This window comes from Gigantopelta aegis, chromosome 7, assembly GCF_016097555.1.
Source record: "Gigantopelta aegis isolate Gae_Host chromosome 7, Gae_host_genome, whole genome shotgun sequence".
Lineage (NCBI taxonomy): Eukaryota > Metazoa > Mollusca > Gastropoda > Neomphalida > Peltospiridae > Gigantopelta > Gigantopelta aegis.
Window position 1 is genome coordinate 16637353 of NC_054705.1, and position 72089 is coordinate 16709441.

At 38.3% G+C, this 72089-nt stretch overlaps 3 protein-coding genes across 4 annotated transcripts; all 3 read right to left on the reverse strand.

Moving 5' to 3' along the window:
* Window positions 1-3142: 3142 nt before the first annotated feature.
* Window positions 3143-6168, reverse strand: LOC121377407. Its single transcript, XM_041505386.1, has one exon. The coding sequence runs from the start codon at window positions 5909-5911 to the stop codon at window positions 4538-4540; it is 1374 nt and encodes a 457-aa protein (XP_041361320.1). The 5' UTR covers window positions 5912-6168; the 3' UTR covers window positions 3143-4537.
* A 16334-nt stretch (window positions 6169-22502) lies between these two features.
* Window positions 22503-55612, reverse strand: LOC121377598 (UPF0696 protein C11orf68 homolog). Of its 2 annotated transcripts, XM_041505658.1 has the most exons (7): window positions 55520-55612; window positions 44845-44933; window positions 43651-43739; window positions 41467-41542; window positions 38808-38980; window positions 36803-36930; window positions 22503-25292 (listed from the first exon to the last, which is right to left on the reverse strand). In XM_041505658.1, the coding sequence occupies exons 3-7, from the start codon at window positions 43655-43657 to the stop codon at window positions 25068-25070; spliced, it is 609 nt and encodes a 202-aa protein (XP_041361592.1). In that variant the 5' UTR covers window positions 43658-43739; window positions 44845-44933; window positions 55520-55612; the 3' UTR covers window positions 22503-25067. The 2 variants fall into 2 exon arrangements, with proteins under 2 accessions (XP_041361592.1, XP_041361593.1); XM_041505659.1 differs by lacking the exon at window positions 41467-41542.
* Window positions 50159-52599, reverse strand: LOC121377937 (tigger transposable element-derived protein 1-like). Its single transcript, XM_041506031.1, has 3 exons — window positions 52377-52599; window positions 51792-52290; window positions 50159-50532 (listed from the first exon to the last, which is right to left on the reverse strand). The coding sequence occupies exons 1-3, from the start codon at window positions 52521-52523 to the stop codon at window positions 50159-50161; spliced, it is 1020 nt and encodes a 339-aa protein (XP_041361965.1). The 5' UTR covers window positions 52524-52599.
* Window positions 55613-72089: the final 16477 nt, after the last annotated feature.

Consider the following 72089-nt stretch of genomic DNA (forward strand, 5'->3'; position numbering starts at 1 on the left):
AACCTCAGTAGCCTCTGGCAGAAACCATTAAGTTGAAAATTCTAAGAATAACAATAAAGGAATAATAAAATGTCTTACCAGTATTTATTATAAATTACCCAAGATTGGTAATTGATCTGCTGTTAGGTGAGGAATTGTTTTAATATATATTATGGTAAAATTGGGTTGTTTTAATTGAGGGGTGGGGTGGAGGGGTACTAATGGATAAGTTAAAGTTTGTTTTGTTTAAAGACATCACTAGAGCATACGGAATTATTAATCATCAGCTATTGGATGTCAAACATTTTGTACTTTGACATGTATAGTCTAGAGTGCAAACCTGCTACATTAGTAGCCAGGTATCTTTTATATATATACACCACCCAAGACAGAATAGCACATACCACAGCCTTTGATATACTAGTCGTGATGCACTAGCTTAAATCGAATCAAATCGAGAAACCGTAACCGGCAGATCTGTTCCGATTGCAAAAAATCACAATTATTATTAAAAATGTTTTTGCTTCAAAACATTTCAGGGTCCCTACATAGAATTTGCCTAATTTATAACTTTCCAGAAAATACTTCCTTATCCCCCTAAAGCTCACAACCATATAGGTTACTCACCCCCCCACCCCCCACCCAACCCCCCCCCCACCCCCCCCCCCCCCCCCCCCCCCACACACAAAAGCATATACACACTATCACGCCTACACACATGCAAACAAAAAGAAAAGGAAAAAAAAGCTAAGACTTCCAAACGTTGCAGCATGCTTGTTAATACTATCACTAACCCTAAACCTAACTTAAGCCTAAATTAACTGAATGCTGGAACGATCGGAAGTCTTGCCAAAACTTTTTTTGGGGCCATTCGTCTGACTGTGCACTTTAACGACGGATTCTTAACGACAATATATACATCGAAGACTGATTAAATGAGTCAGTAAATTCCATTACATTGGAGGGAAAGTGATTCTTAAACTCTTACCTTCGTAGAATTTATATATCAGTTGAATTTTGATGGATTTCGGCAAAACTTCACTTTCAATACCATGTGACGGTTTCGCAGGAAAACACTAATTTTACGTCAATCGTAGGCTCCGCATAGTTGTCATCGCTGTTAACACTTGTCAGCAGAAGTATATGTTTACTATGATTATAATTCAGTTGGAGGAGACAATTATTTTAACTAATTTTAATGCTAACTATACAAAAACGTTACACATCGAAACAAATTATGTTGTCTAACCTAATGGCGTCCAAGCAAATTTGGGCCCGCGGTTTTTGAACCGCGAAACATGATTGGTCCAGCGCGGCTGTCAATCACGCCGTACGGAGGGGTCAATTAATATGAAATCAATGATCTCTAGTGGTATCATTAAAATAATAATAATAATAATAAAACATAATATGACGTCATCACGTTTGCTTTTATATCATAACATGTTATGACGTTGCTAGATTAGGTCATATCCTTTCACCCCTCTTGGAGAATATTCCATAAAAAGTCAAAATGGCAGCCGGCACAAAATTACATGCTTTTTGCCCTATGCGATCTCAGCGAAGTCGATATTGGTGACATGGTTATCATCTAGTATGTGGAATCTGTGTCATTGCAATGGTTATTCCTAGATTCTGTCAGGACAAAATGTGAGTAAAATCTAACGAAAAATAAAGGTATATATATTTTTTTTACCAGCTATTAAAATCTTTTTAAAATGTATTATTACCAAATTGTTATATTATTGTATTAAAATTAAACCAGCAATTTTAATGCAGGACGTTTAGTCCCTTAGCCTACGCCTATATTTTCGAAGCTATCTTAGCGCTACGAAATCGTAAAACCACCGTAAGCTATAACATCACTATGGCGTGCGTTGTAGTTTTGTCATAGTCTACGATGGTTTTACAAGTTCGTAGCGCTAAGATAGCAGATAGCTTCGAAAATCCCTACTAGCCAAGTTCATAATGATAAGTCAGCCCTGCTAGCAGCATGCGCCAATCCCACATCTTAGCAGCCCTAAATATAATGATAATAATAACAATAATAATAATAATAAATGCTTTATTTTAAGAGGGAAACTCAGCATCACTTGCTAATCTCCCCTGAAGCCCTCTAACAATAACAATAACCCCCTATCTCTGTCTCTCCCACCCTCCACCTCTCTCTCTTCCCCATATCTCTGTCTCTCCCGCCCTCCACCCTCCACCTCTCCCTCTCTCTCTCTCTCTCTCTCTCTCTCTCTCACTCTCACTCTCACTCTCACTCTCACTCTCACTCTCACTCTCACTCTCACTCTCTCTCTCTCTCTCTCTCTCTCTCTCTCTCTTATTGGCAAAGGTACAGTTTACAAAATATATATTACAAAATACAATGAAAAATAACAAAACAATATTATATACAAACAGTAATTGAAAAAGCCCCAGAGGTGGTTGGGGTGTAGAGGAACCCCAACTGACCACAGCAACCTTAAGTAAATCTAGTGCCGGAGTAAATAGGGAGCGCTACTGAAATTACCCCCAAAATGGGATTTAACTGTTGTGAAAGTTCCATCCAAAATTCCTTTGCTACTTGTTAGAGGACATCTCACTGAGCCCAAATCCACAACTTAAGAAAAATGTTTTTTTGCTGGAAAGGCTACTTAAAGGTCCACAATGATGGCACATTATTAATACACAGTATATAAAACAAATATATAAACATTGCAGTATTAAAACTAAAAAACTAAAATACCATCCCAGTTATTAATAAAGTGACTTTTTGTAAAACGCTTGGGGGAAAACTCCCACTGCTCAGTCGATTTGACCCGCATCAGACCTGTGACGTAGAATCCGGCCTTCTGTTAGTAGGTCAACATGCCGAAAGAAGAGAATGATTTTTAGAAAAACAGTGGATTCTTAACGGACGCTAGTTTGGACATTTTGGTCTCATAACATTTGTACATCTACTCGAATGGTATCTCGATTGGCGAGGAAGTGGTATATACGCACGTTAACCTAGTTACCTACATACCTGTGAACAGCAGGACACAAAGTTCAGTCCTGACTTTTGAAAGTGGGATATTAACATTTGACTGTAATAAAAATATGTGTTTAGATCAGAACGCGTTTAAAACAACAAGCAGAATAAATAAGATTATTTTATTGATTAATATCACATAAAATAGGGATCTGAATTTATTATTTTAGACAGATCAGTATGATGCAATGCAGGTATGAACACATACAAATAATAATACGATTTATCTTGCTACCTACACCCGTTACTACAGGTGTTGTTCATTGTGTGTTAAGCATTCAAAGACTGCAGGCATGACATTGACACTTGATGAAATCAGCTGAAAACTTTGCGAACTGGGCGCAAACGGACAGTACACGGCCAAAGGCCGTGATGGGGGAGGGTCGAGGAGGGGTGATTTCCCCCTCCACGTGTGGAGGTTTGTGGGTGCTCCCCCAGGATTAAAAAAAAAATTGATGCTCTCAGGGGCTCTCTCCTGGCACTTTAGAGTAAAAAAAAGAACATGAACAATAGATTTTTAAAAGATAAATTCATAATATTTATCACATTAAGTCTTCAAAATTACAAAAACTTAATAAACAATACAGACAGTAAAACTGAGTTAACCATACCTTAAAGTGACAAACAAGTATTGTCAGGACCAATTTAGTTGAGTAAGAACTAGGACGTTCTTCAATTGATAAACCAATCACAAGTACTGTAGTAGCAAGTTCTTTAGATGATCAATCAATGACAAATGTTAAGTGTAGGCAGTTCAATATCAAATGCTAAGTAGTGAAAGTTCTTTTGTTGATATATCAGAAATAATATGTAGGCAGTTCTTTAGTTCAGTTGATCAACAACAAATGTTAAGCAGTAGAAGTTCTCTTGTTGATCAATGTAATCCAGTAATTGTTTAAAAGAAACATGTACATCAGAGATGATTGTTCACAATTTTCCACTATTAGATGACAAATAATGTCAAATAATTTCAAAGTGGTGAATGTCCTATTTACAGTAAGTATAAATGCACGAAGATATTTAAATGCACATGGGTTACATTCTGGCTTTCTTTTTGGCACATAAATGATGTAATCTGTCTATGGCCTTCCTCTTCTGTGCTTTTTGGTGCTGCATTCTTGCAATCTTTTCAGCTTCGGCAACTAATAGTCTGGCCTGACTGTTTGGTGGAATATGGGTCAATTTGTCCTTAAACGTGTCAAGTCGTTTCTGTTTCAAAAGAGCTAGGTCTTTCCATCGCTGTTTTGCAACACTCCTCATGTTCAGACAGCTGCTTGTCCACTGGTGTGTAGCACATCTTCTTTGTGGAACATTTCAAGAGCAGTTGTCTGCGTAGCATTCAGTCCATGTTTCACTGTCTGTATAGCATTGACGGTGCTGACATTCATCTTCGAGGATTTGGGGTCAATAATGTCCCCCATCAAATTGAAAGATGATTCGACCATGGGTCCATGAAAACATGTCAAAATCGGCATGACCATCTTGGTTAGAGCAGGATATTTCTGGGTTTCTCCAACTGCTGCCCACCATTCATCCACATTAAGCTTTTTTTAAAGAAGGAAGAGATGTATCTACTTGAAATCTGTGCACTTCTAAAGATAACTTCTCAACATCATCATCACTGAGAAAATGTCTAAGACTGTCTCTCAGGGTTTTAAGACATTTCACAGTCTCATTGTGGCCCCGTGCATCTGGATCAATAGCAGAAACAGCTCTCAGCATGGCATTATCCAAGGGTAGCTTTTTTTGCATATGTGTAGCACACTGAATATATGATGTGCTGGCTCGTTTGAGGAAATCCATGACTACTATGTCTTTAGAGTGGCTTTCCTTTATAATCTTCTCAGCTTTTATTCCTACAAACATATCTGACTTCCTAGAAAATTGGCCTTCATCAATTCCAGGATTCATAGCTTTAAGTTGTGCAGCTGATTTGTGTACCACAAGTTCAGCCTTCACAAAGCAGGCCATGAAATCCCTCAGTAGCTGTTCCTGTGCATCATGAAGCAGATGAATCATTGGCGATTTCTTTTGAAATAACAAGACAAATTCCTTCAGCAACTTTAAAACAGCGGATGTGCACAATTCTGTTTGCTTGTGTTTCACAATGACTTTCTCAATGATTCTTTCCTTTCTCAGTTGTCCATCTTCTGTTAGTTTCTTGTTACTGAGCTCATGCCAGATTTCTTTCATCCTATCCATACCACTAGTAGAAACATTCCTCTTTCCCAGTAGATCACGGACAGGTGACTTATACAGTTTCTTATCTTCAGTGGTAAGAAAGCCATAATAGAATACTCTGAAAGCATCCATCATAATGTTGTTCGCTGCTGTGATATCATAGCACGAAAGCCATCTATGAGCCAAGAATCTCTGCGGTGTAGTGAAAGGAATATCAAGCATTTCACAAACTTCAACAAGCATCTGTTTGAGATCTGCAGACCACTTCAGGTCGTTATGAAGATCTGTTGCCAACCCTTCAACATATCCCTCGAATGGACCACAAAACTTCTTACAAGCATTGTGGATATGGTGACATGAATCTCCATCAATGTCAAGTAGCTGTGGTGCTTTTCCTTGCCGGATCTTCACCTCAAGCCCATTTTTCGATCCTCGCATTACTGCGCAGGAATCCATAAGTATGGATACCAAGTTATTCCAAGGAATAGACAGTTCTGAAAACACTGCATCTATAGCATGGAGCACACTTTTCGTGTCTACTTTGATCAGTTCAACTGATTTCAGATGTTCCACCAAAACTCTTTTCTGCTTGGTACAGAAATAACTAGCCAAGATAGCAAGGATCCTCTTGTTGTTATTGCTAGTGCTTTCATCAATATTCAGGGAAAATGGACTTATCTGGAGGGCATCAACAGTTTTTTGAGTGAAAGTGTTTCCAATTCCATATGTCATCTTGTAAGCTGCAGACTTTGTGTCCAACTTCACATGATTTAAAGGGACATTCCTGAGTTTGCTGCATTGTAAGATGTTTCCGAAAAATAAAATATTTCTACGATTAAAATCAGATTCAGATGCGGGAAGTGGAGCAGCCAACCAGTGCACCGCGACCAGCGTCACCTGTTCCCGCTCGTCGTTCGTCTGCGTCGAGACCCCCACCCACGGGGGACTCCGCGACGGCGACTCTGGATGTTGGGGCTGTTAAGAGGAAGGCCGTGACCCCCCCCCCCCCCCCCCCCCCCGGCCCCCTACCCCCTCCCCCTGGAGAAGTGGCAGCGGGACCAACCAGCCAAGACGCGGCCTTCTACTTCCTCTTCGGGTGACTGGAGAGTGGCAGCGCGGAAGATCAAAGGCCAGTACTCTAAGTACTTGGTGGGAGACGTCACGGACCCCGACAGACTGCCAGGCGGGGTCTACGAGGACAACTTCAAGACGTTTCCCGATGGCCACCAGGTCGCCATCCACACGGTCAAACTACGGGGAGTGGAAGCTATTGTAGTGACGTCGCGCCGGGATGATCTTTACCGACAGGGATTCCTCAGCCATGACATGCATAACAACACCATCCACAGAATCATGAAGATCGTCACCGGCGCCCAGTACTCACAGATGGTCCACTGCCTTAGCACCCACAGCTACAGGAGACTGGTGCCTCACTTTGAGGAGAGGAACAACATCACCTCCCCGTAGATGCTGTGCACCCAAACGGCCTTAACGAGGCCAATCGCGTGGACATATCGATCGGACTTTAAACTTTTAGATCTGCGTTCAAAATTTTATGTCGAAATTACTCTCTTTTTTTAAATATTATTAAATAGTCCGATCCTCTCTTCTTTCTCTTATTTAATTTTGGACTGTCCTTCTAAAATGCTCCAAATTATATAAATATTCGGCCGAGCAGTCAATTCTTTTTTATTTTTGGCTTGTAACCTTTTAACATTTTTTATTTTATCTATTAACTTCTTTACTAATTGCTATTTTCAAAATTCTGCCCAGTTTCAACCCTCCCCCCTCCCCCCCTCCATCCCGAGTCAGGCCACCGATCTTATCGGACGTCGGACTCGGGATGGGCGTGTTCGAAACCCTAGTGGTATATGGGCACGTTAAACTAGTTATCATCATCATCATCATCATCGCATGCCGGTGTAGACAGTATAGGGGCAAGATCGCGCGTCTGTGTACACAGAGCTAATTACTACATGAAAGGTTCTTTTGTTCTTGAATTTGCATCCGAAGTCCGGAATAGAAGGCATCCAGTGTCGACAGATTTTTGGTTTCCTGATAAATTAACGGTAGCTGAACGGGACTTTAAGACTGTGCCGGTTTACACATAATGCCGTTTAGATAGACGCCAGTGTAGCATTTAATGTGCACTCCCCAAGAATAGGCACTCCCCAGTCAATATTATACGTATAATTTGCACTCCCCCAGTTATTATTATACGTATAATACGCACTCCCCTTGAATTATTTGCACTCCCCCAGTTATTATTATACATATAATGTGCATTGTCCACTACTATGTTTAGTTACTGAATACATTCATTCTCTCTTAAAAGAGCTTTGGATTGATAGTAATTTAAGTGCTATTCAATGAATACAATCCACATTCATTATTAGTCCCCTGTCGATCCAACCGAGGTTATAGGTTTCATATCGTTCCTTCTGTCTGTCCGTCTGTATGTCTGCCCATCCGTCTGTCATATATAAAGTTTTCTGAATGTTTTTTCCCCCCACAATGCCTATAGATACTGAGCTGAAATTTGGTATATAATTTTATCATATACTATTACATATCAAGTTTGACTTTCTTGACTTTTTTTTTTACCGAATTATGGTCCTTAACATAGGGGATACGGACTCCCCCCCCCCCAATGTCTCAATATACTGAGCTGAAATTTTGTGTATAGCTTTATAGTGTACCATTACAGATCAAGTTTGACTTTCTTGGCGATTTACTTATTTTTGACAGAGATATGGCCCTTAAATTTAGGAGATACGGAAATTTGTTTTTCGGACTTTGTTTGACTTTGACTTCAGAACGATTTACCCATTTTTGACAGTTATTGCCCTTGAACTTGGGAGATGTGGTTTTCCGACCTTTTTTTTAATTCCTCAGTATATTCATCTGAAATTGTGTGTATAGCTTTAAAGATCAAGTTTGACTTTCATGACGATTTATCTATTTGTTACAGAGATACAGCCTTTGAATTTAGGAGATACGGAAATTTGTTTTCCGGACTTGGTTTTTGCAATGCCTCAAGATACTGAGCTGACATTTTCTATATAGCTTTATCATATACCATTACAGATCATGTTTGATTTTAACAACGATTTACCAGTTATTGCTCTTGAATTTTGGCAAAAGAAACAATAGTTTTCCAATCTTTGTTTTGCAATGCCTCAATACATTGAGCTGAAATGTTGTGTATTGCTTTATAATGTACTATTAATGATCAAGTTTGACTTTTATGGCAATTTACTAATTTGTTTTTACAGTTTTAGCTCTTGAACTTAGGATATATGAAAATGTGTTCTTCGGCATTGGTTTTCAATGCCCGAAGATACTGAGATGAAATTTTGTATATAACTTTGTCATGTACTGTTACAAATCTAGATTAACTTTCATGGTGATTTACCCACTTTATGGTCCTTGAACTTAAGAGATACAAAACATTGCTGATCCCTGTAGGGGACATGTATTGCTTTAGTAGTACTACCAGAATGCTTGTTATACATGTAATCTACACTCCACATTCATTACCATTCATTGTTATAATCTGTATACATGTACATATAATGTACACACCCTATTCATTATTATACATATAATCTACATGCCATGTGCATTATCATACACTTCACATTAATTATAATACCCTCCACATGCTTTATTATACATACTTTTCTTTTATTATACAGAGTACATACAACCTACACTCTGCATTCATCAATCGTATATGTATTCTGCACTTCACAATTATGCCAATATGTATGATCTACACTGCACATTCATTAATATACATATAAAAAGGAATGTTTTGTCTAGATTATCTGTATATATAATGAATGGGGAGTGTATATTATACGTATAATAATAAATGTGGAGTGCATATTACATATAATAATGAATGAGGACTATATTATATGAATAATAATAAACAGGAAGTGCAGATTATGTGCATATCAATAAATATATGGTGTAGATTATAAGTATAATAGTGAATGGGGAGTGTTATATATACTAATTTATTGGTAGTATAGAATATTTGTCTAATATTGAACGTTAAGTAGATTATGTGTATAATAATGAATAGGGAATGTATATTATATGGATAATAATTAATGGGGAGTGTATATTATATATATAATAATTAATGTGTAGTGTAGATGGTGTGTATAGTAATAAAAGTGGATTGTATATATTAATATTATACACATTGTATATATATATATATATATATATATATATATATATATATATATATATATATATATATATATATCTATATATATATATATATATATATATATATATATATATATTATAATGGATGGGGAGTATACTAATGCATGTAGAGTGTAGATTGTGTGTATAACAATGGATTATACTATAATAATGAATGGGGAGTGTGGAGTATGCGTATAATAATGAATGGGTAGTGCAGATGATGTGTATAGCAATGAACGAGTAGTGTAGGTTATGTGTATAACGATGAATGGGGATTGCAGATGATGTGTATAGCAATGAATGAGCAGTGTAGGTTATGTGTATAACGATGAATGGGGAGTGCAGATGATGTGTATAGCAATGAATGAGTAGTGTAGGTTATGTGTATAACGATGAATGGGGATTGCAGATTGCAAGTATGTTGAAAAACACAACGTGTCATTTGGCAGGATTGTCATTTGATAGTAATGGATAGAGATTATAGATTGCATGTATAGTAATAGATGTAGAATGCAGATTATACGTCTAATTAATGGGCAGTGCAGATTATACGTATAATAATGAATGGGGAGTGTAGATTATATGCATAATAATGAATGGGGAGTGTAGATAATATGTATAATAATGAATGGGGAGTGTAGATAAAATGTATATTTAATGAATGGGAAGTGTAGACAATATGTGTAATAATGAATAGGGAGTGCAGATTATATGTATAGTAATTAATGGAAAGTGTAGATAATATGTATAATAATGAATGGGGAGTGTAGATTATATGTATAATAATGAATGGGGAGTGTAGATTTTATATATAATAATGAATGGGGAGTGTAGATAAAATGTATATTTAATGAATGGGAAGTGTAGATAATATGTGTAATAATGAATAGGGAGTGCAGATTATATGTATAGTAATTAATGGAAAGTGTAGATAATATGTATAATAATGAATGGGGAGTGTAGATTATATGTATAATAATGAATGGGGAGTGTAGATAATATGTATAATAATGAATGGGGAGTGTAGATTATATGTATAATAATGAATGGGGAGTGTAGATAATATGTATAATACTGAACATGGAGTATAGATTTAATATATGTCTAATAATTAATGCGAGTTCCAGGTTATATAATTATCTATTTATTACGACGCACTTAAATCTTATAACATCTACTCACTGCTCTTAGGCTTGTGCAATTAAGAAAAAAATGTTTTAACGACACCACTAGAGCATATCGAATATAGGATGTCAAACATTTGGTAATTTTGACAGAGTCTTACATTTAGTAAACCCGCTACAATTTTTCATTAGTAGCAAGGGCTTTTTATACACCATCCCAAAGACATGATAGCACACACCATGGCCTTTGATTTACAAGTCGTGGCGCACTGGCTAGAACGAAACATAGCCGATTGGGCCCACCAACGAGGATCGATCCTAGACCGACCGCGCATCAGACGAGCGCTTTTTCACTGGGCTATGTTCCGCCCCTTGTGCATCAAGATAATCATGAATGAAACTTTATAAAATGTAAATTCTTTAATTGTATACATGATTAGTTTCGTTACTATAGTATTGTATAGATCTATGACATGTGTATGTTATTGTTTTATACGCTGATATTCATACATTCTTCTGTTTTGTTAATGAAGTATAATAATTTTCTATTTTCAACGGAAAATCGTTTGCAAAGTTGTCTAAAATCGCTTTTCTTCCCTTGTCTTTCAGATTGTCTACAACTTCCTTTACATAAAATTACAAATGTTTTTAAACCAACAATGGTTGTCAGTATGGGATCCCTGATATGAACAAAGAATGCAGAAATGATGATGGGCATAAGGTGGCACATAAAAGGGGTAGGGTGGGTCTGAAGTAATGAATTTGTGGGTCTAAAATATGAACTTGTTTGAGACCAAGCTTTGCAATGTTATCTCCACATAATTCCTATCATATTAATTGGAAGCAAGGGATGGGTGAAGAGATTCTGGGATCCATCCGATCATTACATATGACGAGTTATTATTTTTATTCTGCAAATTTGCAAGGGCGGATCCAGGAGCGTTTTGGCATCCTTGGGTCCGCCCCTGGTTCACATAGCCATCTAGATTCGCCACTGATATTTATATCAACTTTTACAAAGTGCACAGGCCATACAAACTTCAAAGAATGCTAAAAATGTCATTATATGAATGCTTAAAACATTATTATAACCTACGTGTAATATACACTTTAGGAGTGCATATTATTTAGAGGGAGTGCATTTTATACACATTTTTATCGTTCTAGGGTTGGTACCCTCCACTGGCGAAGGCAGGATTTTATATTGTGATGGGGGGGGGGGGGGGGGGGGCAGGAACCCACACTATGTATATAGGATTTTATAAAATGTAATAGTTTAGATGGGGGGTGGGGGGGGGGGGGGGGGGGTGTTCTCATAACATGTGTAGATCTACTCCAATGTTCAGTCCTGACTTTTGAAAGTGGGATATTAACATTTAACTGTAATAAAAAATATGTGTTCAGATCAGAACGCATTTAAAACAAGCAGAATAAATAAGATTATTTTATTGATTAATATCACATGAAATAAGGATCTGAATTTATTGTTTTAGACAGAACGGTATGATGCAATGCAGGTATGAACACATGCAAACAATAATACGATTTATCTTGCTACCTACACACGTTCCTACAGGTGTTGTTAATTGTTTATTGAGCTTTCAAGGAGACGCTATTATTTCGTAACACTTTCTGTGGTGTCCTAATTACTGGGGAAATTGTTTAAAAGGTGACCACTGGCAGACAGTAGAGCTACTCTCGATTCACTAATATCAAAACCTATATTAGCTCTGCCATTTCCCTTTCGACCGACCGTTCAAAATTGCGCCAAATTTCCTCAAACAAAAATGCGCACCCTTTTCTCTTTGGCATTAATTGCTCCATTCAAAATTCCATAGCACCACCACCACCCCCACCCGCCTGCTACCGATTTGATCGGGCTGCTGGTGCTCCCTTGCACCTGCCAGTGCAGGCGGTCCCTCCTCTCCCCTCCCCACCTTTCCTGTCATGGACGGACGAGCTTGTTCTGAATGTGCACGTACCTGACCTGGCCAGACAGTAGAGGTATGATCGCATGCCAGTGTAGACAGTAGGGGCAAGATCGCGCGCCTGTGTAGTCAGAGCTAATTACTACATGACCCGTTCTTTTGTTCTTCAATTTGCATCCGAAGTCTGGAATAGAAGGTGCGTCTGTGTGTGTGTATATATACAAACTTTGTGTGTGTGTGTGTGTGTGTGTTGTATGTGTATATATATGTATACACATATATACACACACTCAAACGCACGCACGCACAAAAAGTTTTTAATTAATTACAAGGCCCATTTTTGTTTTATCGTTCTAGGCTTGGATCCCTTCACTGGCGTAGGCAGGATTTTATACTGGAATTGGGGGTGGGGGGACAACCCACACTATGTACACATGTATATACATGTGTATGTATGATTTTATAAAATTTAATAGTTTCAAAAACGTTTGATGGGGGTGGGAGCGTGTTCCCGTGGGACCCTCCCTACGCCACTGCAGGGACGGCGCATGACCGTGACACTTTTCAAAGAGGCACTTTTGTGGGTTATATTTGTTGTATCTGTGAAAATGTACTGAATTTGAAAGAAGAGTCGTAACACTATATTTTACACTGCCGCCCCTGCTCTGGTACCCTCCCCGCCTCCCCACCCTCACCCTTTTGAGCTCTAGTTTAGCTCGTGTTCGTCGTGGTTTCTTGTGTGTTGTATCAAGCGCAATCGTAGAACATGTGCCGGTGGAGATACAGGCTTGGAACAGATATGTTTAAACAAAATAGGTGTCCTATTTATCAACCACCTTAAATAATTGTTGTAATCCCCAGGGATGGAAGTGGTCACTGCAGATCCTATCCCATCGTAATGGTCCTTTCCATTACGCACGGGTTCTGTTTAAGAACGACTTCCATGCAAACCCTGTGATTATCGGTTTGTTTAAAGTTCGGAAAAACTGCTGCTTTGATACATCCAAACACTAAACAATGGTTCACCATATTTTACATTTGAAAACTATCTCCAAAAGAATATTCCATCCATCCATCCATACAATTCAATTCAATATAATAAAATTTTCGCGTTTTACAAATACACGTGCTCCACCTTCCCAGTTAAATGTTTGAAAGGCTGCGAATCAGCTTTCATGTTATGCCGGTTAGCGCGTCACGGGATCACGTGACATATGACTCTTCGAGTCTACAGGCGTTTTGGCAAGCGATGGGAAAATACGCGACTTTTTATTGCGAATATATTAAAAACGAGTAAATTTGTAAAAATTTATTTTATTGATACTTCATATACATTGTAAACGGCATACGTTGATACGAAAACATAGTGAATTACGTTTTTGATAAATGTTAACCTTTAATTGTTGTGAAAGTTCCATCCTTGGAACCAAATGCAAAATGTAAGTATGCTCACCCGATTCGGAATTACCAATTTAAGAAAAAAATGTCGCGGGGAAAGTGCACTTAATAAGAGGTCAAATGCTAAAAGTTTCATCCTTAAAATCAAATGTAAAATGTAGAGTATGCTTACCCGATTCAGAATTACCAATTTAAGAGAAAAAAAATATTACTGGGAAGTGCACTTAAGAAGAGGTCAAATGCTAATTAGTGCTAATTAGGGATTTAATTGTTGTGAAAGTTCCATCCTTGGAACCAAATGTTAAATGTAGAGTATGCTCACCCGATTCAGAATTACCAATTTAAGAAAACATATTGCGGGAAAGACAAGATAATGAGGTAATTTCATCATTTCATAACTGCATTGTGAAGCATGTCGTATGGTATGCTGATGCCAACATATCGCATTAGTTAAACGCATACAATTGTATATAGATCATTAGCCATTTTTGCACTAAGCCTTATTCGAGAGCTTTGCTTTCAATAACTGGAACCGCCGCTTATCGAAGATGGCCACTATTGCCAGCCATATTGACTATGGTTTCCTGTGGATTACTCAAGAATGCTGACCCATCAACCATAATTTTTTGTGGTTGATTGCTTTCAACTAGACGGATGGCGATTTCGATAGTGCCACCACTCACAAAAGATGGCCACCACATGTCAGCCATATTGAATTTGGTTTCCACTGGATAACTCAGGACTGCTTTAACTGACCGACATGAAAGTTTTGTTGTGGATTATAATCAACTCCGGAAAAGTTACTTTTGATAATCTGCATGTATTCCCCCTCATCTAAAATGTCCACAGCATAGAGTAGGGGCATATGCAGCTAAAATAGGTCCCGTGGGAATTTCATGTTAATTTTTGGAACCAATGCTATTTATAATCACTATTGTATAGATTCAGAAAAAATATGGTTCCAGGTTTTCTGATTAATATCAAGGTAATTTTGAGGTCACCACTATAAATCTGTTCAAAGCACAAAATAAAATAAGGTGTCACTATATTTTGTCTTTAGAATATTGGCATGTAGTATGTTAAAAGAAAGGAAACCATGTAAACTACATTAAAACATGCATACATATCTTTTGTTGTTGATATAGTAATTAGAAGGTGTGTGTGTGTGTGTGTGTGTGTGTGAAATATTCATATTCACTAGATGTCATATTTGATAAAATTCACCACAAAGTTTGCAGTTTCTGTTAAAAAAGGGATATTTAGTGTCTGTTCAGTGTAACTAAAAAAGTAGGGGGTGCATACACCTTTCAGCTAGTGTGTACAATGTGGGCATTGACTAAAGCGCAAGTACGTTTGCTGAGAGATCTTGTCACTGTAAAATGTTTTTTTCAGACTACTAATTGGAGACCATCCATAAAGTTTTTTGTTTTTTTGTTCAAAATCCGGGACTGTTTTATCACCCCTGCTCCATGTATACCTTTTGTATATTTGATCATTAAGCCTTGAATCATTTCAACACCATTTCTTGCAGCGACATCAATGTAATTTTTGACATGCATTAATGACCTACAGTAGAATTGTCCACACTGATGTCTATCTCTCCGTGGGGTCAGGATCTAACTCAGTCGGTAGAGCGTTCACCTCAGGTGCTTGAGTCTAAAGATTGAATCCCTTACGCAAACCCAAGCTCTGATTTCTTTTCTGTCTCAACCAGTGCCCAATGCCTGGTACATCAAAGGAAAGGTATAGCGACTTCCTCTTAAATTATATGACCAAATGTTTGACATCCACTAGCCAGCCATTAAACAAAACAAACTTTAACTTTCTAGCGCTATGTTACTCCAACGCAGAACCAAGAAAACTGTCCATTGTGTGTATTTGGATTTTAGAATGTCCTTCACTGACAGCATCACCTACTTAAAGCAAAATGTGTCTGTACTTGACAAAAAAAATGTAATACAACCTGAAACAGTCTTCCTTCATGACAGATGCTGTTGGTCTTTGGATTTATTATAAACTAGAAGTCATTTGAAGAAAAGATTATTCATCTTGAAACGATCTGAGAAACAAGCCATTCCTTCATAAATATATCATACTTGTCACTGCCCATCTTAATAAGTCTGTTTATCATATCATTGAAAGCGTGGACTTCAATGCCTCATCCATTTGCTGCTTTCTTTAAATATATGTTCCGTATGTCCCAATCTGATATTTCTCAGAAATGTCTTCCGAGTGTATGTGGTCTGTTAATGGTGTCTGAGATATTTCAACTTTTGACCAATCTTCATAGATGACTCCAGCTCTACTACCACCTTTCATAGACAGATTATTCTGCTCATATTCCTGGTCTATAGCAGAGAATGGTTATCACATTTTTTTCACTGTGAAGCACCCTACCAGAATTCAGCATTTACATCAACATGTTATTCATTAAGTGTCGCCAAATCTTGCATATGCATTAAAAGTCACCTAGTTTGTGTTGTTTCAAGAAACCAATAATGATAAAATACTTGTATTAGGTACCGGCAGCCTTAGCCGATAAGCCTGGAATGCTGCAAAATCGTGAATTATCACCTGTTTTTACAGGCCCAAAATATGTTTTTAAAATCATCCATAAATTACCAAAAAAAAATAACAGGCGAAAGTCTGTCCTTTGCTCTTTAACGTGGTGCATTTAAAAAAAAAAATTAGTGTTTAATACGACTGTTTAAATATGTATTTTGCGAACCTTAATTAGCGGCAAATTATCGCTATTGTCTTTGGTCGAGTGTTTTTCGCGGCTTGTTCTGCGCATATGCGTTGGAAAATCCCCTTTCTCAGATTAGCGATACGTCATAAAACAATTCTGTTTATAGCATGTGAATCGCCAGTGGATGACCTTTCGAACCATATATGGCGTGCTCAGTTTTTTATTTTCTCTGTGACTGATATGTGTTTTAAAACATTTATAAAGTTTGAAACGCTATAATTAATAAAGTGAGCTAAAAAAAACATACAGTGCCGGACAATTTCAGAGGGAATTCATTTGTGAATTCGATGGTACTATTATCATCATGTGCACGTCTGAAACATTCCGCAGACTATTTATTCACCATCGACCTTTTTGACCAGAAGGACAAAGGTTAACAAAATGGCGGATTCCATGCCGAACCACGTGGAGTGCTCTCAGATGGCGATCGATCGTTATTTACGTAAGTAGAGCCAATATTTATTTCATCTTCTGTTAGTGAAGATATTAATATTAATATTTATTGTTATATTTTTGTTGGTTTTGTCATTTTAATATTTGTAAAATGATTTTTCTTCGACAAAATCGATGGCCGATCCAGGAATTTAGCATTAATAACAATATGTTTTATTGTGACGATTTCTACTAAAAAATTAAGTCATTAGTTGTTTTATGGTATTATATATTAAAAATTTTTTTTACCGGAAGTGGAGTGCTCTGACGCGTTTTACCCTACTAAACACGCTTTTACTGATATTCGCCTCAGACTGCTAATTTAATCGATATAAATATATTTAAATGTATTAACTAAGTTCTTGTAACATTTATATAATTATATGAATATATATATATATATATATATATATATATATATATATCTAGTAATTATGGTTTTACTTTTTTCATATTTTAGTTTTAATATTTATAATTATAATTAACAAGTCATATTATTATTAAATGGGAAGGGCAAGGCAGTTGTCATTGTGCCTTATTGGGGATGGGGGTTGATTGCTTATGGGGCACTAGTCCCCCTCACTGGGCAGGTTGCCCGGGGCCAGGACCGGTATACTCAATATTTTATTTTTAAAGTTAATATTTTCGTGTCTGCAAACTACAAAACATTGTATACATTAACTTTAGTGAGGATTTTGTGTGTGTGTGTGTGTGGGGGGGGGGGGGGGGGGGGGGGAGGGGTAAATGCTTATGGGGCTTTATGGCCAAATTTTTATTTTTTTTGTATACTAGGTACTTTAATTTTACCGGCATGCACACCTAATTGCGTGTAATATGCTTGTTTAATTGCTATAAATGTATTTCAAACTACATGTAATATGTACCGGGTATATAATTGAATTAATATTTATTTTAGCTATGGCAAATTAAGTACTATTAATAATATGAGAAAATTGAGGCATTGTACATATTAATAGTGTCTTAATTTATGCCTCATGGGTTTAAAGCATAAAAGGAACTAGTCCCCTTAATGGACAGGTTATTAAAGTCCAGGAGAATTATGTTTCTTATTTTTGTACAGATTAACAAGTTTAATAAACTTAGTCTCGAATTAAGTTTACTTTATCACCAATAAGTGTAACATAACTTCATCTTGTCTCTGCCTGTTTGTCATTCTGACATGGAGCATTTTTTCAACAGTAAAGTATAGTAACCGTGACTGCAATATCCTTACATTTATTTACTTTTATTTTTTTATTCAGGGAATGATCAGTTTTATCAGCTGGATCGGGTATTCAGGACCTCTGGCCGGGGACGTCGTCCGGACTTACCTGTTGTTACTCTTGACAACCAACTACTGCTTCAATTTGACTTATTAAGAAATGAAGGAGGAAACAGCTGGGAAGAATTAGAGATTTTTATGAGGAAGTTTCTGCCAGTGTTTTATTCACAAACTAAATATAAAGGACTTGTCACTGCAGCTGTTAAAACATTTCACACTAAATTAATAGAAGAGAATGAGGTGTTGATTTTAACATTTTTGGACAGAAGACTTGATCTGCATATCATTGGACCCCATCTACAAGAAGCAGGTATTGGACGTCCCGAACTTGCAGATAATACACTGGAACTATTCCGAGAAAGAGCTACAAAACTGAAAGAGGCAGGAAAGGAAATTAGTAATGGCTTAGTAATAGAATTGGAGTCGTTTAGGCGAAATGAAAGTATATCGTATGTTAAGCTGTTGGAGTGGATGTACATACTTCACGAGTTTCCTATATCTGCAGATAAACTGAGAAAAACTATTAAAAGAACAAGCGATGATATGAAGAAAAAACAACGTTGTAAGGAAAGAGGTGATAGAAAGCTAGCTTTTGAAAGATTTCTGTCAGCTAGTTTTGTGAGTCATCCACAACTGGATGATATGTCATCTGACAACACTTCTGAATCTTGTACTGACACAGCTGAGATTAATTCACATACTACAAATGTTTCTGTCTGTACCACTGATATCGCCAACAAAGAGGTCGAGATTCGGCACTTAAACAGGAGAGTAGAGGAAAGCCAAACAGCAGTGACTGAGCTGAAAGCAGAGATGTCATTGTTGAAATTTACTATCAAAGATCATGTGACAACAATAAAGTCATTGCACTGCCAGTTGTCGGAAAAAGACAATGATATAAAAATACTAGAAGAAATAATTGGTCGTGACAAGATTCGGCACTTAAACAGGAGAGTAGAGGAAAGCCAAACAGCAGTGACTGAGCTGAAAGCAGAGATGTCATTGTTGAAATTTATTATCAAAGATCATGTGACAACAATAAAGTCATTGCACTGCCAGTTGTCGGAAAAAGACAATGATATAAAAATACTAGAAGAAATAATTGGTCGTGACAATAATGAAATTAAAAAGTTAAAAGAAACAGCAGAAACTGGCAATTCTATCAGACAAAGTGCCTATTATCAAAGACTGAAGAGGCAAGAACAAAAACTCACGAAAACGCAAGATGTTGTTACCCAACATACTGATGGTGGCTGTGAGAAGAAAATATTGGAGTTGAAGTTGCAAATTAAATCTCTCCAGACACATCTCTCCAACTGTAAAAAATCCATTCTTAAAAACAAGAAAAAAGTTGTAAATTTAAAGGGTCAGATCGACCAAGGCATCTCTTCAGAGAAGTCCATTAAATCTCCAGACTAGAGTTGATGGGTCCAACAAATTCACTGCTGACGTAATCCGTTGTGTAATGGAACTGATTGGTGAAGCAGAAGTCTCAAGCAGTAAATGTGGACGTGTCATGAAGATTGTTGTCAGGCAGTTGTTTCAACTGGATATTCCTTTAAACGAATTTCCTTCTGAAAGGACAGCAATACGAATGTCTGACACAGCACATGCCCTTGCGAAAAGTCATTTGGGGGAAATTTTAGTGAATTCAAAAGGTTATTATCTTCATTCTGATGGTACTGACAAAGACAAGAACAAAATCATGGGACATAAGGTGACGACAAAAGAGACGGGCACACTCAGCCTAGGATTTGTCGGTGTCCATACAGAAAATACAGACACATTACTAGATGTTGCCATTAACCTGTTAAGAGAACTGACCTATGTATATGATGATGATAATGTAGAAGACAGATACGTCACTATGCTATCCAACATGACTGGTTTGATGAGCGATCGTGCGAGTGTGATAAAGGCATTTAATCGTGAATTAAATGAAAAACGGCAGCAGGTCTTGGGTAAATCTGACAATTTGGAATTTCTACACTGCAATGCCCATTTCTTGCTGGGACTGAGTTCATCAGCAGAAAAAACACTCAGCTGTAGAAAAGGATCTGGGTGAAGTGCTTGGATGTGATAATGTTTCTCACATTGCAGCCAGATTTCGGAGTTCCACAGAAAACTCGACATCCAGATACATTCGGACTGCTTGTGACAGCCTTGGGCCTCGAGGTGACGAACAAAAGTGGATGCAGGGATGCTTGGGATGCTTACTGCCATATGACAGACAAACATTCCTATATCGCCAGTTATCGTTCCAATCGGTTCAATAACTTTTTCAACGCTGGTGCCGTACTACATCACCACAGACAAGGTATTGATGACTTTTGTCAAAACTACCACCCACATGGCAACATGAAGCTCCAAAGTGTGTATGCCGACTGCAAAAGTGACCACATTGATCAGTTTCTTGTTGCTGTTGGAATACTATATTTGGAGTCACTGCACCATACTGGCAGCTTATAAACAGCAGGACAAAGTACTTGGATTTCTACAAGTATGTGGAAAACATGCTATCTTCCTTCAAAGAATGGGCAGAAGATGCGACGCCTCTTCTAACCAGAGAGATGAGCCCTATGTTTGCAAACTTTGGACTGCAGGAAACGGAAGAGTTCAGGTCGTTATTTGATCTGCCAGTCGACCAGGTCAAGACTGTCAAGTCCACTCTGGAACAAGTCTGCAGTGATTTCATAACGGTAACTGAACGTCAACTGTGTGATTTCCTTGTAGGTGGTAGATACTACAACATCCAAGATGCAAAGATTAGAAACAAAATGGACCACTGTATGCTTACAAATCTGATTGGTGAAGCCTGTTTCGGTGACTTGGATTTAAGCATTTTCAAACGAAGAAATGCATCACTCCATTACCACTCAGCAGTGAACATGCTAAAACGCAACAAAACAATATCTGTGTGGTTTAGAAATAAATCTGAAATTGAACAACTACAACTTTTGGAGAATTCTTCAAAGGCGGCACCAGTCCTGCGGGAGAAACACAAGCAGATGCAACTAGATGTTGTTCACAAAAGAAAAGCAGTTTTGGAAGAAAATAAACTTAAAATGGAAAAGCGAGAACAAGATGCACTGCGCAGAAAACATAGTAGTTAGTGCTTTTAAGAAACACTATGGTCCGTGTCTGACATCTCATAATGTAGATGCACTGATGGATACAATCCCAGTTAGAGGACGGAGAAAACACATGGTTGAAACCATCAAGGCAGAGATTCGTTATCAGCAGGTGGTCATGGGCATAAAGAGTCGACAGCTGAAACTTACGGGGAAATTGGAGGAGCTCGTGGTCAGTTTGAAACAGTTCCTAGATGACACACAAAGTAAGTTAATTTTGTCATGTAAACTAATTTCAGGGCTGCTAGAATGTTTATAAAATCCACTAGCCATGGGATCTGTGATTTTAAAAGTGTTTGGTGGCATTAATTCTGATGCTGCCCTTGAAATACTAGTCTAGTATAAACTATGTAAATCTTTAATGTTAGTTATTTAAAAAAATAAAAAACCATGAAATTGTCATTAAGCAGTAACTACAAGATGTGTAATGGACTTATATATGTAAATCTGTGTGCAGACGCCTGTACAACGGTAACATCATGACACCGCGACATCGTGCTGCGAGACTACAGTTTGCTCTCCAGAATGGTAATCATCCACCAGCCTTTTACCGGTGCATTTTCTCAGATAAGTCCCGTTTTTCTGTCTCCTTTGCCGATGGAAGAGCACGGATGCACATGAGACTCCATGAACAGTACGCTGACGGATGTGTGAGGGAACGTGATCGGTTTGGCGGTGGTTGTCTGATGGTATGGGGGGCAATCAACTGATTTCATGAGTCATCTCATCATTGTCCACGATGCCCTTACAGCCCAGCGTTATGTTGACGTTATTCTAAGACCAGTTCTCCAGCCACTTTTGCACTGTCACCGAAGACCAGGAGGTCCCCTTATGTTTCAACAAGACAATGCCCATCTACATACTGCAAGAATTACCCAGGCATTCCTGCAACAAGCCGATATCACCGTTATGAACTGGCCCGCCGTTTCACCGGATTTGAACCCAATTGAACACATATGGGATGAGTTAGGACGCTGTGTACGTCACCGCCAGCCACCATCGCGTAACGTCGCTGAGCTTGCACAGGCATTGCAGGAGGAGTGGAGGAACATTCCTGTGGCTTATTTGAGATGTTTGTGTCAATCCTTTCCCCGTCGTCTTCACGTATGCTCACGGGCCAATGGTGGACACACCAGATACTGACCTTGATATGGCGGGGGGGGGGGAGAGGAGTTGAACTTTTTGATTACGAATGCAGCTCCATTACTGATGATAACTGGCCATATTTCCATGTGAATGTATCTCATGAATACCATTCATTAATGTCATATTACATTATCCATCAATTCATTAATAGTTTGTCATTATTTGCAATATATATAGCACATTAATCGAACAGTAATAATGGACATAGATACATGTAAAACATAGTCCATTGTTTTATGGGGTTAACAGAGAAGGTAGAAATAATAGAAATAAAGAGGAGAGAAAGAAAAAAGAAAGAAAGATTGAAGGATAAATTGCAATAAAATATAGTACATTTATCATTATTATTACCATCATCACCACTACCATCATTACCATTACTACTACTGTATTATTATTTCACACATATAGGATGTAATTTAACTTAAAATCAAAACAGAATAGTAAAAGAAGATAGAAAGAAAAAAAAGTGCTTCAAGGGTAAAAAACATGTGTATGGAAGAGATGAAAAAAACATTGAAAGAAGGCAATATTGTGAAAAACAATTAAGAAGGTTTGCTTTGGACGAAATCTATTTCCAGACAAGCTAAATGGTCAAGCCAAGGATTCCATTTTTTATAGAATGTTTCATAGCTACAATTTTTAAAAATAATTTATTTTTCGATATCAAATTTAGTTTTTAACGCTATTTATATTTAATGTTTTTCTGTATTTTCATACTGTAGATATTATACTTGATATTTATAGTTAACCAATTTATGAAACTACTGTTTTTGTTATTAGTTATACCAAATATGACAATATCTTTGCTGAAATTGATTTCGTTTCCTGTTTTACATAGAATCCACAATTTTACTTCTTTCCATAAATTATGAACTTTGTCACACTTAAAAAATAATTGTAGTAGTGTTTCGGGATAATCGCTACAAAAGCTACAAGCATTAGAATCAATATAATGAATCATACGTAAGAATTTGTTAGTCGCCAGGATTCTGTGCAAAATTCTATATTGAAACCATGCTAAAGATGTACACATGTATCTTTCACGCTATGGAAAGGGAGAGTATAAAACGTTTCCCATTGCTGTTTATTATATATAAACCCCTCATTTGTATATTTTATTTGTGCTTTTGGCATTATTATTCTAGTATTTAGTATATCGTATATATGTTTGCAGCCACTTCTGTCGTTTAACAACATGCTTAGTTTAAATGGGAAAATATTTTATTTTAATGATTTAAAAATATCATCCGTTAAGTTGTTTAAGTTATGTATAAAGGATTTCGTAGCATTTATTAATGAAGCATATTGCAAAAAATTCGTAGGTATGTGATATTTTGCAATAAAATCTTCGTATTTTAGGACGTCTCCTTCCTCATTCAATAGATCACCTATAAATATAATACCAGTTTTAAGATATTTCTTATATAAAACTTTTTTATTTTATTTAAACATATTTTACTGTTGTACCAAATATTAATACCTAAAATGTCATCTATATTACGTGGTTGTTGTTTTTGTTGTATCTGTAATCAGCTGTGTAACGTATCTCTCCAAAATGTGTTTAGTATTCGTTGTAATGAAATAGTCGCCATGTATAATTAAATTGAGTATAGATATACCTGTAATGGATTTAAAGAGATTAGTCAAATTTAGGTTATTAATAATCATTCATCGAATACATGCATTTTTAAGTACTATAATGTAATTAGTTACGTTTATCATTTTAATTCTGCCATCTTTATAGTTTTGAGTTTACTTTTCAGTACCGTTGTGCCAAATAAATTTAGGTCCAATATTTTTTTCTTAGTTACTGGTTTTGAGCTCAGTGAGATGTCCTCTACCAACTAGCAAAGGAATTTTGGATGGAACTTTAATTCACAACAATTAAATCCCTAATTAGAACTACTTAATATTTGACCTGTTCTTAAGTGCACTTTCCCGCAATATTTTTTTTCTTAAATTGGTAATTCTGAATCGGGTGAGCATACTCTACATTTTACATTTGGTTCCAAGGATGGAACTTTCACAACAATTAAATCCCTAATTAGCACTAATTAAGAGTCTTTCTTAAGTAGCCTTTCCCGCAAAATATATTTTCTTAAGTTGTGGATTTGGGCTCAATGAGATGTCCTCTAACAAGTAGCAAAGGAATTTTGGATGGAACTTTCACAACAATTAAATCCCATTTTGGGGGTAATTTCAGTAGCTCCCCCTATTTACTCCCGCACTAGATTGACTTATGAATTGGGTTTCTGTGGTCAGTTGCGGTCCCTCTACACCTCAACCACCTCAAACCTTTTGGAACTCTCACAACAATTAAATCTCACTTGGCTCCTACACTATACATGTAGTCTTTGTGGAAGACAATACTCTTGGCAAGCTACCGATTATGTCTGCAAGTCGATTTAAACCACTTCAAAAACGAATAGTAGTCTTTGTGGAAGACAATACTCTTGCCAGGCTGTGCTTCAGGCTTGGGAGTTGTAAACCGTTGCCTTTAAATGCCACTCATTCTTCGCGTATATCCCCAGTGTCGTGTAGATGTCGGGTTTATACATCAGTCTCCCGGTAACTCCAAGCTGACGTAGCATCAGTTCCACCCTCATGACGTCATCCTCGTCAGTGAAGTCCTTTGTGTAGACACAGATCACGTGATTGCCGTTGTCACTCGTCTCACTATCTCGACAGCTGACCTAAAATGACACAAAACGGATTTCCTTCTGTCATATAGAATCAATTATAATTTTAAACTATGGCTATTTTGGATTTCAACTTATGGTTAGTTTAAACTTGTTTGCGTCTGTCTGTCTGTGTGTGTGTGTGTGTGTGTGTGTGTGTGTGTGTGTGTGTGTGTGTGTCTGTCTGTCTGTCTGTCTCTCTCTCTCTCTCAGACAGGCTTACAGAGAATGCAGTCAAAACTGATTACACAGCAACGTATAAGTTAACCTGAAACTGATTACTCCGTGAGGTATAAGTTAACCTGAAACTGATTACTCTGTGATGTATATGTTAACCTGAAATTGACTACTCCATGACGTATAAGTTAACCTGAAACTGATTACACAGTGATGTATTACTCTGTGAGATATAGTTTAACCTGAAACTGATTACTCTGTGACGTATAAGTTAACCTGAAACTGATTACTCCATGACATATAAATTAACCTGAAACTGATTACACAGTGATGTATAAGTTAACCTGAAACTGATTGCTCCGTAACATATAGGTTAACCTGAAACTAATTACTCCAAGACATATAAGTTAACGTGAAACTGATTACACAGTGACGTATAAGTTAACCTGAAACTGATTACTCCGTGAGGTATAAGATAACCTGAAACTGATTACTCTGTGACGTATATGTTAACCTGAAATTGACTACTCCATGACATATAAGTTAACCTGAAACTAAGTTAACCTGACACTGATTACACAGTGATGTGACGTATTACTCTGGGAGATATAGTTTAACCTGAAACTGATTACTCTGTGATGTATAAGTTAACCTGAAACTGATTACTCCATAACATATAAATTAACCTGAAACTGATTACACAGTGACATATAAGTTAACCTGAAACTGATTGCTCCGTAACATATAGGTTAACCTGAAACTAATTACTCCAAGACATATAAGTTAACGTGAAACTGATTACACAGTGACGTATAAGTTAACCTGAAACTGATTACTCCGTGAGGTACAAGTTAACCTGAAACTGATTACTTCATTACGTATAACCGGCCTCGGTGCCGTCATGGTTAGGCCATCGATCAACATGCTGGTAGGTACTGGGTTCGGATCCCAGTCGAGGCATGGGATTTTTAATCCAGATACTGACTCCAAACCCTGAGTGAGTGCTCCGCAAGGCTCAATGGATAAGTGTAAACCACTTGCACCAGCCAGTGATCCATAACTGGTTCAACAAAGGCCATGGTTTGTGCTATCCTGCCTGTGGGAAGCGCAAATAAAAGATCCCTTGCTGCTAATCGGAAAGAGCAGCCCATGAAGTGGCGACAGCGGGTTTCCTCTCAAAATTTGTGTGGTCCTTGACCATATGTCTGATGCCCTATAACCGTAAATAAAATGTGTTGAGTGCGTCGTTAAATAAAACATTATTTTTTTTCATTATATATAAGTTAATCTGAAACTGATTACTCCGTGATGTATAAGTTAACCCGAAACTGATTACACAATGACGTACAAGTTAACCTGAAACTGATTAGACATTTGACGTATAAATTAACCTGAAACTGATTACTCCGTGATGTATACGTTAACCTGAAACTGATTACTCTGTGACGTATAAGTTAACCCGAAACTGATTACACAATGACGTACAAGTTAACCTGAAACTGATTACACAATGACGTACAAGTTAACCTGAAACTGATTAGACATTGACGTACAATTTAACCTGAAACTCATGACTCCATGACGTATAAATTAACCTGAAACTGATTACTCCGTGATGTATAAGTTAACCTGAAACTGATTACTCCAAGACATATAAGTTAACGTGAAACTGATTACACAGTGACGTATAAGTTAACCTGAAACTGGTTGCTCCATGATGTATAAGTTAACCTGAAACTGATTACTCCATGACGTATAAGTTAACCAGAAACTATTACACAATGACGTATACATTAACCTGGAAATGATTGCTCCATGATGTACAAGTTAACCTGAAACTGATTACTCTGTGACGTATAAGTTGACCTGAAACTGATAACACAGTGACGCACAACAAGAGATTGGGGGAGAAACATAGCCCAGTGGAAAAGTGTTTGCTTGATGCTAGGTCAGTCTAGGATCGATCCCAGTCAGTAAGCCCATTGAACTATTTCTCGTTCCAGTCTCATTTACTACGACATGTATACCAAAGACCGTGGTAAGTACTTGCTATGTTGTCATATTAACGATCATTTGCTACTAATGGACAACTGTAGTGGGTTTCCTGTATTTGTCAAAATTACCGAATGTTTGACATCCAATAGCCGGACATTAAGAAATCAATGTTGTCTAGTGGTGTTGTTGGAAAAAAAACCTAACCCAACCCTTTATCTTTAACAAACACTACGGCCGTAAATAAGGATGTCTGTCTATCTGAAGAAAAAAAACCCTGTTTAAATTAATTTTGAAAACGTATAAGAAATAAAATATTACATCCGTTAGATACATGTACATACATGTACCGTATATCTTCGCCTGTAAGTCGATCTCGGCTATAAGTCGAGTCCCTAATTTCAAGCCCTGAAAACGTATTTTTTTATTGACCCGTTTATAAGTCGACCCATGAAAAACTACTTATAAATATTGAAATATTTCTTATTTTCAGCACATGAGAACAATAATATTTGAACAAAAGAAAATTATTTTACAAACTTCGGTTTTCACGTTTTGTACATCGCAATATAATCAGACTATTCCAATCAAACTATCATTATTACATAGCATCAAAACGAAATATTCCCTTAGTAGAGAGTGAAAGCTGTTTGACTGTTACTGTATAGTACTGTACACATGGTTTTGTGCACAGACAACGACTTTATTTATAAACACTGACAACAGATCACTACGATAAAACTGAAAGTATCACATTTTGCCGCCATATTAATACATGTAAGGAGGATAACTCTGGAAAGTACACTGGTTTTTGTACCAAATGATGTGTGTCCCTATTGCTCTAGATAGTGAACTGCAGAGATCAGTCTATTTTAAGGGAAAGCTCAGTAATATTCATGAAGTTAATCACCGCCAAAACATTGTTTGAACAACCATTAATGCCAGTGACCAGATTTCAAAATAAACTCAGGCAACAGGTAGTTAGTATTGTTTACATTTTTACTATTAGTGATGACTGTTAATTTAACTAAGTGGACTGTTGTCTTGGCATGTGAGTGAGATCGTACGCCTTTTCGCATAACAAAAACCGTTCTAATGCCAAAAAAAATAGGTTATAAAAAATAAATGTGTCAAATTAACATATTTGAGTATAAATACATGGCATACTTCAACAATAAAACTTGTAAAATAATCCCCAAAACAGTAATATTTTTTGGTGAAATTTTTTTACCCTCTTATAAGTCGACCCCCCAAGTTGTAAAATAATTTTTGGGTGAAAAACATTCGACTTATAGGCGAAGATATACGGTATGTTTTAGGACAAACAAAATAAACTTCTGGTCTCTAGTCAGCGCACGCGTCCATATATTGTCTATATGCTGGCTTGGACCATTAGCTTTGTTTAAAGGTCCAGGCTTATCGAAAACATAATTCACTATTGTTTGGTAACTGTATACCTTTTACAATATATATGAAGTATCAATAAAACAAATTCCCAAATTTTTTTTTACCCTTTTTAATATATTCACAATAAAAAGTCACGTTTTTTCCATCGCTTGCCAAAACACTTCAGACTCCACGAGCTAAGTCACGTGACCCTGTGATGCGCTATACGGCATACTGTGAAAGCATTATCGTGCACAGCCTTTCACACCTGACCTGACCTTTTCACATATTTGATTTGGAACACGTTTTTTCTTTTTTTTCTTTTTTAATGCGAAAATTTTATTCTAGGTAATTGAATTGTATGGATGAAATATTCTTTTGGCGATAGTTTTCAAATGTAAAATATGGTGAACCATTGTTTTGTGTTTGGATGTATCAAAGGTGCAGTTTTTCCGAAGTTTAGGTTTGCATGGAAGCGGTCCTTAAACCGAACCCGTGCGTAATGGAAAGGACCGTCACGATGGGATGGGATCTGCAGTGACCACTTCATTCCTGGAGATTACGAGTTATTTATGGTAGTCAATAAGTATGACACCTATTTAAAAAAAAAAAAAAAACATATCTGTTCCAAGCCTGTTCTACGATTGCGCATGATAGAGCAAACAACAAACCACGACGAAGGGACGAATATGTGTCCAAATGTCCGTCTATATATAGCCCTCAACAGTCAGAGTACTCCGACTAGGCTCAAGCTTGCCAGACTCTTCTTTCAAATTCAATTGTGAAGGACATTTTCACAGATACAACAAATATAACCCACAAAAGTGCCTCTTTGAAAAGTGGCACGACCAATGCGCCGCCCCTGCAGTAGCGTAGGGAGGGGGCCCACAGGAACGCTCCTTCCCCCACCCCATCAAACTTTTTTTTTTTAAACTACTGAATTTTATATAATCATATATACACAGTGTGTGTTGTCTCCCCACCCCCCACCCCACCCCATCCCAATACAAAATCCTGCCTATGTCAGTGGAGGGTACCATGCTCTGAACGATAAAAAAATATGGGACCAGTATTTCATAATTAAATGTGTATATATATGTGTGTGTGTGTGTGTGTGTGTGTGTGTGTGTCTATATATATATATACTGAACAACTTAAGAAACTTGCGCTAACTTTGCTTGAACATAACTTGATGAAAACAAACCTGGGGAATAATTGTTATATATGCGTTTAAAGAGTGTTCCATGATGCATCGTTTGATGCAAAAATCATGGCCATAGGTTAACAGAAACTGGGAGAAATTTTGACCAAGTGTGGTAGGGGTTAAAAAAAAACCCCACCCACTTAATAACGGGTATGACCACCTCTTGAATTGACCACTGCAGTGCATCGCAGGCGCATATAATTGACTAAAGTGTTGATTTCTGCCTGTGGAATATTGTTCCATTCCTGATGAGCGCTTGACGAACTTCGTTGATGTTAGCGGGTGGGTTGGGACGACGCCTCAATCGTCTATCCAGACTATCCCAGACATGCTCGATGGGGTTGAGATCAGGACTTTTAGAGGGCCAGTCATCAATGAAATCAATGTTATTTGTCCTAAGAAAATTTACAGTGTCTCTAGCTGTATGAGAGGTGGCATTATCATGCTGAAAAATCGAGATGTTGGCGTTGCTATGGAACAAAGGAATGACGTGATGAGCGAAAATGTCATCGTGTTAATGTTGAGCATTTAAATTGCCATCAATGACGACTAGTGGTGAACGATAACCATGGGCAATGGCTACCCAGACCATGACAGAACCCCCACCCCCGAAACAATCTCGTTCAAGAACACAACAGTCAGCATAGCGTTCATTTCTCCTACGGTAGACGCACACCCTGCCATCACCACGTTGTAAAGAAAATCTGGATTCATCCGGGGAAAAAAAACGGTATTCCAGCGTCGCCGTATCCAACGAGTGTGTAAACATGCCCAATTAAGACGATGACGTTGCGTTAAAACGCATCCGACGTAAGGACGTCGTCCATGTAAACCGTTCTCCCGCAGACGATTACGAACAGTTTGCCCACTGATTCGGTTATTATGAAGCCCAGGTGTGTTAGCAGCAGTAGCAGTGGCAGTTTGGAATCGATTGCGTAAATGCGTGTTCATGATATAGCGGTCTTGACCACGCGTTGTAACACGCAGACGTCCACGACTTGGCAAGTCGTTGGTGCTTCCTGTCGTTCGAAATCTTACGCGAAGATTTCGTATCGCTCGACTAGAACTCCCAACATACCTTGCAACGTCTTCTGTCGACATGCCAGCATCAAGCATGCCAATCGCCCGTTCGCGTAAATTATTGGGTATTCTTGGCATACTAAAAATGCTACAATGTAAAAAAACGTTTTTTTTTTTTTTTTTACAAATTTTGAAGTGTTTTCGTTCACTTGACAACAATGTCAGTAAGACAAGTAAAACAAATTGACTGAATACTACACGGGACATGTCGAACCATGCATGCACGTGCAAATTGAGTTTCACGTTGTCGACAATTAACAGTGCAAAAATAATCGATAAAATTCATGAATCCTGATAATTAATACAGCTCAAGGCTAATACTACCTATATAATTTCATTACACAATGAATTCTTTAACACAACAAATACTATATGTACAAATCGGAAGTTTCTTTTTTTGTTCAGTATATATGTAGTATTTAGACAGATCTATAATTAACAGTGGCGTAGGAAGCAGGGAGGGTAGGGTGCAAGGTGGGCATGTGCCCCCCCCCCACCCCCCCCCACTTTGTAGCAGCAGCTATAGTTTATATATATATATATACTCTTCAAAAAAAGAAACGCAAAAGGGTACAAATGGGTTATAACTCCGATTTTATGTTTCCTACCGGTTCATGCTTTGTGTATAAGGTCGTTGCATGTCCCAAACACATTCCCACGGTTACATTCGATAAAACGCAGCTACTGTACAATAAAGTTCCAAAATGTGAATATTCGCAAAAACGCAGCCACGTGCAAACCATGTCACCACTGCACGTGCGTTGTCTGCACGTGCAACATGAACACCGACAGTATAAAAGTGCAGGGTGTTCGCTTGCCTGGCCTCTGTATCTGGCCGACAGTTGACAATCCAGGACATGCCACGTCTCAGTGAACCGCAGAGAAACAATGCCATCGGCCGACTAGACGCAGGCGAATCCAGAACGGCCGTTGCCAGGGCATTCCATGTGTCCCCAAGCTACATCCGGGTACGCCACCTTCGGGAACGATTGACTACTGCCACCTCCACAGCCGCAGCAATACCAGGTTTGCGCAGGATATCCGACCAGACCGTACGGAACCGCCTACGTGAGGTAGGAATTCGTGCCAGACGTCCAGTTCGAGGTGTCATCTTAAAACCACAACACCGTCGACTCCGACTGCAGTGGTGCCAGATTCATCGACAATGGCCTCAACTGCGATGGAGACAGGTGTGGTTCAGTGACGATTCCCGATTTCTGCTCCGACGTCATGATGGAAGATGTCGCGTGTATAGGCGTCGTGGTGAACGTTATGCGGCAAACTGCGTGCAGGAAGTGGACAGATTCGGCGGGGGTAGTGTCATGGTGTGGGCAGCCATCTCACACACTGGCAGAACTGACCTGGTTCACGTGCAGGGCAACCTGAATGCACAGGGCTACATTGACCAGATCCTCCGGCCACACATCGTTCCAGTTATGGCCAACGCCAACGCAGTGTTCCAACATGACAACGCCAGGCCTCACACAGCACATCTCACAACGGCTTTCCTACAGAACAACAACATTAATGTCCTTCCTTGGCCATCGATATCACCGGATTTGAACCCAATTGAGCATCTATGGGACGAGTTGGACCGACGCCTCCGACAGCGACAACCACAGCCCCAGACCCTGCCCGAGCTGGCAGCAGCCTTGCAGGCCGAGTGGGCCACCATCCCCCGGGACGTCATCCGTACTCTGGTTGCTTCAATGGGCAGGCGGTGCCAGGCAGTTGTCAACACACGCGGAGGCCACACCCGGTATTGACTCCAGATGACCTTGACCTTGGTGGTGTGTCCTATCACTTACTCACAATGGACTAGAGTGAATTGTGAACAATCCTGCAACATTTGGTAATTATCGGACTCACCATTCAATAATTAAATCAATTCTCCAAATGTTATGACAATGTGGTTTTGCGTTTCTTCTTTTGAAGAGTATATATATACACACATGTATATATACTCTGTCAAAAGAGAAACGCATAGGCGATAGGGAAAGAAGAAAAGTGTTGATTTGTTTTTATAAAATATCGTGGTTTTTTTACAATGTTGCAGAATGACCATGTTTGTTAATGTTCCTGGAATGGGACAGCATGCCCAAATGCACCCTAAAACAAATTTAACGCACATTGTGCAACAATTGCAGAAAATCGGCGTGAAATTGTGAAATTTTGGCAAATGCACAGGAAACTCGGGGGGAAAAGATTGGGGTAGCGCACGCAACATGAACGTCCATCACAGCACCATTCCACATCTCTGGGACAGGTACCAGCAGTTTCAATCATCTGAAGACCGGCCCAGAAGTAGAAGACCTCGAATAACAACTGCAGCACAAGATCGCTATACATCCGGGTTCTGCACTTGCGTCAACGAACTGCCACAGCAATGAACACTGCTGGACGCATACCTGGTTTGAGAAGGGTGTCCCCACAAACCATTCGGAACAGACTTCGAGAAGCTGGTTTACCGACTAGGAGACCGTATGTTGGCCCCATCCTGCGACGTCAACATCGACATTTAGGTGTTCACTGGTGCACAAATGTACAGGGGTGGAACGTGGGAAACTGGCGGCGAGTATGGGTCAGCGACGAGTCACGTTTCCCTTCTACTGCGATGCGATGGACGACAACGTATTTACAGATGCCGCAATGAACATTTTGCCAACAACTGCATCGCCCAAGTTGATAGATTCGGTGGAAGGAGTGTCATGATGTGGGGAGCCATCTCATACACCGGCATACAAGTGAACTTGTGTTTGCACAAGGCAACCTGACAGCTGTACGCTATTGGGATGAAATTCTTCTCCGTCACATGCTTCCCATTTTGGATCGACAGAGAGAACTCTTTCAGCAGGATAATGCCAGACCACATACGGCACGTGTAAAAATGGATTTCCTACAGAATGAGAACATTAATGCGCTGCTATTGCCATCAAGGTCGCCAGATCTCAACCCCATTGAACATCTGTGGGACGAACTGGACAGACGTGTATCCCAGCGTGACCTGGAGCCTCAGACGCTTCCACAACTGTCACATACACCGCAGGAAGAATGGGCTAGGATTCCACGTGTCCGGATTCAGAGACTCATTCAGTCTATGCCAAGGACATGTCGCACACTGATTGCTGCTGCTGGTGGCCACACAAGGTACTGATTTCAGCGCCTTCGTGCGACGCTGTTTGGAGACGAAAACGCCTCCACTGCCGTCAGTCCATAGCAAGAACATTGTCACATACTCATGTCAAATTTGACTGTGATACGATCATAAATAATGAAATTATGCCACTTTGTATTAAAGAGATAATTCCATGAATATTTCGCCTATGCGTTTCTATTTTGACAGAGTGTATATATGTATATATTATATATATATATATATATATATATATATATATATATATATATATACAGTCGAACCTGTGACCGTCCCCCCCCCCCCCCCCCCCCAATGCATTTCCTTCCTTATTGGAACTGTACATAACGGTCACCTGTCTTTAACGGCTAGCGGTCACTATTTTCCACCCAAAATCACAGGTTGAACCTGCTGTAACGGTCACAAGATGATCGTCATGAAGAAGTTTGTTGGTTTATTTTTTTACCCTGGTTATGTCTTTACTTTTTCATCATCTTAAAAATTATAAATTAAATATGTTTATATGGCCATGTCTGTAGTTTTCGGTTGATTTTCCGTTTAAGTAAAGTTCCATTGTAATTCTCTGATCGTAATTGAAAAACAAACGGGCACTCGAGAAATTCTTTGACACGCAGTTACTGGTGATGTAAATCGATTGGTTCTCAGCATCCTCACTGAACAGTAGACGACTTCCCAATGGCTGTACATAATGACATCTGTATGTATGGTCACTCTAATGAGTCTCGAGAAACAAAACAAATGAGGTGTTATGTTAGGTGTCTGATTGTTTCTAGCCAGTCATGATTGGTAAATAAACATGAACTGCTGAAGGCGGCAGTCATTAAAGATGTCCCGTGTTAGGATTATTTAATGACTTTGATCTTATTCACCTGTAATGAAAGGTCGTACTCCACTGAAGGATTAGCGGTGACATGAAACAAACAAATAAGTTACATATGCCACATGGGTAATAACCTTCAATTAAACAAAAATCTACCGGCCACGGTGGCGCAGTGGTTAAGCCATCGGACTACAGGCTGGTAGGTACAGGGTTCGCAGCCAGGTACCGGCTCCAACCCAGAGTGAGTTCTTAAGGGCTCAATGGGTAGGTGTAAGGCCACTCTTCTCTCTCACTAACCACTAACCCACTGTCCTGGACAGACAGCCCAGAGAGCTGAGGTGTGTGCCCAGGACAGCGTGCTTCAACCTTAATTGGATATAAGCACGAAAATAAGTTGAAATCAAATCAAACAAAAATCTTATGAAGTCAATGTCAGTGTTTGCGAAATGTATTAATGAATACGTTTGCATGCAAAATACCACCCAAAAATCGTACTGCTTTAACGTTAGAACAGAGAATCGACGTTATTAACAAATCTGAAAAAGGCAATTTAAGTGCGCGAAAGATCGCCGATAATTTTGGTTTAGGACGTTCTCAGATTAATTATATTTTAAAAAGGAAAGCTAATGTTCTGGTCGATTTTGACAATAATGTTTCAGCCGAAAGAAAAAGGCAGAAGAAAGCAACAGGCAATGATGACATAAACAAGCTAGTGTGGGAATGGTTTAAAAATGCGACAGTTGTGATGTTTTAATATATGGGTTCTAATTTTGAACCTGTATATAAGGGTCACCCGTCTATAACGGCCACTTTTGTCAGGTCCCTTGGGTGGCCGTTATATACAGGTTTGACTGTATATATATATATATATATATATATATATATATATATATATATATATCATATATACTGATGGAAAGAAATAAAGGATCACACAGATAGCAACAAGAAATAATGACTGCATCAAAAATCAATTGATATTGTTAGAAGTTGACTGGGAACATATAGGCAGCACATTCAACACTACAGACACCCAAACCCACATTACAACTTGGTATGAAATACAGACATTACTATGCTAGTTGTGAATTAAATTTGGTCTGCAATTCGATGTGTTCCCTTATTTCTTTCCATCAGTATATTATATATTATATATAAACCTCTCAAGACCGGACCTTCTATAAACAGGAATTCCCTCAAAACCATAACGTTTTACAGAGTTCCTTTTTTAAAACCAGTACAGATCTAAACCGGATCCCTCTTTATACCTGAAATGTTTATTGGTCCCATGGGTGTCTGGTTTAGAAGGGTTTCACTGTGTGCGCGTGTGTGTGTGTCTGTGTCTGTGTATGTCTCTGTGTATGTCTGTCTGTCTGTCTCTGTGTCTGTCTGTGCATGTGTTTGTGTGTGTGAGTGTTTGTGCTTGTGTTTGTGTATTTGTGTGTGTGTTAGTGTTTATGTGTATCTATGTGCGTGTATTAGTGTTTATGTGTGTGTGTAATGTGTGTGTGTAATGTGTGTCTAATGCGTGTGCGTGTGTAATGTGTGTGTGTGTGTAATATGTGTGTGTATGTATAATGTGTGTGTGTAATGTGTGCGTGTGTGCCTGCCCCTACACACCTTTTGGCAGCTTCCTACGCCTGTGGTTAAACAAATATAAATGCAGAGAATGGTAACACACAATACCACATTGTTTTAATACTATACCATACCTTAGCCGCTTGACCAAGTTTGTTTGCTACCACTGCATTGGCTATTGTCATCCAGACTGCATCAATTTTACGGATATCCCGGTACACAAGCCACTTTCCAGACAAATGTTTATTATTCCTCGCTATTTCTAAAATAATGAATATGAAAATAATATCAGGTGTGGATTCTGCGGTATGGTGCTGGGGTGTGCACACCACACCGGAATTTCAAACTACCAAGAAATTCCTATATATTAGCCAGGCAAAATATAGCCGGAGTACTCTGATTGTAAGAGAGCTAGACGGACGTTTGGAAGGTTATACGCTCTCATTATACACAGCGTATAACCTACGAAATGAGCGTCTAGCTTTCTTACAGTCAGAGTAAAATGAAGTTTGCGCTACCACACACTCAAAATACAGATATTGATATTGTAAGTTAAAAAAAAAATACAAAGAAAAAAACAAGAATAAAAAAGAAAAAAGAAAGAAAGAATGTCCATATATTTTTGAAGTTTGATAGATCTAGACAGAGGGTGTCAACATATACTAAAGGTTTATATAGATTGGACGCAGCGCGTGCGTGCGGTCTGGCTAAAGGAATCAAAATACATTAGTTTCAGTGAGAGCGATGCGTACGTCTGAAAAACACGAACCACAACCAAGATTTTAATGTGGAATAAATATAAGCAATCAGGTGCAGATTCAGGCAGGGGCCCAAGGGACATCTATATACCTATCGATATAACTTTATTAAAGTTATAAAGTGTAAACATTGGAAAAACAAGTTCATTGTTTTGCCGCCATTTTTTTTTTTTTTTTACACTGGAATCCAAAAATTTGTTACTCTAATACTAATAATATGCAAAACGGTAACCAGTCTTTTATTAGTTTTAAAGGTTGCATGTCACTATTTACAAATACTTTAAATGTGTAAATTATTAATTTAATTTATAAAATATGACATAAATTGCAAAAACGTTTTTTAAAAAGCTCAGGAACACAGTATCATATGAAATAGATAAATTTAACAAAGTACCCAAATTGGAAAATTACTAATAATAGTAATATGGTGTGTGCGTGTTGGAGGGGAAGGGGTAAGCCTTAAACTGCAATACATGTACACTTTATGCTAATAAAGGTTCTTAATTGCTTCTTTTCTCTTTTTGTTTTTTGAGGGGGTGGGTGGGTGGGGGGTGAGTTCAAATTCATAAGTAAATAAATAATGCTGTTAATTGTTGTAATATCTCGGTAACATGGATTATTTTTTATAACTTAGGTGGTTTTAGTGGAAACAATCATTTAAAAAATTTAATAGGAATGGTAACTTTATTCTAAATTGATGAAAATTATTTGCATATTTTTCTAAACAAACCATAAAGCATGCCCAATGAGCCTATCTGTTGTGTAAATTGACAAATTGATTAAACATGATCTCAGTATGAAAAATGCACATTAAAAAGTTAATTATTTTAATTTACTGTTTTTTGGTTTTATCAACAGTTAAAATTGGGCAAATGAATTTTTCACCATGGCCAGTGAATTTTCAAATCCACTAGCCCTATGGCAAGTGAATTTTAAAAATATTCTAGAAACCCTGGGTATATCAAAGGCTGTGTGTTCTATCCTGGCTGTGGGATGGTACATCATAAAAGATACTAATGGAAACATGTAGTGGGTTTCTTTGCTAATACTATACGTCAAAATTACCAAATGTTTGACATCCAATAGTCTATGATTAATATATCAATGTGCTCTAGTGGTGTCGTTAAACAAAGCAAACTTTAAAATTTTACTTTACTTTACTTTATTGCCGTGATCCATATTCTACGTACTTTTGGTGGAAAACAGGGGTAATATATTTAATATTTTCATATACAACTTGATTTGATCATTTGTGTGTTCTACGTACTTTTGACGGGGAACAATGTTGATAATATTATATTTAATATTTTCATATGTAACTTAGGTCTAATAGTTTCTGTGTTCTACGTACTTTAGGCGGTAAACAACGCTGATACTCTACCTTTAATATTTTCATATGTAACTTGATTTGATAGTTTCAGCTTTTCAAATTCCTTTCGACATTTTAGCAGCAGCACCGGTACGTTATCTTCTTCATTTTCTTCTTCGTCATCATCTTCTGTGTCATTTTTTTCACATTTGTCCTTTGAGACATGGATCCACATGTATCCAGGGCTGGATGTTTTACAATTTAGAAAGATATTAAAAAAGAGAATAAAATTGAGGTATTAATCTAACGTGCAAAACTAGTGATGGAACATCCCCCACCTTTCTCTCTCCCTCTCTCTGTCTCCCCCCTCTCTCTGTCTGTCTGTCTGTCTGTCTCTCTCTCTCTCTCTCTCTGTCCGTCTCTCTCAGTCTGTCTCTGTCCGTCTCTCTTTCTCCATCTGTCTCTGTCACTGTCTGTCTCTCTCTCTCTGTCTCTCTGTCTGTCGGTCGGTCTCTCTCTGTCCGTCTCTCTTTCTCTGTATCTCTCAGTCAGTCTCAGTCTGTCTCTCTCTCTCTCCCCCCGTCCGTCTCTCTGTATGTCTCTCTTTCTGTCTGTCTCAGTCTCTCACTTTCTCTGTCTATCTCTCTCAGTCTCTCTGTCTGTATGTCTCTGTCTCTCTCTCTCCATCTGTCTCTGTCCGTCTCTTTCTCTCAGTAGGTCTCTCTCTCTCTCTCTGTATCTCAGTCTGTCTCTCTCTCTCTGTCTGTCTCTCTCACCGTCTCTCTCTGTCTGTCTCTCTCACCGTCTCTCTCTCTGTCTGTCTCTCTCTGTCTGTTTGTCTGCCTCTCTCTGTCCGTCTCTCTCTCAGTCTGTCTTTCTCTGTCTCCATTCGTCTGTCTCTCAGTATGTGTCTCTGTCTGTCTCTCTTTCTCTCTGTCTGTCTCTCTCTCTCTCCATCTGTCTCTCTCACTGTCTCTTTCTCTCAGTCTGTCCGTCTCTCTCTCTCTGTCTCCCCGTCTGTCTTTCTCGGTCTCTGTCTGTCTCTCTGTATGTCTCTCTCTCCATCTGTCTCTCAGTCTGTCTCTTTCTGTCTGTCTGTCTCTCACTTTCTCTGTCACTGTCTGTCTATCTCTCTCAGTCTGTCTGTCTGTCTCTCTCTGTCTATCCGTCTCTCTCTGTTTCTCTGTCTCTGTCTGTGTCTCTCTCTGTCTGTATCTCTGTCCGCCTGTCTCTCCATCTGTCTCTCTCTCAGTCTGTCGTTCTCTGTCTCTCAGTATGTGTCTCTTTCTCAGTCTGTCTCTGTATGTCTCTCTCTCTCTCTGTCTCTCTTTCTCTTAGTAGGTCTCTCTGTCCGTCTCTCTCTCTCTCTGTCTCTATTTCTCTGTCTGTCTCTCTCTCAGTCTGTCTGTCTCACCGTCTCTCTCTCTGTCTGTCTCACTGTCTCTCTCTCTCTCTGCCTGTCTGTCTCTCTCTCTCTGTCAGTCTCTCAGCCTGTCTCTCTCCGTCTGTCTCTCTCCCTCAGTCTCTCTGTCCGTCTCTCTCTCTCTCAGTCTCAGTCTGTCTCTCTCTGTCTTTCTCTCAGTATGTATCTCCGTTTGTCTCTCTCTCTGTATCTGTCTCTCTCTTGGTCTCGGTCTCTCTCTCAGTCTGTCTCTTTCAGTCTCGGTCTCTCTCTGTCTCTCACACTGTCTGTCTCTGTCTGCCTCTCTCAGAGTCAGTCTCCGTCTGTCTCTCCCTCTCTCAGTCTCTTTCTCGGTATGTCTCTCTCTCAGTATGTCTCTCTCTCTCAGTCTTTGTCTGTCTGTCTATCTCTCTCCGTCTCTCTCTGTCTGCCTCTGTCTGTCTGTATCTCTCTCTGTCTGTCTCTCTCTCTGTCTCTGTCTTTCTCTCTCAGTCTCTGTCTGTGTCTCTCTCAATCTCTGTCTGTGTCTTGCTCAGTCTCTCTCTTTCGGTCTCTCTGTCTCTCAGTCTGTCTCTCTCTGTCTGTCTATATATGTATATCTATCTATCTAGTTATCTTATCTATCTGTCTATCTATCGTGTCTGTCGGTCTGTATCGATCTTGTCTGTCTGTATGTCTGTCCGTTTTCCTCTCTCTTGTCCTCTCCCTCTGTGTCTCTCTCCATCTCCCTCTCTATATTTATCTCTGTCTTTATCTGCCTGTCAGTCTGTCTATGTCTCTCCCTCCCTACTATTCCTCCCTCCCTCCCCTTCTCTCTCCTCATACATTGTGTACGGTTTGTGCAAGCAATACATTTTACCTACTGACCCAAATAATGGTTATGTCTCAACGGCTATAACTGTCAGAAATGGGGAAAATTAACTTGATCTGTAACTATTGCATGATAAAGATGTAAATAAAAATTCAGCTCAATACCAGAAGACGACAGAAGAAGCTGGAAACACTAATCAGCCTTTATCCATCACCAGACTGGTATATCAAAGGCCGTGGTATGTACTATCCTGTCTGTGGGATGGTGCATATAAAAAATTCCCCAAATGTTTGACATCCAATAGCCGCGGGGCGGGATTTAGCTCAGTCGGTTGAGTGCTCGCCTGAGGTGCTTGCGTCGCAGGATCGAACCACCTCAGTGGATCCATTCAATTGATTGGGGTTTTCTCGTTCCCTTGCTGCTAATCGAAAAAGAGTATGTCCTCTTTTCACCTGCATGTACATATTAATAATTTAAAGACAAGAAAAAGAAAAACTAATAACAAAAAAGTGACTTACTTAGTTTTAGATGGTTTGTACCTTTCTAGGAAAGTGTCCAAATCATCGTACTTTTCTGGGTCATAATGAATAAAACCTGAAAGGGAGAGTTTTTAAAAAACAAGTAATATATGCTAGCCTCAGGCACTACCAATTGTCACGACGGAGCTGGCCAATTCGCATATATGTCGACTTCTACGACTGTCCAGTTGCTAGTTTGGGCTCTCATAAAAGTCGATTTTCGTAATATACAACTCCTACGACAGATTATTTACCGGCCTCTGTGGTGTCATCGTTAGGCCATCGGTCTACAGGCTGGTAGGTACTGGGTTCGGATCCCAGTTGAGGCATGGGATTTTTAATTCAGATACAGACTCCAAACCCCGAGTGAGTGCTCCGCAAGGCTCAACGGGTAGGTGTAAACCACTTGCACCGACCAGTGATCCATAACTGGTTCAACGAAAGGCCATGGTTTGTGCTATCCTGCCTGTGGGAAACTCAAATAAAAGATCCCTTGCTGCTAATCGGAAAGAGTAGCCCATGAAGTGGCGACAGGAGGTTTCCTCTCAAAATCTGTGTAGTCCTTAACCATGTCTGACGCCATATAACCTTAAATAAAATGTGTTGAGTGCGTCGTTAAAGCATTTTCTTTCTTTCTTTCCTACGACAGATTAATTAGTAATCTGAGCGCCTTCATCATAGGTTGCGAATTGGAAAAACTACAATGCAGCAATCGAGTTGACCAACTTCATTGTGACAGCTGATAGTCTGAGACTAGCATTAATAGTTATTTAAAGGGACTGTCCTGAGTTTCCTGCATTGTAAGATGCTTCTGATTAATAAAATATTTTAACGTCTAAAAATATACATTAAATATATTTTCTTGTTTAGAATATCAGTGTCTACATATAATTATTCAATGTGTTTCTGGTCGTCTTATTATTTGTAAGAAGCTCAAACTGGATTTTGTCTTCAAATAATTTTGAATGTAAAAAAACAAAAAAACCTAAACAATTATTATAGGAAATAAAATGAAATTCAACGTAGTACAAATACTAGAACGATCAGAAACATGTTTAATATACAGCACCGGCCTCGGTGGCACAGTGGTTAAGCCATCAGTCTACAGGCTGGTAGGTACAGGGTTCACAGCCTGGTACGTACCGGCTCCAACCCAGAGCGAGTTCTTAAGGGTTCAATAGGTAGGTGTAAGGCCACTACACCCTCTTCTCATTCACTAACCAACTAACAACTAACACACTGTCCTGGACAGACAACCCAGATAGCTGAGTTGTGTCCAGGACAGCGTGCTTGAACTTTTAATTGGATATAAGTATGAAAATAAGTTGAAATGAATAAATGAATTAATAATATACAGCCACTGATATTTTATCCAATAGCCGATGATTAATATTTTAAAAACTATTTTTAAACTGGGCCACGTAAAGCGCCTAGCGTCAACATCATTGTGGAAGAGGCCTTAACTTAAAAATTTATATTGTAGTTTTGTAAATGGCGAATGTAACAAATCTTTTTCTGGGCATTTTGTTTTGTTTTGTTTAAAAATTCTGTCTGGGAGTAATACATTTTCGACTGTCCTACCCGAATTTTTGGGTATGCATGGCGCTATGGAATTGAATGCAACCACTGTCAACAGGGGGTATGGGGGTCCTCCCCCAGAAAGAAAAAGGGTTAGCTTTAGGAGTAGGAAACTCATACAGTAATGATAAATGTCATTAATTTTGTCAAAAGGTTTACTTAAAAAACAAATCTGCAAAACAATTTGGGTATGGCGCCATACTCGTTTTACCCTCTGGCAGAGACCCTGGTAATAACGGTTCAGTTCTGTTCAGGGTGTTTAACGTGCACACTCAAAGAGCAAGCTGTTATAGCACACGCCTGTCATGGGCGCAAGTTCTGTCTCCTGTAGCCAGTGTAGACCATGGGACGAAATTCGTTACGACCTCTTGGGGATAAGCTGAAAGACGTTTTAACATAAAGCTAATATATATAATGCACATTGTCACCTGAAACGTTGCACATTAATTTTGTTTCCGAGATCAAAGGTCACATATGCTAGCTTTAATTTTTTATTTTACGATGTTGCAGTCTACTGATTTTTTAATGATATGTACCTGCGTTCATGGGTGCGCCTAGCTACGCTCCCGGAAAACCAAGTTAAAATGAAATGTAAAAACTGCTCACCCGCCATATTGTGTCGCTGAAGTCGAGGTCTACTTTAGCTGGATATCATTAGCATATATTATGATGAGCTCACCGGATGTGGAAGACAGCTACAAAGACACACAAGACACCAGATAATATGTGTGATATATGACAGAGTTGATGGATGAATGTGCGTGTGTTTCTTAGCAGATGATGGTTATATCTATTGCTGATGACGCCGATGTTGTTAATTGTAGCCCATTGCAGTCGATTCTAATTGAGCGATACGTAGCTCAGTGGTATGGTGCTTGCATGATGCGCAATCAATCTAGGATCGATTCCCGTCATCAGTGGGCCCATGCATTGGGCTATTTCTCGTTCCAACCAGTGCTCCACAACTGGTGTAGCAAAGGCCGTAGTATGTACTATCCTGTCTCTGGGATGGTGCATATAAAAGATCCCTTGCTGCTAATCGAAAAGAGTAGCCAATGAAGTGGCAAAAGCGGGTTTCCTCTCTTTTTGTTGACTGTATATTGTTTTGTTTTTACATTTATGACAATTTTTATACTTATTTTTGTGGTTTATCCAATTAGGTTTAAGCACGCTGTCCTGGGCACACATCTCCGCCATCTGTGCAGGACAGTGGGTTTGTGGTTAATTGTTAGTGAGAGAGAAGACAGTGTAGTGGCCTTACACCTACCCATTAAAGTTTGTTTTATTTAAAGACGCCTCTAGAGCACATTGATTTTTATCTTATCGGCTATTGGACGTCAAACATATGGTCATTCTGACATATTTCTTTAGAGGAAACCCACTGCCGCCACATAAGCAGCAAGGGGTCTTTTATATGCACTTTCCCACAGCAGGACAGCACACACGACGGCCTTTGATGAACCAGTTGTGGACCACTGGTTGGAACGGAAAATAGCCCAAACTGCAAAGGGGTCTACTGAGAAGGACGAAATTCGTTACGACCTCTTGGGGATAAGCTGAAAGACGTTTTAACATAAAGCTAATATATATAATTATAGAAAAAAACCCCACAATGTTGTCACCTGAAACGTTGCACATTAATTTTGTTTCCGAGATCAAAGGTCACATATGCTAGCTTTAATTTTTTATTTTACGATGTTGCAGTCTACTGATTTTTTAATGATATGTACCTGCGTTCATGGGTGCGCCTAGCTACGCTCCCGGAAAACCAAGTTAAAATGAAATGTAAAAACTGCTCACCCGCCATATTGTGTCGCTGAAGTCGAGGTCTACTTTAGCTGGATATCATTAGCATATATTATGATGAGCTCACCGGATGTGGAAGACAGCTACAAAGACACACAAGACACCAGATAATATGTATGATATATGACAGAGTTGATGGATGAATGTGCGTGTGTTTCTTAGCAGATGATGGTTATATCTATTGCTGATGACGCCGATGTTGTTAATTGTAGCCCATTGCAGTCGATTCTAATTGAGCGATACGTAGCTCAGTGGTACGGTGCTTGCATGATGCGCGATCAATCTAGGATCGATTCCCGTCATCAGTGGGCCCATGCATTGGGCTATTTCTCGTTCCAACCAGTGCTCCACAACTGGTGTAGCAAAGGCCGTAGTATGTACTATCCTGTCTCTGGGATGGTGCATATAAAAGATCCCTTGCTGCTAATCGAAAAGAGTAGCCAATGAAGTGGCAAAAGCGGGTTTCCTCTCTTTTTGTTGACTGTATATTGTTTTGTTTTTACATTTATGACAATTTTTATACTTATTTTTGTGGTTTATCCAATTAGGTTTAAGCACGCTGTCCTGGGCACACATCTCCGCCATCTGTGCAGGACAGTGGGTTTGTGGTTAATTGTTAGTGAGAGAGAAGACAGTGTAGTGGCCTTACACCTACCCATTAAAGTTTGTTTTATTTAAAGACGCCTCTAGAGCACATTGATTTTTATCTTATCGGCTATTGGACGTCAAACATATGGTCATTCTGACATATTTCTTTAGAGGAAACCCGCTGCCGCCACATAAGCAGCAAGGGGTCTTTTATATGCACTTTCCCACAGCAGGACAGCACACACGACGGCCTTTGATGAACCAGTTGTGGACCACTGGTTGGAACGGAAAATAGCCCAAACTGCAAAGGGGTCTACTGAGAAGGATCGACCCGATAACCGATCGCTTCACAGGCGGACACACTACCTTTTGAGCTACATCCCGATCCTCAAACAGAAATATGGTAGAATTTTTCAAATTCAATCTGATTGAAATCAGCTCTACTTATCTAATGGTTATAGAGCTGGTTTTAGTCAGATTTACCAGCCTCGGTGGTGTCGTGGTTAAGCCATCGGAAATAAGGCTAGTAGGTACTGGGTTCACAGCCCGGTACAGGCTCCCACCCAGAGTGAGTTTTAACGACTCAATGGGTAAGTGTAAGACCACTACACACTCTTCTCTCTCACTAACAACAACTAACAAGTAACCTCCTGTCCTGGACAGACAGCCCAGATAGCCGAGGCGAGGCAACATACTCAAATATAAAGGTATGTTCTCAAGAAAAAGAAAGTGCACCAGAAATCAATGACAGATACTGCTGTGCCCATTTAAGATGTGACTGGTGGCTTATTGAACACATGTATAATAATGAACACTTTTCTGATTCATGGTAATCTAAAAGTACACCTGGATATAACATTGGTAGTCTGGCAATTTATCATTATCGACATAGGTTCCTTTTTTATATGCAGACCCTTAAAAAACATTTTAGGGGACGACAGTGTTCGTCTTCAATCTGACATTGTTTTCAGAGATTTACCTTTAAAATAAATGAATGCTGTTGCATGACAAATATTTAAGAGACTGTGGATTAATTGATAAATCCTCAGTGGCTTTGTATTAAATTGAAAGTCTGTGGAAATTCAATTAAAATTAATCAAAATCCACATCATGATATTCACCATGCATTAAAATGCTTTTATCATCACAGCAGTGGACAATGTACTGCTTTTTATAGACTTTTTATAAACTTCATTAATTTTTGTCAGTGGGCAAAATGTAACTTCCATCACACACAATTATGTTATAATTTCCCCAACACTTTTAGTTTATAACTGAATTGTAATTGGTAGTCATCTATAGCCTTGTTACCTTTACTTCTCATTCACCCCCACCCACTCTGCAAATAAATATATTTATTATAGATTTGAAGTTGTTTTTTTCCTTCTGTTTATTCATTATTCATTACCAAACATTAGGTAATTTTCTGTATTATTGCCTTATCAGCTGTTTACTTTATGTCAGCTGAAGCTAGGCGAAATCAACATAACATACTGGGCATTTGAACCTCGCGCAGCTGGGTATGTGGTATATTTAATAAGAAACCACATCAGTAGTATGCAGTGTGACTGTTCATAAATTAGTTATTAATGTGAATACATTCTCTGTATATTATCTAAGGCCTGTACGTATTTCGTGTATATGGCTTGAGTAAATGATATTGGAAATAAATAAAATTATATTATTTTTATCTGTAAATATAAACACGCAATATAGATTGCAATGTGTGACATCTAAAAATCAATGGATATAGGACAAATCAATGAATAAATGTACTTAATTAACAAAATAAAAATTAGGGTGAATCGAAACATGGGGCAAAACGACTGTTGCAGGTACGAATCGACCCTGCTCAAAACGACTCGGTTGAACTGGTAATGGTATAATATGTCCGCCCGGTTTCTCTCTGAATGTAACGCCCCTCACCGTGGAATTGCCCTTGTTATGAATGGATTATGAATACTATTCACTACAGTAGAGGCACAACAATGTAGCATACCTTTTGCAGATTGAATATAATAATTGAAAACAAATTCTAGCAACAGCGGTCTTAAAAATCATAAAAATTAAATGATTTGGCCTAGTTGTTCTGTCACGTGTGAGGTCATGTGACATGCACCAAATATTAATTCATCTTCTTCCATTTTAAGTCAATTTCTACGAGTCATGTGGATATCGGTAATTTTAAGGAATAAACAAAAACGACTTAGTAAAATTAATGGTTTTAAGAGGTTTTAAAGTTTTGCATAAATTTACATACTTAGTTATTTGAAATTTATTGTCAATGAAAATGTTCTAGAACTGTGAAGAAAAATCTCACAAATGAACGACTAGTAAACAACAACAAACCGTGCATGAGAAAACAAAGTGAACGGAGTTGGAAGCATAACCCAGTTAGGGATGTTGACGATAGATGTTTTACTATGTAATGTACATGTAACCGGTTCGGGGTGGTGTGGGTTATGTGGTAGCGTTGCCTTGACCGGATATATTTACTAGTTGGTCAAAGGCTCCACACACCGATCGGCCAGATATTTATACAATAAATAAGCTTTGCATGTCAACAAAGAATTATCTTTGTTGACATTAATAACACACTACTAAAAAGAGCAAGATCAACAAATGATATAAATAACACTAGATTTATTTAAATAAATACATTGTATTCTTCTCTGTGCGACGCAAAGGTGCCCGAGACGAATTTATAACTAAACTGGAGGGGAGATAATTCCTGGGGCAAAATCAAAACGTGACGAATAGACTGATGTGATAAATCAGTAACAAGTCTATCTCGCAATTAACACGGTGTCCAAATATATATTTTGATCACTGTATTAATTATGTCTATTTCTGTTATAGCCAGAAATAGGTTAAATAAAATATATTTTATTGAAATTAATGTTAATTGAAGTTAATTTCCACGCCACAGGACTTCTGAGCACAAAATGGGATTTTGGTGTTTACAGTTTACTATGGGTGTATGGCATGAGGGCGGTTCCAAATAGTTTTCAGTCAAATTAAAGTTTAATTGTTTAAGATATTAATTTAATCAGTGTTTCCCCCAGGATTTTTGTTAAGAGGGTTGGCAAAATAGTTTGACTTTAACTGAGCCCCCAAAGGGTGCGAAAATGCTAGGGGAGTTTGGGGGCATGCTCCCCAGTAATGTTTTTTTTTTAATTTGCAGTTGTTTTTAAATGCATTATGGAATACATGAAGGTGTCATGTACACTTATAGAAGGAGATATTTTAAGATAGATTTTAATAATAATGTTTATTATTATTAAATATTTGCATAATGTCAAAATAATTTGAAAAAGAAGTATAAAAGTATTAGACTAAGCACAAACAGATAATACATATTACTGAATTACTGATTGTAATATATGTATTATCTGTTATCTATTTATCTAAAAGTATAAAACCCAGGTTTTCTAGAATAAAAAAAATAATTCAACTAACCATGGGATTGGTGATTTTAAAAATTAATTATCCATGATTGAATATTCATTAGCCCTACTTCTGTATGTATATCAGGGGTTCTAGAATTAAAATAAAAATTACTTCCCATACTGACCAGTGGATAAAACATTTACTGGACATGATAAAAAATTCACCTGCTAAATTGTAATCACTCAGTGACTAATAAAACAAATAAAAGAAAGTAAATATTTGTTTATATATATCCTGGCGTCATGTTTTCGATACGATAATCGAAAATCTAAAATAAAATGAAAACAACACATTGTAAATTTATGCAATAATACTTTACCTTTGTCAAGTCACATTAGTTAGTGATGAAAAACAGCGATAACATCCTATGAATGCCAAGTTGTCTGCCGGTAAACAAGACGGGAAGTCGTACAGGTGATTCCGCCATATTTTGACAAGTGTCATATGTTTTCGATACTTTCATTGGCTGTATATTTTTGTCCATATTATAGTAGCGTAGGGCCTATACTCCGTGCAATAAGTTACATCAAATTGTACTTTCAGTATTATAAATCGTAAAATATATTTGTAACTTGCCGAAAATAATGAATAATTTTCAGAACAATAAACAGTTTTAAGTGACAACGTATTTACATAATGTTCATTTCACAGATGAATGTTTACTCCTCTTGTTCTATGTGACAAGGGCACCACAATTCGGAGTGTCGCCTTACTACTCTAACAGAGGTACAGAATTTAAGGTGAACCCAATGATTGCATGATGGGTGGGTGCACTGAGCCCAGGACACACAGCAGAGTGAGACACAGTGTCTGAATTCCTCTGGCTGCATACGTTTGCATTTGCAGCACAGGTCATTGGCATCCTCAGGTTCTTCATCGGATGTGTTAGAGTCATTAGCAACATGTCGGTTTGCTTTTGGTCTACTGCTAACTCCTGATGTGCTTGGCATTTGTGAATCTGTAGTGTTGTTAGTAGGTCTTGGTTTTTCTGGGTTTTCTTTTAGGCAAGGGCACTTTCTTTTGCTGCTGTTCTTGGTGTTTTTGAATGTTTTCTAAAATGTCTTCTTCAGTGATGGCCTTCCCACCAACAACGGCACTGAGCACTTTTCTTTTCTTTGTTGGCCTTGCATTTCTTGTAATAACCTCTTCGGCACTTCTGAAGAATCTGTTGCATTGGCTGGGGCTAACATCAGTGGTGCAGCATGACCTTTCCAGATTCTTGTTGTCTTGCTATTTTAGTTGAAGAGAACACTGTTGTTGGGAGAAAATGTTATGGCTTCAGGACACTTCTATTAAAAGGGTATATGCCGGTCTTCCTGAAAGATGCTTGCAGATTGACAGGTGTTACGGCAGAACAGTATGCTTTACAAGCAATCTCACACAGGGAATACCTGTCAATTCCTGAAGTTGCATGTTCCCGCAAATAGGTATACTTCATTCCATTATAAATTGTTTCAAATGGGCCAAAACATCCAACATCCATGGGCTGAAGAACATGGGAAGTGTGAGCAGGCAAAACAAATATTATGATGTTCGTCTCCCGTGCCCACTGAATCAAGGAGATATTTATATGTGACTTGTGGCCATCATACAAAATCAAGATAGGTTGCTCAGATGATGCCGGTGGAGCATATTTAGTAAAATGGTCACTCCAGACCTGTCAACCCTCCCGGATTCCGCGGGAATCTCCCGGTATTTGATCAAATCTCCTTTCCCCTGTGCGGGAGACAGTTTCTCCTGTTAAATGACATTTTTGTAAGCATAAAAAAAAATCGATCCTATTTTGTCAAAATAACAGAAGGGAAGTAACTCTGCCTTTTTTTTCTCATTCGGAAAATGTCGACTACTTTCGGTTTCCGAGAATGTAACAGGCCGAATTGTCCTGACTGTTTAACCTTTGCTGAAGTGAGAATTGTGGGATATTGTTAAAAAAGCACATGGAGTTTATAAAATGACATGTTATTATAATGTTTGTTGTCATCGTAATGGCTACGAAGCGTGTTGCCGCTAATTCAACAGACTGTGTATTGACATTCAGTGTTGCCATATATTAAAAAACAAAACTATCCAATTTAATTCTAATAACACCTCTGAATTGTAAAATGTCTTCCCACTGGATTACATAATGCAACTATGACGAATCTGAACTGCCAGACTCCCGAGTTGACAGCGATACACACGATGCATGTTAAAATCACATGTCACAGCAAGACAACGAAAAGACCAATTAGCTGTATAAACATACTTGTGTCAGTTAATTTTGTATGTTTGTGCGGTAAAATGTTGGTTATAAGGGTACACTTCAAGAAATTATTTTTGTACAATTAAAAAATGTTGTGTTTGACATTGACATAAAGTTACTCACGGAAATGGGTATAATTCCGGTATATTTCACACGATGTCCGTAATGGGGTTTTAGTTATGATTAATGAAAATACAATGTTTATTGCATCATTATAATTTTAAATAAGTACCACGCCACCGTTCCTCATTATAGTAAAAACTGAATATTAATTTATAAGATTTATATAAATTTGTCTTTGGTACTTAGGTACACTAACCACAAATGATAATGTAACGCAACCTGTAAGGCTGTAAGTGTAATACCGTAAATGTACTAATTAAATTTTTTATTTCTTGTTCATGTTCTTAACATTTTTAAATCAAATATATATATTTTTTTAAATCATAATAATATTTAAACTTAAAAAAAAAAAAATATTTAATAATTTATTTATTTTTAATGCCAAGATCTAAGGTTAAGAAGTATATATGACATTATAAAGTATTCATATAACTTATTGTAATAATGTTTTTTTTTAATCTTCCAATTTTGGGTTAAATTGTGTGAATTTAAAAAATCTCCTGCTTTTTTCAACACACACCACCTGCTTTCTCTTGACTAAAGGTTGACAGGTCTGGGTCACTCAAGTACATCTGAAAGATTTCAGAATTCGACCAGCCTGTTTCACTGACTGTCCCTGCAGTGCCTGCTGTACAGCCTGAAAGGAACTCCTGGCGCATTCTTTGTCCCTTAAATACAAAATATGGAGGTATGGCCACCCCAAGAGCATTGCCGCACCCAATAACAGTTCTCGTGTTTGATTTGCCTAATGTCACTGCAACTGGTACTTCAAAACATGAAGAAACAACAGATGGAGGTTTGTGATTTTCAACAATGCCTTTTTCATCGATGTTGTATATTGACTGTGGACTGTTCTTCAGATTGTATTTATTCAGAATGGTTTCCAATTCATTGAAATACGTATTTACGGTTTCCTCAGATGTCGCTTTTGCACGCATTATTTCCAGAGATCTCGGTTTTTGTACTTTCAGTTCAGGCCATCTCTTCATAAAACTGTAAAACCACTGTAAAGATAATTTTTTGTCTTCTTTCCCTTTCTATCCAAACTGCAAAATCAGTAGCAATACCTGTGACCTCCGTACGAGTATAGCCGTAGCCGACAGATGACATGATTTCAATATGCTGGACTAAAGTCTGCTCCTCTTCCTGTGATCAATAACAATGTTTCTGGTCCAGACCTGGTGCATTCAAGCTGAATCTTGCCACTCACACTATCATGAAGTGTTGAATATGGCACTGAAAAGACTGCGGCTGCTTTTTTAATTGGCATTCCTTCACTGCACACCGATTCATATGAATTTTCCAGTGATTCATAAGAGTAATTTGTAATTGGCTTTTGGTCGGTTAATCACAACCTAAAACAAAACAAAAAAAGAAAAGAAATAATTATATATATTTCTTTTCTTCTTTTTTTTTGTATATATATATATAGGGAAACTTCTCTAAACCGAACACCCTTGGGACCGAATAAAATGTTCGGTTTAGAGGGGTGTTCGGTTTACTGAGGTTTTAAGAAACAGCCTTGATAACCATTTTTTAATTTTTACTATTAATATTACCACGGTACAAACGTGTGTTAAATTACATTTATTTATTAATAATTTTAACTTTATCGTCCAGTGACAACTCTACACGACGCCGTTTTGCTGGACGTTCGGACATGTTGACAATCAATATGGAAATGAAATGCTATTGACGTACCTACGAAACATATCGGAAACAGAAGCCGACTTATTTGTCTTTAGAAATAAACAGTGGAACAGAGACAATGAGAATGCAATGAATTAAATTTATGGTTGCTTTGTCGGGTCCTCATGTAAAATAATCAGATATAACCAGCGATAAATTTGTTCGGAAGAGGTAATAATCTCATTCCCAATAAACACAGTGCACATAATTATTCCCGTTACAAACTTAAAGGTGTTAATTGAATGACAAGGCTTAACCGAAATCTAGGTAACAGCTAGAGACTAATTAGAGCATTGTTCGACAAATGCTCAAACACGTCCCGGACACGCTACACCAAGCATGCGCGTACCATCTGGTATAGTTAGTAACACCGCGACTTTGACAACTAATTGGTATGGTCGAGACAGGCGACACCCCTTCAGAGTTGTTAATTATTCTGTCTTCAGAGGTAAAATTTGTATTGAATAAACAAAACGGGACCCGGAAATTCGTTCGGTATTCAGAGTAGAGGGGTTTCCGGTTTTCAGGGGTTTATTTCAGTGGTTAAAGCTGCGTAAAACGCGGGACCATGAAAAAAGTTCGGTGTTGAGGGAATTCCGGTTTACTGAGGGTCCGGTTTAGAGAAGTTTCACTGTATATATATGTATTCAAATTTTGTTTCCCCTGCGTGTGCTGTAACCTCACCGTGGTGCAGGGGTGTAACATTCTCTTTGAGAATGGCCAATACAGCACAAAACTGAAGTTTTGAGTAAAATTCAGTATCCGTAAAATTCTGTGATATTTGTCTTTTTGCAGTTCTTTACACTGTTTTTGTTTACGTCTTGAATTTTTATATTGATGTTGATCATCACTTTATTTATTTGCATAACCATAGTTTGACACCCAATAGCCGATGTATTTTTCGTGCTGGGGTGTCGTTAAACATTCATTCATTCAAATTTTGTTTTTCAATTTTTAAATGTAAATTTTACTACAATGGAATGGTTAAAGTTAAATTTCGTTTTATTTAAAAACAGTGCAAAATAAAATAACAACTAATAACTATTTTATCATACTTACTAATATTTGCATGAATATCTGTTAACTAAATTCTGCTATCTGACGCATTTTATTGATACCAAAATACTGCATTAATAAAAAGTGATAAAATGCACAATGTATATGATATTATAATTAAAACTTACCGTTGGTAGCTTGACTCGAAGCATTTTCAGTCCAGAGAGAAAAAAACTACTTCCTTGTTTACGTTTCGGCTGTCGGTGACTTCAAATCTCGCACGGTCTCGTGATACACGCAGTTACAAATGGAGGATCGAAAACACATGTCGATCGAAATTGTATGACGGTACGATACATGTATGATGTAGGTACATGTTTAAATTTGTATTAATTCATCATATAATGCACTTAAAAATAACTTCTTTCAAGTCTTGCAAATTTAATTATGTAATGTTTAAATATAATTTAAAAAACAACAACAGACCAAACAAAAAAAACATTTGGATATGTGCAACCTTTAAAAAAAAAAACCCTCATCTGACGGGACTGGTCACCGTTTATTTTGTTACGCCTGTACTGCGTTAGAGTAACAACTGTTTGGGTACCAGTCACCTAGTAGTTAAAGGTTGGACTATACCAATTAAAATCCCATTGGTGAGTGTTAAGATATTGGCCTGAAACTACTATACACAACGTATCAACCAAAATATGAACCATAGATATGAATACTACAACACCTCACCCAAAGTAGTGACTGAGTTAAATGGCACCTTTCATGGCTCATTTTCGAGATAACAGGATGTTGTTACAAGCCCCGTCAATTCCGCACAAAATGGTAGTGCTTAGTTTTACAGGCACCCCGTGTATGTTTCAAGCACAAGTGTGCCTGACACACTGGTACTGCACAAAATAAAATTGCATGCATTTATTACCTACATAAAACTGTACTTGATGCAAGCAACCACTGTCACATTTATCACCAATGGCAGGACTCACGGCTTTAACTCCTCCATTAAAAGTACGGGTCACTTCGAACTTTGACCCAGCCGAGATGCTATTTGGTGGAGTACTACCTAAAGGAAAATTATTGCGCCAAAATGACTGCAACATTTTGTTAACTTGGACTTTAATAAAATTACATCTGTAAGTATTAGTTCATAAAAATGAACTCGAATGTAAATGCACATTATACTTACATTCGAGTTTATCTTGATGAACTACTGTAAGTATATTCATTTCAGGGATGGGGCATAGATTAGTGGTGACCATATTATATATATTCATTTATATTATTAGTGAACTGTTCAGTCTGTTGCATGTGAAAGGAAATCGAAAGTAGTGACTTGTAGATCCGTTTTCCTTTTTACATTAATCTCGATTGAGATTCAAAACTTCTACTGAAGTCATTTGAGATTCAAAACTTTTACTGGCGTCGTTTGAATCTCGACGGCGAGTAAATAAATCAGCACTGGAAATTTTACAGGACGGATTCTGACACTAATATCGAACGTTCGTAAAAATCCAAACACCTGTTGTCGGCAAATATATGTTCCTCCAACATTATCGTTTTTTTACATACCTGACAATGTCAAGATTAGTAAATTTCCAAGCTTTTAATCCTTCTAACGTTCAAAGTGACTCCACGTTTTTGTTAAATGGCTGAATATCATCCTATAGGTTGCACAATACCAATTAATTTCCGGCTGGGTCGAAGTTCGAGGTGACTTTTGATAGAGAAGTTAACACCACAAGTCCTGTGACTGGTTATAAATGTGAGTGTGTTGGTTGTAAAAAAAATTAGTTTCATCTGGGCTAAAAATATATGCAATTTTATTTGATGTAGTACCACCGTGTCAAGTAGCCTTGTGCTTGGAACATGTTATGGGGTACCTGTAAAAAAAAGTACTAAAATTGTGTGCGAAACTAGGGGTGTTGCAGAAACACCTGGTTATACCGAAAATGAGCCATGAAAGGTACCATTTTCTGCAGTTAATACTTTGAGGTAGGGGTTGTAGTACTGATATTTATGGGTCACAGTTTGGTTGATATATTGCATATGAATCCAGGATAAAACCCCACTGGAAAAAAACCCACCCAGACATAACCCCACTGGAAAAAAACCCACTCTGACATAACCCCATCAATAAATGAGAAAAATGGACAAAACCCCACTGTGAAATAAAGTTGAAATTTCTGTTTTGGAAGAATAAAATTATAAATAAAATTCACAAAATAGATTATGATAAAGAATAAAGTTTACATTTGTATTTTGATCAGTCAAGTGTTGCACTGATTGCATTGATCTCCATGACAAAGGATTATCTGAACTTTGTGATCAAGAGATTAAGGAGGCCAGGTTTTTCTTCTAAGAGATCAAGGAAAATCATGGATTTAGGGCTTCCCATTGTTGATTGGGTATGTCATAAATTCTACATCAGATGGACCCCTTATAAGGTTGAAGAATACTACGTCAGTATTCATTTCCTGAGAACTGTAAATACAACTATGGAAGTTATCAAGAACAACAAGGGTGGTCTCAAGCTAATTCACGAAGGCTACTTGTATACTAAGAGGTATGCCAGGAAGAATATTCGATGGGAGTGTTCCAGCAGAGCTGCATTTACTTGTGAAGGCGGTGTGACTTCAGACCTGGAGGTAATTATGTTATCATAACTAACTTGTATGTGTGTAGGTAGATAGATATTAATTTGACCACCTTTTCCCCAATACATGTTATATTTATGGTATGCACATGTATATGCTGTTCTTTAAATTTAATATGCAACATTATTATTATTATTATTATTATTATTTTAGCATTGAAATGTATTCAAAATTAGTTACGGGCCGAGATTACCCAAGTCCAGGTAGATTTAAATTAAAGCCTGAATATTTGACTTTGTATCTTTCCAGATAAAGACCATCGTTAGTTTCACACACAACATAGCCATGATCCACAGGATCAGTCTGTAGCAGTGGCAAAGCTGCGTTCAGCCATGAAGGAGCGTGCTGGCACATCACGTGGTACACTTACTCAGCTCCTAGTCGATTCCATCAGTGACACACCTGTAGATGTACGCGCAGAACTCGGTAAACCTGATCACATCAAACGTGCACTGCGTCGAGAACGGGCTAAACATATGCCCAAGAACCCCACTTCGCTCCGTGATCTCATGCTAGATGATGAATGGACCACTTCAAGTGATGGAGACAGATTTCTCATATATGACAACGGTGTGGATTCCTCTGATCGTATGTTAGTGTTCGGGACTGATGACGGATTACGTCACCTTGCCAGTTCTGAGTCATGGTTTATGGATGGAACATTCACTGTTGCTCCACTGTTGTTTACTCAGCTGTATGTGATTCGTGTTCCACTCGGTGAGTCAGCTGTGACGTGTGTGTATGCATTTCTACCAAACAAGCACCAATCCACATATGAGGAACTATTCATATCAATTCAGGATCGCTGCAGCGAGCTAGGATTCCAGGCTGATCCTGTAACTGTCACCCTCGACTTTGAACAAGCTGTGATGAATGCAGTAATAACAACCTTTGGTCCACAAGTCAATGTTCATGGATGCTTCTACCATCTTACGCAGAGCACGTGGAGGAAAATACAGAGTCTCGGCCTTGTTCAACGCTATCGGGAAGAGAAGGATGTTAAGCTTTTCTGTGGTATGCTTGATGGACTGGCATTCCTACCAGTTAATGATGTACCAGAGGGGATGACCTATCTGCGTGACAACACCCCTGATGGGCTGGAACCCTTGCTCGTGTATTTTGACAGCACTTATGTGTCAGGATCTTATCGCCGTATTCAGCCTCCTCAACGATCAGATGGATCTGTACCTCCTCTTCGTATGCGCCGTATTCCCCCTGCGTACGCACCATCCATCTGGAATGTGCACACCATCACATTGAAAGGTGGATCCAGAACCAATAACATATGTGAGGGGTGGAACAATTCCTTTGCGAAACTAGTTGGACATGCCCACCCAACCATCTGGAGAGCCATAGACAGCATTCGGAAGGATCAAACCCAGGCTGCTACTGCACGACTTATGGATGAGCGTGGTGAACGACCTGCAAAACGGGTACGACACCACATAAAGAAGCTGCAGACGAAGCTCCATAACCTCTGCACTGACAGACGGGATGACATCAAGTCCATTTCGGAAGTTCTGAAAGGCATCGGCCACTGTGTGAGGTGGAAGTAGGCTAGATTACACTTGTTTCAATAAAAAATAAATACTGTATATACGATTTTGTTATATATTGAGATATATGAGTGGGGTTATGTCCGAGTGGGTTTTTTTCTGTGTGGGGTTATGTCCGAGTGGGGTTTTTTCCAGTGGGGTTTTATCCAGTGGGGTTTTTTCCGGGTGGGGTTTTGTCCGTTTACCATTGCGAATAGTGTTTTTAAACACAAACGTTAACATGGTCGCCTATGAGATTTGAATTGGTATAGTCCAACCTATAGTCTGTTCTATTGTGTACATTCCACCTTTATTGGCGGTCCATTTTTTCCTCGTGAAATTGTATGTTTTGACTTGCATCTTATATGAGTCACTTTGCATTAATGCTAAACATTAAATACATTTATATAAATAACTGGGGGGGGGGGGGGGGGGGGGGGGGGGTGCGGGGGGGTTGGGGGGTGGTGGGGTGGTGTGTTGGGGTGGGGGGGGGGGGTGGGGGGGGGGGGTGGGGTGGGGGGGGGGGGAAATTAAATATATATGTATATATATTTGAACACAAACTGTCATAACTTTTTTAAAATTGGATAGATTCTAATGAAACTTTCAGGGAAGGTAGTTCATTCAACATGGAGCCTTTTGGTGCAGTTTTCTAACAGTTTTTGTTCGAAGAAGGTTGGTCACGATTAGATGTCGTTTCTGCATGTTTACTTTCTGTTGGATAGCTGATTTTAAATGTTTTTTTAATTTGTCACATGAAGGGCAGTGTAGCTTGGACATTTTAAATGTACTTGCTGGTGGAACATTCTCCATCAAAACGTGGTGACAGAATTTTTCTATCATCGGTACTTGATGATGGATCCTTAACTTCATCTGAATGACTGAATAGTCCACTGGGCAAAGTGCAGGTCAATGAAAACGGCTCGGTGCAAATGGCACTGAATCTGTCAAATTCATTTTTATTGCTTAATTTTCTAAACTTCTTTACTATTCTGTTCACCAACCCTCTTATTTAATTTTTTTTAACACAGGTATAAATAAAGCACATATCCATTTAAAAGCTCATCTCCTGCTGGGACTGAATGAAAATTATTATTTAAATATTCCCGAACAACTCCAGGTTTTGTATCATCATTTAGTTTTATCCTTTTTCTTGGTGGTGGCATCATGGACTGGTGTCTAGACTTTCTGAAACAGAGAGATAACTATTACTTGTGTGTAAAGGTATTTGTGTTGTGTGTGTGTGTGTGTGTGTGTGTGTGTGTGTGTGTGTTTTTACAAAATCTAACTAAATATTTAAATACAATAGTTTAAGTTATTTATAGCAATTAATATATAATAAAAAATTTAAACTTGTTTTAACATCACCTCTAGTGCACATTGACATATTAATCATCACCTATTGGATGTCAAACATTTGGTAATTTTTTAAACAAAATTTTATAGCAACTAGGCAAGGTAGGCCTATCTTTTATATGCACCTTCCCAGAGACAAGCAGTACATACCACAACTTTTTATATACTAGTTATGGGTCACTATTTGGGATATAAAATAACAAATTAAAAAGAAATATATATTAATAATTTTTATTACAGTTTAATGTTCATTATTATCATTATTCTTATTAATCAATTTAATGTATGGCAAAATTAGCTTAATTTTTTTTTTTTATAAATTCAGTATACAACAATTATTGTTATCAATAATATGCATTGTACCAATTTATTTTTCTTTAGCTAACAAAAATCTAAAGCAGAACAATTTATTTTCAAAGCCACACGTGGATTTGTTTTGTAAATCAGTGTTCGAGATTAAATTTTTTGGCCAGTATCCCAGTTGGATACTAACATTTCAAAATCTGGTATCCCACCTGAGAATACTGGGTTCTTGAAGTCTGGTATCCAAAATTAAATTCTGGTATCCCCGGGATATCGGGATACCGTTAATCTCGAACACTGTAAATATTACCAATGAGTATTGAGAAAATTGGTCAACCTGAAATGGCTTCCTTTCAAATTTCTGGTGGTCATTTATAATCTGTAAACATCCTTCAGATAACAACATTTTTTACAACTTTGTGGCACATATTCATTAATAATAAATGTTTGAGCAATATAAAAATATATTTTGGAAATAATTTCTATAATACAAGTGACGTTATTGCAACCTTGAACATCGGGCATTTTCGGAACTTTTGTGTTCTATTTCGGAAAATTACCTTTTTTTCCGGGACTTCGTAGACTACTTTCGCCACATTCAAAATTAATCAAACTTCACAAAAATATGTATAAATATATAAAAAAAATGATCATATATTTTTTTGAAAGGACCAAGCTTACCTTAGATGAGAACTTTGATGATTCCTATGATGTAGGATGTTCAAAACGTGAAATCTTCCGTAATTTTTCACCGAATTTTTTTTTTTGCAATCCCCGCACTCGGCAATTAAAGCATCTACAGGCGCGTGTGCAGGGGGGGGGGGGGGGGGGGGGGGGGGTGTCGCCCCCCGCTCAAGGCGAATTTTTTTTTTGTCAGAAAGCAGCTCGGCTAGCCAGCAGAAAACACCTCAGAATAGTCCTAGATGGGGTCAATTTTTCAGACCCCCGCCAAGGGCTTCGCGCCTGTGGCAATCGCGGTGTCGGGCTTCGCCAGACACCTCGACCCCCCCCCCCCCCCCCCCCCCCCCTGCAAAATGTCCTGCACACGCCCCTAATCTCCCTACAAGCCATCACAATACAGGATAATCCCCGTATTAACCAATGTCATGTCATGTCATAGGGTTTTACGTGCACATTCAGAACAAGCTGTTAACCAAACAGAACGCTTTTATTTATAGCGACTGTTTTGCAGAGCGGCGATCTCTCGTCACAGCTATTACTGCCCACTGCGCTAATGACGCGGCACTGGTTAATCACGTACCTGCCCACTGGGCTCTAACAATGTACATATTTGTGGAATACTACTGTCCTAACCAAAATGTTAACAACTACAAAAAATTGCTCTCCTATCTTTATTTTTCCTTAGATTTTACTGACATTTTGTCCTGACAGAAATCTAGGAAAAACCATTGCAATGACACAGATTCCACATACTAGATGATAACCATCAGACCTTCGTTTTTGACGGGCGCGAGCGCTATCACGCCCGTCAACTCAATCTGACGGGCGCGAAATAACGCGCCCCTAAATTGAACAAATCACGCTTGTATTTTTTTAAACCCTGCCATTTTACTTGTTTATTGAATCCCATCCACAACGCCACAAACCTTTCCATTCTGTTCACAATGAACTTCCTAGAATATTTTTTATCAATTGAAACACGATTGGTTGCTTATCTTTAAACTGAGCCAATTAGCTAGGAGTTCACTTATTATTAAGATTTCGTCGGTTTTGTTTTGTTTAATTTCGTACAAAGAAAGAAAGAAAAATGTTTGATTTAACGACGCACTCAACACATTTTAATTACGGTTATATGGCGTCAGACATATGGTTAAGGACCACACAGATATTGAGAGGAAACCCGCTGTCGCCACTTCATGGGCTACTCTTTCCGATTAGCAGCAAGGGATCTTTTATATGCACCATCCCACAGGCAGGATAGCACATACCACGGCCTTTGTTATACCAGTCGTGGTGCACTGGCTGTGACGAGAAATAGCCCGATGGGCCCACCGACGGGGATCGATCCCAGACCGACCGCGCATCGAGCGAGCGCTGTACCACTGAGCTACGTCTCGCCCAATTTCGTACAATGCAGGTAATGATCGCAAAATTTATTTTACACTGTCGTCGTTTTGATCACGTACAGAAAAAATAATTATATTATGTGTATAATGTTCATATCTCAGTAAACGTGTACACCAACAACAACAACAACAACAACAACAAAAACGAATTTAGTAAAGCAGGTTTTGTTTTACATAGCGACGTACTCCAAACATTTCTATTTTCTGTTTCACGATACTGCCACGTGATTTAAAGCCAAAGACATTGACCTTGGTAGAGTCAGATTTCTATACATGTAATCGGTTGACGGGCACCTGAAACAAACATACACCGATTTAATTTCAATTCAGTAATTCGAATTTACCGAGTGTAAAGCATGTATATTTTAAAACTAAATTTATATTAGGGTGTGTGGGTTTTTATTATTATTAATTTTTTTTTTTTTTTATGTGTTGCTATGATTCGAGTTATTAGTATAATAAATGACGTGCTAACTACAGTACACCGATAATGGAAGTTAATCCTGTTTGTAAAAATATATATTTATAAAAAGTGTAGTATATTTGGGTAGAAAACAATAGATTTTAACATTTTCTCTGTTATGGCGTTATTATTATTTTTTAAAATAGAGAATTTGCAGGTACATAACATGTATATTATGATATCATGATAAATGTGATAACCCTTGCTATGTGGTTGTTACACTTTTACATTAAGTTCACAGGTTTGTGTCCATGGAGAAATCATATAATTCTGCAATGAAAACTAAAATTATTGCACTTGTTTTAAATAAAACACAATAAGCACAAATCAGTTTCAATTCCTTATTCATAAATAGTCAACAGATTAAAATAATTCAGAATTTTGATGCAACATGATATGCATATAATACATAAGAAATCGATAAATGTGTTCATGGTGTTTCTTTTTCTTGTGTAAGACTGCAATGGCCCATTCCTCATGGGCGTATGGGGACTCTTTGATTTAGGGGGGCTGGAGGGGTTGATTTGTCCGAAATTTTACCCAGATAAAAACTACCAAGTTCTTCTTCATGCTTTGGCCGAATTTTTCCCACTGTTTTGCCCGAATTGATCCCCCCCCCCCCCCCCCCCCCCCGGGTCGTACGCCCATGCCATTCCTTCACATTTGAGAACAACCATCATATTAGTTAATTTAGGATATTTATTTTGAAAACATTAACCCTTGAGATATTTAATGTAGAAATCATTACTCCTCAAAATTAATCACTTTCATGGGTGCAATACCTCTCGGTCTCCTGCCTCTAATTCTGATTATTTTGAGGGGTGCGATCCTCCCCCCCCCCCCCCCCCCCCCCCCCCCCCCCCCCCCCACCCCGTTCCCGTCAATGCCAAAAATAGAACTCGTCTTGACGAATCCGGGTCGAAACGACCCTACATTGGGGCGAACCGACTCAGTTAACAGTACGAATGGACCCGGGTCGAAACGACGCGGGCGATCTAGTAACAGGGGCGAAACGACCTGTTACAGTCTTGACGTCTGCTTGAGACGGTTAGGTAAAAAAAAGTACAATATTATTTATTAATTTCCAACAGGATTACTTTTATATTATTTTATAAAAGTAATCATTGTAAATAAAGCAAAAGGTATTATTTTATTATTAATTTAATTTAACTTATAAAGGACAATATGTAACGGATTTCATCCGAATATGACGGATCCCACCCATTTAACGGGAGGGATTTCCGAAGTGTACCCGGGTCCAGCTACCCCTTTCGGTTGTAGACTTGCGAAATGAACATTCCGCCTAGCTGATATAGGTGACCTTGGTATACCTCGACCATATACTAAATGTAAACAGATTAAGTAACAACATGACAGGTTATATATTTATTTCTAGTAGGTAGCATAGGACATTCATTGATTCAACATATAAAATAATTATGAACTCTTCAATGATCAAATCCCAACATTTAGCTGTATCTAAATAAATTCCTCGCCCCTTTCTATTGAAGCGTTCCTACACCAAAACACGTACCCCCGCCCTAACTAGGCTGGAATAGGCGTATCTGCTAGCTTCCCACTTCTAACCAGAGGCCGAACACTCCCTATTATAGACTAGCAGCACCCTTTTCATTAGCTCCGAGTTGCTAATTAAGGTAAGTGTCCCCTCACACTATTTGTGACAAAACCATGACCCTTACTCCCTATTATAGACTAACGGCACCTTTTTCATTAGTTCCGGTTCGCTAATTCGGCAAGTCGGTCCAATTATCCCAATATCAATATAACCCACGCAGACACACACACACACACACACACACACACACACACACAACACACCTGAAATAACCAGGCAACACGGCTTGGTGAGCGAACCTCCCCACAACCTAGCCCGAGTACTCTGACTGTAAGAGAGCTAGACGGACATTTGGACATAAACACGCTCTCATTACAGTCAGAGACCAACCTATGTCTTTTTTTGGCAATTCCTGACTACCAAACGGTAGGCAACGAGTCCCGCTCTAATACCACAACAATCCTATGTTTGACGTCAAATACCTTTACATCAATCATTTTCGAGTTAAGTGATACAAAAAAATCCACATATTAATCACTAATACACTTACTACAGAAAGAAACCCGACAGCACCCACATTCAGCTACGCTTCGTGATACTCCGTCGCAACAATTGCAAAGCTCGGCGATCTATTTCGAGACGTAGACCACGTGATCGCGCACTGGGCGATTCCGCCGTGTGCAGCAGTTACAGGGGCCGTCTCATATCAAGCGAAGTTACAACATGGAAGAGTTGGCTAATGCCGTTTTGGATGAATTTGGATTTCATTACGTCATTAAACCAAAACAATTACACATTATTGATTCCATTTTGAATTTGAAGGATACATTTGGGTGTTATCGACAGGATACGGCAAAAGTATGTGCTACGTACTGCCTCCTCTTATGAAAAATAAAGTAAGTAGTAATTTAATTTGATTATTTTATGTTTTATGAATTAGTCATTAGTACAGTAGTAGAGTGTGTGTGTGGGTTTTTTTTTTTTTCAACAATTACGTAACGCTCTTGAGGGGATGGGGTATCATAAGATGTATTCCGAGGCGTTAAGGGGAAGGATGGCAATGCTTGTTACTGCAAAATCAAAATTGAATCGGTGCATAGCTCATTCTATCTTTAAAACTTATCTTATAGTTGTTTTGCTATTCAGATCAAACTAAAAAATATTGAAATTTGTTTTGTTCAACGACACCACTAGAGCACATTGATTAATTAATCACTAGCTATTGGATGTCAAACATTTGGTAACTCTGATATGAGTATTGGAGAAGAAACTCGCTACATTAGCAATGGATCTTTTATATGTACTTTCCCACAGGCCAGTGACCAGTTCTGGTGCATTAGTTGGAACGACAAAGAAATCAATTGGTTGAATGGATCCATCGAGGTTGTTCGATCCTGCGACGCGAACACTCAAACGACTGAGCTGAAACCCACTCCCTAAGAAATATGCGGAAATGACTCAAATGTGAAACTGTGGTGTAATATCTCATTAAAAAGCAAAAAGAAAAATAAAGAAGAAAAAGGCGGTAGGATACTAGTAAATTAAGTAATAAAAATTGTTCAAATTTTGTTTTGGGTTGGTTGTAAGTATTCTGTTTGCTTAATAACTAATTTCATATGAACGATCGTTTTATCCAAGCAAATGTAAATCACATATATGTATGGTAGTTAATAATTATTGACAATGAATTAACCTACGTAGAACACAGCCCAATTGTTTTCAACAACTGAACAAAGACCGATTCTGTAACACAATACTCAATGATCAGTTGTAGACAGGAGTTCCGTCATAGTAGACAAGCTGACGCCTAGGGACCGATGGCGATGAGTTTCGCCGTATGCATGTATGGCCACAAATGACTGCCAGGTCCGATGTCGGGAATTAACCTGCTTATATCAGTTTGATGTTCAAGTACGCTACCACGATTTCTGATCAGGGCCACAAACTGTACTCAGAACGAGAGGGTGTGTGGGAGTTTTAAAAAAAAGGTTTAGAACTTTTTCAGCGTAGAATGTAGCCACAATTAATGAGATTACCCATCGATACGCATTGGCAGTTAACAGTACGACAATGATATTTGTCGCTGATTTACAAGTTCTTTTTTGACTGACGATTTGTTTATGAAAATAATAACCGCTTGATATGAGACGGCCCCTGTAACTGCTGCACAAGGCGGAATCGCCCAGTGCGCGATCACGTGGTCTACGTCTCGAAATAGATCGCCGAGCTTTGCAATTGTTGCGACGGAGTGTCACGAAGCGTAGCTGAATGTGGGTGCTGTCGGGTTTCTTTCTGTAGTAAGTGTATTAGTGATTAATATGTGGATTTTTTTGTATCACTTAACTCGAAAATGATTGATGTAAAGGTATTTGACGTCAAACATAGGATTGTTGTGGTATTAGAGCGGGACTCGTTGCCTACCGTTTGGTAGTCAGGAATTGCCAAAAAAAGACATAGGTTGGTCTCTGACTGTAATGAGAGCGTGTTTATGTCCAAATGTCCGTCTAGCTCTCTTACAGTCAGAGTACTCGGGCTACCCACAACCCTGTCAACAATTAACTAAACATAAAAAAATCAACTACCTAGGTTTAACTCTCACCCTTATATTAACACTTAGTGAAATCTAACCATTTGGAAGCAAGCACAGGTAACAAGAAATACAGACATAAAACTATAACCAACCTGACAATAGGAGCCAAACCTTACAAGTGTTTGCTCGAGGGGGAAATTATTGTATTTTCCACGCGCTGATCTGAGCCCTTTTCCCATTGGTCAGCTAATCATAGTCCTAAAACATGATTGGTTAGACAACAGGATCATTCTGACAAAACCCGTAAAGTCCCGGAAAGACACGAGTAACTTTCCATAGACATGTAAAAATAATTACGGACTCATACCATGATCACTCTCGACTTGGATTACGGTGGATCATTAATACATTCTGGCGATATAATAGATGCGACAATATTTACACAGTGACAAATCTTGGTGTGTAGCGTGTGCTTGTTTGTGAAACGTATCTGAGTAGTTATATAAAGGGCATGCCCCTCAGTCGGTTACCAAGTCGAAGTTCTCTATTGTTTTAAGCGGCGGGACGTAGCCCAGTGGTAAAGCGTTCGCTTGATGCGCGGTCGGTCTGGGATCGATCCCCGTCGGTGGACCCATTGGGCTATTTCTCGCTCCAGTCAGTGCACTACGACTGGTATATCAAAGGCCGTGGTATGTGTCATACTGTCTGTGGTATGATGCATATAAAAGATCCCTTGCTGCTAATCGAAAAGAGTAGCCCATGAAATGGGTTTCCTCTCTTAATAGCTGTGTGGTCCTTAATCATATGTCTGACGCCATATAACCGTAAATAAAATGTGTTGAGTGCGTCTTGTTTGCAGCGAGCTTTCTTTCTTACACTGTAGAGTATGTTGATATAACCATATGCTAGTCACTAAACAGCCGTGTTGTAAACATGTGCTGGTGTGTAATTAAATAAAGATTCCATTCCTTTTGTTATAATCCTGGAATAATTTATTTTCAGGTAAGAACACCTGCAAAACTGATCAAAAGAAAGAAAAACAATGCTATATATTTATATAGAGATTTAATCCATAATAAATATGAATACATAATAATTAAGCAATATCATCAATAACAACAACAGTGGTAACATTAATAATAATAATAATAATAATAATAAATATAATAATAAATATAACCACAGGAGATAGTAACAGATTCCCAAGCTGTAGTAGCTGCACTTTACTCAGACATATTTATACACTATGTAATTATAGGAATAATTACCACACCCACACTCACACACACTCATGCGAGCGCGCGCACACACACACACACACACAGACTTAAACACACACTCACACACTTAAACAGAGAGAGAGAGAGAGAGAGAGAGAGAGAGAGAGAGAGAGAGAGAGAGAGAGAGAGAGAGAGAGAGAGAGAGAGAGAGAGAGAGAGACACACACACACACACACACATCCACACTTAAATACACACACACACACACAGACGCACACACACAGACAGAGACATACAGACAAACACATACAGACACGCACAGAAACACACAAACATTCACACACATACGCATGCACGCACGCACACACACGCACACAGGCACACACACACACTGATATACACAACGAACTAATTTCAGTCAAATTGGTTCAGAACGTTCCACATAAACAGCAGTAATCATTTATAAATGTCTCACACAGAACCTTAATATTACACACAGATGGTTTTCTAGCTGCAACGATATTGCCGACTTTATATTATTATTAGACTATGGACTGCATAGTGACCTCGTGCACCCGCCACCCCTTCCAATACAAGCCCACCCCCACACCACTCTACCACATTTTTTGTTTTTTTTTAAAGAAGCTCCAATATGTCCTGAACATGAAACTAACTTGTGATAGTTAAAATATTGGCACTCACTGATCATTTGTCATCAGTGTTTGAAGTACCCCAACAAATTTGATTTTTTTTCGTTGATGTCAGTCCATAACTGGTAGGGGTGACAATTGCGGCCAGTTTTATTTTTGAATAATATTGCGATAGTTAAAATCTATTATGATAGTATCGCAATGCTGATAATACTATTACAATAGTATTGTGAATAGTTAAATCGCTTGATAACGGTAATATGAATAGATACCTTGCAAAACTATATATTTACATCTTCTAATATATATTTTTTGTCGTTCCAACCAGTGCACCGCAACTGGTCAAAGACTGTGGTATATGCTTTCCTGTCTGTGGGAAAGTACATATAAAAGATCCCTTGCTGCATTAGGACAAATGTAGCGGGATTCCTCTGATGACTACGAATCAGAATTACCAAATATTTGACATCCAATGGCCGATGATTAATTAATGTGCTCTAGTGTTGTTGTTAAACAAAACAAACAAACTTCTTCCAATATGTATGTACGTATGTACCGCAAGGCTCAGTGGGTAGGTGTAAGCCACTTGTACCGACCAGTGATCCATAACTGGTTCAACAAAGGCCATGGTTTGTGCTATCCTGCCTGTGGGAAGCGCAAATAAAAGATCCCTTGCTGCTAATCGGAAAGAGTAGCCCATGAAGTGGCGACAGCGGGTTTCCTCTCAAAATCTGTGTGGTCCTTAGCCATATGTCTGACGCCATATAACCGTAAATAAAATGTGTTGAGTGCGTCGTTTATTTATGCATTGCTATCGAGGCACTGACTATCGCAACATATCGACATTTCGATGCATTGCTAAACCACTAATAATTGGTACGTTATACTGTAGCTTTGTCAGGTTAATGTCCACCTTATACTCATCACTCCCGTTGCCTGATGTCAAAAGTTAATATAAAAACATAGCGAGAATAACAGGAAAGACGAAACTTGGTGTGTAAGCTTACATTGGAAGATGTTACAACAAGGCTATGTTATAATAAAAAAAATAGAAGCCTGCCTTGTATAGAGACCTTCCTCGATTAGAGGCAGGTGTAAACGGAATTCAAATCCGTAAGAATAGTCCCCTGACTTAATCTCCTAGGAATACAGGTCCTAGCTCTAATATACCTTGCAATGCAAGTCCTAGATTTACGTTCCTTGGGAATGCTGTTCTGACTACCAGGGTATAAGTCTGAGCCGGACTTGCGTTTCTGGACATCAAAATTTAAGTCCGGTGGTACACATAAAAATTAAATTATAATGTAAACGAAACGAAATGCAGTTTTCTTTCTGGTTTATTTAATTAACTTAGGCTACTGGCGCCTCTCTTTATTTAAATATTTTCTATTTATTCCAATATTTTCCAATTATATCATTTTCAAGAGTATGTACACATTTTGTTGACCTTATTACATGAGCAAAACGAAGGTCTTTATTCATTGCGTGTTGTTCCAACTAATAAATGCTTAAATATTTAAAAGTAATGTTTGAAAACTCGAAAACATTTTCCATAATTCGTAGCATGTTAGATGTATTAGTACTCGCAAACAAGTATAATTTGCCCATATGATATACCAACAAATATTATCTGTTAGACATTATGTACTGGTATTTGATAATAATAAGTATTATTATTATAATAACAACAACAACAACAACAACAACAACAATAATAACAATAAAAAATAAAATATAAAAAAATAATAATAATAATAATATGACTACGACTACGACTACGACTACTACTACTACTACTACTACTACTACTACTACTAATAATAATAATAATAATAATAATAATAATAATAATAATAATAATAATAAAGATATTTTCAGCTTTTATTTTAAAATAGGTATCACATCACTGATAACATTATTTTCCATTAAAACAAGTTCCATTGTGGATTGGTTGGGACTGGGTTCGGGGTGGAGAATGGGGTGGGGGGGGTTGGGGTGGGGGGGTGGGTGGGTGGGGGGATGATTCCCATATACCTGTATCTACTAAAACTGATGTCATAAAATGACCTGTCTGTCAAACGTCAAGAACTAGTGAAATAAATTACACTAAGATATGTGATATTTTACTGAATACAAAACCAAAATGAGAGCCCCGTGATTGCCGTCCATTTTAGGACTAACATGGAAGTGCAGCCCACCGACTAAGCAATTCCATTGATATATTGTTGAAACCATTTTTTATTAAAAGTAACTATTATCCTGTTCAATTATTTAGACCCAAAGTTTTTTGCAAATGTTGCGTTTATTTCCTATTCGATATTTGTTTTCTTTGCATTTACATGAAAACAAACCCAAACCCCGACAGGTTTTATATACAAATCATCATATAAAATGCACGAAGTTGACTTAATTCCACTTTTTAAAAATCTCTGTGTGTTCGGAATGCACGTTATTTCTCCTATAAATAGCTAAGGTCATTTGCATATCAAAAGCATGATTCTATAGTGCGTTTCAAACTAATGTTCGGTTCTATCGTCCTATCCGCACAAATCGTAGTATGACCTATATTTAAGAAAATATCTGTAAACATGAAGCAGGTGCGGATTCAGGTGGGTAGTTCAAGTGACAAAACCTCAGTTTGAAAAAAAAATATGTATCAAATATTACAATTATATTGTGGAATACACAAGCGCGCGCGCTGAAGGGAGAGACATACATACAGAGAGAGAGAGAGAGGGAGAGAGAGAGATAGAGAGAGACGTCATTTATGTAACGAACGCACTCAACATATTTTAATCTATGGTTATATGGTTATAGGGAGAGAGAGAGAAGAATATGGTATGCATGCGATTGGTGGAGGTGTGACCCTCTGCACAACCCCAACCCCACTTAAGGCTTCTTTTGTATATGGAGCGGGACGTAGCTCAGAGGTAAAGCGTTCGCTCATGGTAGGTCGACTGATCGATCCCACATGGTGGACCCATTGGGTTGTGTCTAGTTCCAGCCTGTGCACCACAACTGATGTATAAAGGCTGTGGTATGTGCTATCCTGTTTATGGGATGGTGCATATAAAACGTCCCTTATTGCTTATCAAAATTGCTTATCGGAAACAGTGGCCCATGTGGCGGTAGCGAGTTTCTTTCTCACTGTCATAATGCTCCTTAACCGTTTTGTCTGACGCCACATAAACGTATATCAAATGCGTTGAGTGTGTCGTTAAATAAACATTTCTCTCGTATGTATGTGTAGTCTATATGCATTTCTAGTCGATTAGTTTATAGGTTGTTAGGTTGTTTGATAGTGAATAATATGGAAATAAATAGTTTTTGGTGTTAAAGAGTTCATGCATACATTAAAGTAATACTCCTGATGGGTATGGAGAAATAACTTAATCAGTCGACAAACTCATTTCTTCATCACTATCTTCGTTAAGGGGGACTATCACAGGGGGTATTTTATTTCTTATAAAACTATTTCAGAGAAGTGTGTAGGTGTGACAGAGTTCAATGCATGTGCAAGTTCTCTCCGCACCGTGGTCATTTTACCATCATTATGACGAGCTATGTGCCCTTTGACTTGACTCCAGATCAGTTCTATCGGATTGAGTTCAGAATGTCTTGGCGGCAGTCTTAGACACAAGTGCCCATGGCGTTCAGCAATATCATCAGTAACAAATTGCTGTGCACATTTGTTACTTTTCACAATTTCATAAAGAACTGGCTTTGTCGTGTTACTCTCAAAAGGTATATTTTTGTTTCGTAGC

Excerpts from the sequence above, each read along its gene's own strand:
- LOC121377937 (XM_041506031.1), bottom strand. The coding sequence starts at position 52,523 with ATGCCAATTAAAAAAGCAGCCGCAGTCTTTTCAGTGCCATATTCAACA. Across the intron at positions 52,291-52,376 it reads GAGGAGCAGACTTTAGTCCA|AAAGGGAAAGAAGACAAAAA; the intron begins GCATATTGAAAT and ends CAGTTTGGATAG. Across the intron at positions 50,533-51,791 it reads CCCAGACCTGTCAACCTTTA|ATTTTACTAAATATGCTCCA; the intron begins GTCAAGAGAAAG and ends TCTGGAGTGACC.
- LOC121377407 (XM_041505386.1), bottom strand. The coding sequence starts at position 5,911 with ATGACATATGGAATTGGAAACACTTTCACTCAAAAAACTGTTGATGCC.
- LOC121377598 (XM_041505658.1), bottom strand. Across the intron at positions 36,931-38,807 it reads TACATATGAAAATATTAAAG|AAATAGCGAGGAATAATAAA; the intron begins GTAGAGTATCAG and ends TCATTATTTTAG. Across the intron at positions 25,293-36,802 it reads AACTTGGTCAAGCGGCTAAG|GTCAGCTGTCGAGATAGTGA; the intron begins GTATGGTATAGT and ends GTGTCATTTTAG.